At 40.7% G+C, this 72,089-nt stretch overlaps 1 protein-coding gene and 1 long non-coding RNA gene across 2 annotated transcripts; both read left to right on the top strand.

Annotated features, from left to right (window-relative positions):
- Positions 1–7,761: 7,761 nt before the first annotated feature.
- LOC140514611 (uncharacterized) lies at positions 7,762–21,849 on the top strand. The gene is made up of 3 exons (XR_011970734.1): positions 7,762–10,781; positions 14,999–15,062; positions 21,319–21,849. It is a non-coding gene; the product is annotated as an uncharacterized lncRNA (long non-coding RNA).
- A 27,826-nt stretch (positions 21,850–49,675) lies between these two features.
- On the top strand, positions 49,676–53,162 carry VRTN (vertebrae development associated). The gene has a single exon (XM_072623289.1). The coding sequence runs from the start codon at positions 49,676–49,678 to the stop codon at positions 51,713–51,715; it is 2,040 nt and encodes a 679-aa protein (XP_072479390.1). The 3' UTR covers positions 51,716–53,162.
- The last annotated feature ends 18,927 nt before the right edge of the window (positions 53,163–72,089 follow it).

The raw sequence follows: 72,089 nt of genomic DNA on the forward strand, positions 1-72,089 counted from the left end.
AAGGTAAACAGCAAGGAGAAGTCATAAGGGACTTTACTCAAGTTGAACTGTTTACATTCCTACATGGAAAGCCAATATTTGTAACTCTTGAAACTTTTCAGTATCTGGGTAGTTGGTGGGATTACACACACACACACACACACACACACACACACACACACACACACACACACACACACACACACACACACACCACAGAGTGTATTGAATAGGATGGGATCATATCTTAAAAAAGTGAAATTAAGGGATGAGAGAGAAATATATTGGGAGGAGAAAGGGAGAAATGGAATGGGGCAAATTATCTCTCATAAAAGAGGCAGGCAAAAGACTTTTTAGTGGAGGGAAAAAGAGGGGAGGTGAGAGAAAAACATGAACTTTACTCTCATCACATGCCACTAAAGGAAGGAATAAAATGCACACTCATTTTGGTATGAAAACCTATCTTACAATACAAGAAAATGGGGGAGAAGGGGATAAGCAGTGTGGGGGGGGGGAAGATGGAAGGGAGGGCAATGGGAGGAGGGAGCAATTTGAAGTCAACACTCTTGAGGAGGGACAGGATCAAAAGAGAGAATAGAAGCAATGGGGGGCAGGATAGGATGGAGGGAAATATAGTTAGTTTTAAACAACACGACTATCATGGAAGTCATCTGCAAAATTACATAGAATATGGCCTATATTGAATTGCTTGCCTTCCCAAAGGGAATGGGTGGGGAGGGAGGGATGAAGAGAAGTTGGAACTGAAAGTTTTAGGAACAACTGTCGAGTACTGTTCTTGCTACTAGGAAATAAGAAATACAGGTAATGGGGTATAGAAAGTTATCTGGCCCTACAGGACAAAAGAGAATATGGGGACAAGGGAAGGGAGGGATGATAGAAGAGAGGGCAGATTGGTGATAGGGGCAATTAGAATGCTCGGTGTTTTGGGGTGGGGGGAGGGGACAAATGGGGAGAAAATTTGGAACCCAAAATTTTGTGAAAATGAATGTTAAAAGTTAAATAAATAAATTAAAAAACAAAAAAAGAAAACCCCAAATGGGGTCACAAAGAGTCTGAAACAACTGAACAGCAACAACACAAAATCTTATGAGGAAGGATGATGGAAGATTATGAACAGCTTTTTTCTCATTAAGGAGAAAGAAGCAGTGGAGTGTAAAAGCAGGTTTAAAAGGGCTTATCAAGAGATTCAACTAACCAAAATCATCCCAAAGGCATTTAAGGATGAAAATGAGAAGGAGGGTGGGGAACAATAAATAGAATTAAAGTAGAAAACCTGTAAAGATTATTACAACAAACTCATTTCATCATCAAGAGTAGTAGACCGTTCACACTTGGACTCTAATATTACAGTCCCAGGTATACCTGAAGAGGAGGTAGAAAATCAAACCACAACCACCACCACCTTGACTACCACCTCCCTCCTCCAAAGAGAACAGTAAAGGAAAAGTAGCCAATTTAGGCCAATTGTACATAAGAGAGAGCTGTGCTAGAGGCAGCATCGTTGTAAGGTTGTTTAGGGATTCAAATGAAGGGAAATAAAAAAGAGATAAAAATAGACTTTATTAATATTAAAAAAAGACAACAGAGAACATAATTGCTGGCCATTATGCCTACTTACCCATCTACATTAAAATTTTATGAGAGTTATCTTTTCAGAATGAAAATATTAGTAGGGAACAGGCAGGCTTTGGGAAATAGCATTCCACAGTGGACCACATCTTTACCATCACACGACTAAGTTATAAAGAATATAAAATCCCAACATGCTTATTGTTTGTTGATTATGAAAAAGCATTTGATTTAGTAGTTGAGTAGAGCTCTCTTACAAGATGTCTCCTATTCATATTTCAAAAATATTTTAAGATTCCTTGAAAGACCTAACAATAGGAATAATTTCACTCAATCATCCATATACATCAGGTAATGCAAAAAGCAAGGACATATATGCTTGTGAGAGGGATTAACAGTTGTGCAGGTGTTTCTCTTTGCAGATGTATTATGCTGGTTGTATCCAGACCCAAAACATTGCAGAGGCTCCTAGCCGAAGAATCTGGCCTGATTCTTCTGCTAGGGTGTGAGGATGAGATTGAAACATATAACAAATGAAGAACTTTGAAGAAGAGAAATCTATAAGAAGATGAGCTGGACATGGGACAATGGTAAAGGATGATAGGCAGACAAACATTGTCTTCCATTTGTATTCTTGTTATATCAGAGAAATGGAGAAAAAGACTCCAGCATGTTGGATAAACCTCTGTGGAAAGACATGGACCATTAGTGGGGAACCTATGGCCTCAAGGCCTTGAGTGTGGCCTTTTCACTGAGTCCAAGTTTTACCGAAAAAAATCTTTTAATTCAGGAGATTTTTTTTCTGTGAAGTTTGGATTCAGTCAAAGAGTTTCACTTGGGGACCTGGAGGGCCACATGTGGCCACGAAGCTTCAGGTTCCCACCCCTGACACAGACAAAAGGAATCAGTAGGATTGACAGGCATGGATGGTTTTTGATCAATATTACTGAAGGCAACATCCCAAACAATGAGATTATAGATCCATTTGAATAATTAAATTGTTCAGAAATGGCTGCCATAATTTGTTCAGTCATTTTTCAATCATTGTGACCCATTTTGGGTTTTCTTGGCAGAGATACTAGAGTGGCTTGCCATCTCCTTCTCCAGTCATAAAATGTGTCTTCAATTCCCAGGTTTCAAATTCAAACCTGAAGAATTCATGATCGTGATCATTGGGCTAATTGGTTAAATTAACAGATTCCGAATATCTGTTAAATTTTCTCATCTGTAAAAAAAGAGAGTTGGACTAAATGATCTCCAACAATCCCTTCTAATTCTAAGGCTGTGAATCTACTGTGTGCTAGATGCGGTGGAGGCTGTGAAGATAATTGAATGATCGAATGAATGAATAAAGCATTTATTAAGTGCTTGCTATGTGCAAAGTACTAGGCTAAGTGCTGAGGATAAATATAGAAGAGTAAGACAGTCCCTGCTCTCAAGGAACTCACATTCTGATGGTGAAGACTACATATATAGAAGGTTTCAACTATAAGTCAGATGGAAAAGTCCCTTGGTCCTTAGGATAGAGTGGGGAAGTAGATATTTACGCCTTTTCTTTAATGTTATTTCCACTGTTAATATCACGTCAGTTTCTGATGTAGAACCATTTGACAGTGACACCATTCTTTGGTGGAAAGAACCTTCTTAGCTGTGGTCATGGCACCTTCAGGAGCACTTTCTAGGCTTCATTTCCACAGGAGTTATTTCTCTAGATGATGGCTAAGGGCGCTGAACTGGAAACACTGGTATTTCCAAGGCTCTTGGGTTCAGAATGTGGGCTGTTTCCATTAGGATTTGAAGGGAGATGATAGTAAAAGTGGTGGTGATGATGGTGGTGGTGCCTGACTACAAGCTACCTCTCAGGGTGCTTTGCTGTTTCAGCCTGTCCTGCGAGTGGTATTTGATGAGGATAGCTGGACCTTTATCCACATAGTTGCTTCCCTTGATGAAAGCTGTGAGGGCTGTATCAGAAGTAGGTCTTGTGGTCTGAGAGGGGCTATACCTCCTAGGGCTCCTATGTCTATCTGATTATTGGTAGCTGTCACTGGTGGTGATAAGGAAGGTGAGCCCCTCTCCTCCATGGATTTCTGCCTTTAATAGTGACTGTGGAGGATGGGCTGGAAGCCGGTCTGGTGGTCTGGGAGGGGAACACTACCATTCCCAAGGCTCTTAGGCTCAGGACCCTGGACTATCTCCCTCAGGATCTGAGGGAAAATGGTGGTTGTGGTTTGACTTGCTTGGCACACATTGTCTCCCATGTGTCCCTCAGGGGGCCTTGTTGGTTCAGCTTAGCCGACTTGCCAGCCCTATGTGTGGTGGCTGGCCAAAATGTATAAGACAAGAGCTTATAGTCTGGTAGAAGAGATATGTACACAAATAACAATGGAAGGTAGGATGTGGAAAGTATAACACAAGTGATCCAAGCAAAGTGTATTTAGAGTTTACAGAGAAATCACTTCTACCAGACACAGTGATTGAGGAAGTAACATTTGAACTAAGACTTACAAAGATGAGTAGGATTTCTATAGATGAACATAAACTGTGGCAGATGTAAGGACTTCCATGAGCAAAGTTATAAAGATCAGAAAGTGTGTTCATCCTTCGTTGCCAAAGAAAACCATGCTATCAGAGAAATGATGATATGACTTACGCTTGGCTTTGTTTTTGAGTGAGGAGGGCTGTGCAAGTCACCAGCCTGGCTTCTCCTCTGCAGCCATCTGATTTCAGTGACTAGATATTCATCAGGATGACTGGAGATGACCCAGGATGAGGCAATTGAGGTTAAGTGACTTGCCCAAGGTCACACAGCTAGTGAGTGTCAAGTGTCTGAGGTGAAATTTGAACTCAGGTCCTCCTGACACCTGCACTGGTGCTCTATCTACTGCACCACCTAGCTGCAAGATCAGAAGGTACAATTTAAGTCAAGGAGCAGCAACTATTGACTGAAGAGTGGTGTTTCTCTAGATAAGTAGTTGAACATAGAGCTGGAAATTTGGAGCTATATTATGGAAGACCTTGAATACTAAGATGTATAGTAGGGACTTTATCCTATAGGAATTTAGGAATGGGGGAGGATGTAGAAAGCTTATCAGGTGAGAAATGATAGGAAAGGGGGTATAGATTTTTTTTTTTAATCTGTAAAATGAATGAATGAATTAGATTGCCTTCAAAGTCTTTTTCAGGGCTAAAATCCTCTTTCCTCATTTGAAAGTCTTCAGTAGAGAACCCTAGGGATATGTGCTGTTTAGTATTTTTATCGATTACCTGAATAAAGGCACAGCTCAAAGGATTGTAGATCTCAGATACTTGGGATTTCTGAGGCATCAAGTCCAATCTCCTCATTTGACAGATGAAAAAACCAAGACCCAAGGAAGTTAAGTGACTTGTCCAAGGTCACACAAGTGACATGTCAAAGATTAGATCTGAAACCAGTTCTCCTGCCTCCAGAACCAGTGCTCTTTTCACTAGACTGCACTGCCTTCCTTAAGATAGTATGTTTATCAAATATACAAATGACAAAACTTAGAGGGAGAGTTAACACACCGGATGCCAGAGTTGGAATCCAAAAAAGCTATGATGGGCTAAAATATTGGGCTGAATCTGATAAGATGAAATTCAACAGGCATAAATATAAAGTTTTATACTTGGGTATTAAAAAATCAACTTCACATTAACTGCAAAGGACATATGAAGGAAGATGCTATTTGTATCGAGAGAAAGAACAGATAAAAGATATATGACTTTTACATGTCTTATGGAAATGCTTATTTTATTCCATAAATTAAAAATAAAATAAACATTTTTAAAAATCAACTCTACAAGTTCAAAATAGGGGAGCTGAAGTTAAATATCAATTTGAAAAGAATCTGAGGGTTTTAATGGATTATAAGCTCAAGATGAATAAAAAATCTTATATGACTGCCAAAAATATTAGTGTAGTCTTAGGCTGCAATTAACAAAGGTGTAGTGTCCCTGTCCAGGGAGGCAATAAACCATCCCATTGTACTCTGTGTGGGCCAAACCACATGTAGTATATTAGGTTCAGTTTTGGATACATCAGTTTAAGAATAACATTGATAAGCTAGAGAATGTCCACAAAAGGGCAATTGGAATGGAGAAGGGCCTTGGACCCACGTCACATGAGATTAGGTTGAAGGAACTGAGAATGTTAGCCTGGAAAAGAGAAGGCTCGAAGACACATCAGATCAGTGACAAATATGCACTAAGTACCTATTAAGTGTCAGGCGCTGTTACATGTGGAAAATGCAAATACAAAAATTAAAGTCTTTGCACCCAAGGAGTTCACATACTATTAGGAGAGATAACACATATACTGATCCTCTTTGAAAATGAAAGATGAACATCAAATACGTATTTTGATGTCATAGAGGGACTTGGAAGCATGTACAGATATTCCCTGCCTGCTTCCATTTCATCCATGTGGAAATTTTGGTGGGACAGTTTCCATGATGTCTCAGTAGCTGTTACTGTGTGATAATAAAGAATATTTTAAATGCCCACAGAGAAGAACCAATGACTTTGGAAGGGGCCTAGCTGGAACTGTGTGCATAGAAAAAATGCAGTACAGCGATTTCTCTGTCTTTTTCTTTGGCATCTTCAAGTCATTAAGGATTTGCTATGTGCCAGACACTGTGCTAAGGCAAAGGACAGTCCCTGACCTAGAAGAGCTCACAGTCTAATGGAGGAGACAACATACAAAGAACTATGTACGAACAATAGATAAAAGATAATTTGGAGATGATCAACAGAGGGAAGGGAGTTGTATCAAGGGGTATCAGGAAAACTTCTTGGTGAATTGCTAGAGGGAGGAGGGTCAGCTGGCTATATTCCCCTACCTGGTAGTCACGTTTATCTGGGAGTGACTGTTTCTTTTGCGTTTATTCTTAGGTGAATGAGTAACTCCAAGGTAGACAAGTTTAGGCATCAACTTTGTGAGACTGGTAGAATCAGAGATTACAACCGTGGTTTTACCAGTGACTGAAGGTGTAGCCATAGCAAAGGAAATACCTGATGGTGGGTGTGGAAAGACAGTGACAGGGACAGGAAGTAGGTGCCTCAAGTCCGAAAGAAGTGTTGGCTGTGGACTCTTGGAAGTTCACGGCCCAATGAAAATCTATACCTAGAGGTCTGGAATATATTTACTATACCTTTCTGATACTTCCAGGGGTTCAAATCTGGCTTCAGTAACTTCAGTAACTTCTTACCTGTGTATCTTTGGACAAGTCGTTAAAACTTCCTGAACCTTACTTAGCTCTCTCATCTAAGGGCTTGGACTAGTTGGCCTCTAAGGTCCCTTCCTTTCTGAATCTATCATCTCACAGTCCTATGGTCCTTCCAACTCTGAGCATTGGTGATTCTGTTGTATTTGTTATAAAATCCAATACTCACTATAGATAGAAAAGAATCCAAGAGAGTACATGGTGGGAGTGGGAAGAAGAGGTAACCAGGGGTCCCTTCCTAATTTTTTTTCAGTTTCCTCCTTCTGTAGTTCCTTGAAGATGGGCTCCCCTTTTTATACCCTTTCTTATCTACACACACACACACACACACACACACACACACACACACACACACACACACACACACACACTTCAGTCTTTTAAAAGGGCCAAATGAACCATGAATTATGCAGCAATAACAAAAAAATTAAACAGAATCAAGTTGTCAAGACAAGTCATTATCATTGCTGATATTATATGATGCTGAAGGAATATTCCATATCCCTTGAATAAAGTAAGTTCACTCTGTCCTTTTGGTGACCTCTCAAGGAACATAACATGCGCGAGTTGGCCATGTATTAATGTTCCGGGAACTAGCCACTCCCGGAACACATAGATAATACTTGGAAGATTTGGCTAATCCTCCCAGTATATGATTAATTAACTTATATCTTGTGGCCTCCGTATGATATCTCCTTGATGGACAAAACCTGTATTCCCATGGCCATGTGCCTGACCAGCTTGGAACAGTGTGCGGAGCCGTTGGCAAAAAGCCTTCTTTGTCTAGGTCCCTATAAACTCTCCTTGCTTAGTGTAAGTCCTCAGAATCTCACCCATGGAGAGGACGCTCTGCCTGGGACTACTTGCTCCCAATTCAGACCCTGAAAGCTGTATCCTGGGATTCCCCAGCTGAGAAAATTCAGGTGTTGGTGCTTCCCTGAATTGGTGATGTTTTTCTATTTCCTCTTATATTAATATTGCTATAATTATATTAGTATTAGGCTATATTAATTATTTCTGCTACAGCTCTAAACTATTCATGCATTTGCCTTTTCTGTAAATCAGTAAAATACCCAGCTTCTTCTTCTCAAATGTGTCTTATTGCAGGTGCGAATCTGAACCATAAATTTCCTTAATCATACAGATGCCTACTATGTGCACGGTACTGTGCTAAGCACTTAACAAATATCTCATTTGATCCTCACAATAACTCTGAGAGGCAGTTGCTATTATTATCTCCATTTTACAGATAAGGAAACTGAGGGAGACAGAAGTTAATTGATTTGTCCAGGGTGATGAAGCTAGAAGCAACTGAGGTCAGTTTGGAATTTAGGTTTTCTATTTGTTAGGAGGGGCAACGAGGTGGCAGGGTGGATAAAGCACTAGACTTGGAATCAGGAAGACTCATCTTCCTGAGTTCAAATCTGACCTCAGACACTTCTTACCTGTGTGACCCTGGACAAGTCACTTAACCCTGTTTGCCTGAAGAAGAAAATGGCAAACCACTCCTGTTTCTTTGCCAAGAAAACCCCAGATGGGGTCACAAAGAGTTGGACATGACTGAAACAGCTCAACAACAAAATATTTGTTAGGAACTTATTTTTTATGTTGAGCCTAGATCTGTCTCTCTGTAACATGTACATATTGTTTCTTCCAGTAGAATGGGCAGATGAGAACATTTTCTTCCAGTGCCTATAAAGGTAACTGAAGCAGGCACTGTACAGCTCCTAGAGCTTAATAAGGCATCAGAAATGCCGAGGTCATCCACTGAATCCTGGGCTATCACCAGTCATCCTGACTTTTGCCTTGCCACTGGATTTTGATGACTCAGGAAGAGAAAGTAAGACTGATGAGTTTGTGTGACTCTGTGTTGCTTAAATCCAATTCGCACATATCAAGACATCATGATGTCATTGTTCCTCTTGGAAAGCAAAAGACAAATAGCCAGGACTCTATCCACTGCACCACCGAGCTACCTCTTGTAAAATAGCCTGGATTTTTTTATTTTTATTTTTTATTTTCCAAGCAAGACACTGTCATTTGACCACAGTGGGACCATCAGGAAGAATAAGAAAACCAGCAGAAAAACATCTTCAGCTGTTTACTTTAGCCATATATGTTGGTAGGTTCATCTTGAACTGTCTCTGTAGACTCTCAGGGAAACAGAAATAGCTCTCAGGCAGTATTTTGCCTACCCATGAGACAACCTTGTCAGCAGTTTACAAAAAAGGAAGGACAATGCTATACTTTCTTTTATTAATCTAGAAATGCTCTGCAACTATAATAATTTCACCATAGACCTAATTAAAGGACTGGGACAAAGGGACCTTGAAGTCTAAGCCAGTTTTTTCTCCCTTTCCTATTCATGCATATACACTTTTAATATGGTGAGGTCCACAATATTTTAGATTATAAGCAACTAGAGAAGGGATTGCTTCTTAGGCTTAGTTGGTACTGCAAACAGACACCATGCATATGTACGTGCTTATTATTTTTGAGTAGCAATCTTGCCTTGATACTTTTGGTGCCCCTTGTTCTCATGAGTATTTGGGATGGAGGGGAGAGAGAAGTAGGACGTCTGTTATTTCATCAGGAGTAGCATGGCACAGTAGAAATAGCCCTGGATTTGGAGACAAAAAAGTCTGTGAACCAGAGCTCATATCCTGGGTCTATCACTATGTAAGCCTGAGAGCAAATCATTTTACCTCTCTGTACTTTAGTTTCCTTATCAGCAAAATGGGAAGAGAAGAAAGATGAGCTAGATTTCCTCCAAAATCCCATCCAGTTCCAAATCTATAATCTTGCAGACTTACAATGTAGATAAGCAACTTGTCTATAATCTATAGTTTTCAAGAGTTTCCTGGGAAGATAAACGATGGCAGTAGTCAGTGGTTGAGAGGTTGTGGGCAAACAGACGCAGCCATTTGTGGTGTTGTGAATTGACTCGATTATTCTCAAAAACAATTTGGAGTTATCCTCCAAAATGTCACTAAACTGTGCGTACTTTTTGATTCTGCAATACATCCATTAGTTATATTCTTGAGGAGGAAAAGGTAGAAGGGAAAGGATCCATTTGTACAAGAATATGTGTGCAAATGAATGTTGAAAGCTATCTTTACATGCAATTGGAAAAATACTATTTATATTATACATACATAAAAATACACACATACACGTGCACACACACACACACGAAATCTGTAGCAGCACAAACAACTGGGAACACAAGCGTTGCCAATCAACTGAAGAATGACTGAACTTCATTTGAGCTATATGAATGTAATCGGATATTATTTCACCATAAGAAATAATGAATGACAGCCTCAGAGAAATATAAGAAGACTTGCTTGAATTGATACTGAGTGATTGAGCAGAACCAGGGCAATTTATATGCTGACCCCCAAAATAATGTGAAGGTAAGCAACTCTAAAAGATCTGAGCATTCTGACTGAAGCAGTCATCCATCATGATTTTGAAAGACTGTTGAGGAAATGAAGCTTCTACCTCTTGGCAAGAGAGATGACTGAACAAAGGTATGGAATGGAAACGTGTATTTGGATACCACCAATGTGTTGGTGCATTTTACTTGGCGAATGCAAAATCATATACAAATATGCATATATTTATTGCAAGAATGGGTTTCTATGTGGAGGTAAGGATGGTAGGTAAGTAGATGCTGCTAACATAAATAAATAATTTTAAATGCATAGAAGAGTAAAAAGAAGTACAGAAGGGGAAACAGCAATGTTGTTACTACCTTGTTCAACTAGATATGTATGTATTTCTCATGAAAAAGTAAACTGTAATAATTCACAATTTCTGATACAATATTTTTGTTTCTACATAGAAACAACTGTGTTTGAACTTTGAAAGACTTGGGACCTTTGATCAACACAATGACCAACCACAATTCCAAAGGACTCATGATGAAACATGCCAACCACCTCCAGAGAGAGAGGTGATGGACTCCAGGTGCAGATGGAGGCATATTTTTTAAAATTATTTTTTGGATATGTCTAGTGCAGGAATTTGTTTTGCTCGCCTATACATGTTTGTAGCAAATTTTGGTTTTCTTGATTTCTAAATGGGGAGAAGAAGGGAAAGGTAGGAGAGAGAAAATGTGAATCTGAAAATTAAATTAAATTAAATTTTAAAAAAAGGAAATGTCCTGAGACCTCCCTGGCTGATTTCCACATACATAATAGCCAGAGCTTCACGTGGATAAACTGCTATTTTCCTTTGTACTCAGTATACTGCAGGACTTTAAAAAAAACATCCCAAAACCTGGGCAACTCAGTGAACAAATCTAAGCTTAAAATTTTGTTTTTAATAAGTATCAGTGTCACTCAATAGAAAATCTACTGACTTTGATGTCAGAGATTTGTTGTTCAGTCTGGCTCATTCTGACCCCATTTGAGGTTTTCCTGGTGAATATCCTGAAGCGGTTTGCCATTTCCTTCTCTAGCTCACTTTATAGATGAGGAAACTGAGACAAACAGTTTTGGTTAAGTAACTTGCCCAGGGTCACAAAGTTAGTAAGTGTCTGAGGTTGGATTTGAACTCATGAAGATGAGTGAACCTTTCTGATTTCGGGCCCAGTGCTCTGTGCATTGTGGCACCACTTAGCTGCCCTTGGTGTGAGAGAACCAGCATTCCTATCCTATCTCTTTCACTTACCATTCTGTATGACTTTGGCTAAACAAATGGGTGTATATGAATGTTATGGAATGTGGTTTAAGAAACAATGAGTATGGTGACTGCAGAGAAGCATGGGAAGATATGAACTTACAGAAGAATGAAATAAACAGGAAAAGGTAAACCCACAATGCTAATGGAAAGAATAACCATCAAATGATTGAAAGGAATGCTATAAAATTATAATGCCCATGTCTGGCCCCAGAGAAAAGATAAGAGGACACGCCTTCTTTGCCAAGATGAAGTTTTAAGAACATGAATTGATGAATCTGATGTTGGCCTTTGTTGGTCTACTGGTGAGTTTTGATGTAAAGTTTTTTGCTTTAATAAGAGATGGGTCCTTTGGGAAGAGGAGGTGGAAGAAATGTATTGTGAGAAGAAGTAATATAAAAATTTAAAATATCAAAAATAGTATCAGGGCACTGCTAACTCTAATCAAAAGAGTGTGTATCAGAGATAGGATTTAAACCCAGTCTTCTTGACTCTAATGGCAGAACTTTATGCACTGTGTCATATTTCCTCCTGGTATATGGAATGAAGAAAATGCCACTAACAAATGGCCCAAGCTTCCTCAGAAATGATTTGGACATCCTTTGATACTACAAAATAAGGTGTTGAGATACTCTCAGAGGATGGCAGGTTGAGAGGTAGTTTGTTTTGTCCAATCCCTTTATTTACAGAAGAAGGTATTTGGTGTACTTACTGGAGTCAGAAAGACCTGAGTTCAAATTAAATCTCAGATGTGTGACTCTGGGCAAGTGATTTAACCTCTATATGCTTCAGTTTGCTCCTCTATAAAAAGGGGATGATAGCATTTACCTCAAATGATTGTTGTGAAGATCTCTAATAAGCCATATGTTAGCTATTATTATCATAGATCAAAAAAATCAAGAGCTTATGTGACTTACCCAAGGTCATGCTAAGAGAAAGAGATAGGATATGAAGTCTGGTTCTCTGGCACCAAGGGCTGCTAGGTGGTGCCATAGTGCACAGAGCACCGGGCCTGAAGTCAGGAAGAATCATCTCCCTGAGTTCAAATCCACCCTCAGACACTTACTAGCTGTGTGACCCTGGACAAGTCACTTAACCAAAACTGTTTGCCTCAGTTTCCTCATGTGTAAAATGAGCTAGAGAAGGAAATGGCAAACAGCTTCAGCATCTTTGCCAGGAAAACCCCAAATGGGGTCACAAAGAGGCAGATACGACTAAAAAATGACTGAACAACATCTCTGGCACCAAAGTCAGCATAGTTTCTATTGAATGACACTGATACTTAATAAAAAACAAATTGTTAAGCTTAGATGTATTCATTGAGTTGCCCAGGTTGGAAAAAAAAGCCCTGTGGTATACCTAGTACAAAGGAAAATAACAGTTTATTCATGTGAAACCCTATAATCTGTGTGGAAACCAGCCAGAGAGGTCAGGTCTTTGGATGAACAAAGATCAGCAGCGAGATGCTATTGTAAATTTTGCAAAGGCTGAAATGCCTCATGCTTCATGGCCCCCATTCCAGAGAGAGATTTTTGCTTCAGTAGAAATTTGGAAAGATTTTTGCTTCAGTGCAGGCTCAAAAGGGCTATGATCACTAAGGTCCTTTGCAGCTCTAAATCCCACTACTGTAGGTGAATGTTGTTTTTATGGGCTTAAAGAATTTGTAAGGTTTTAAAAAGTTTTAGGTGGGCTTTGGATAGCTGCTTTCCTAAATGGCAAAATCCAAATGATTATGACCATTACCTTGAGAACTGAGAAGTGGGTAGAGCTCACAGATGGGGTAGAATAAATGTGAAGTGGTAAATAGAGTCTTCTAAGAGGCCTAGAGGTAAAACCTATGGCTGGAATTCTTGACCAAAGGGCAGAGGAGAAAGGAACAGAAGGAAATAAACATGTATTTTTTTGTACGTATTAAACTGTGCTAAGTAGTTTACAAATACCTCTTGGTCCTCACAATAACCCTGGGTGGTAGGTGCTGTTATTGTCACCTTTTGACAGTTGAGGAAACTGAGGCAGACAGAGGTGAAGAGACTTGTGCAGGGTTGCACAGGTTGAATCAGATCTATCCACCCACTCATTCATGCACTTACCTAGCAAGTTGCCATGAGCAAATTATTTAACCCCTCTGAACTTCAAGCAATTGAGGGAATTCAGGAAGAATTCACAAGTCGTTCTTTTTTTTCTTTTGCAAATTTTAAAATTCATTTTAAACTTAAATACAAAACAAGAAAAGACTATTTCTATATATGCACAGCAGAGCATAAGAGATGATTCAATATAATAAAATAAATTTCCATTTCAAGAAAATCTATGTAGTAACTAGTACACATTGTTTTTAAAACTACTCAGCTCTTCTTTTCTTCCTTCTACAAGTCATTATTAATGTTCTGGCCAGAGGTTTGCTGCAATAGAAGCCTGGGCAGTCACTAGAAGGAGCACTGAATTAGGAGCCAGGAAGTCTGTCCACCTCTTTTTGCCTCTACTGACTGGCCATGTAATCCTTTACAAAATTATTTAAGTTTTAAGCAATAAATTTTGTTCTAATTTCATTTCCAAGTATACCCTGCCTTACCCAGTGAGCCACCACTTACAATAAAGAATGAGAAAGAATGAAAAAAAAAAAGTCAACAAAACTAGTCAGTACATCAGCTAAGTACTGATACTGTATGCTATGTTCCATATTTGCAGTCCCCTTCTCTTTTCCCATTCTGCTTAAAAAAGGGAGGGAAGTATATTTTCTCATCTCTTCTTGGGGACCAAGCTTGGTCATCATTATAGTGCATTTAACCATGGGTTAGTGTGTTGTTATCCTTTCCATCTGCATCATCGTAGTCATGCTTGCATCAGTATATATCAGTGCCCATGCTCCTCTGAATTTTTCATATCCATTCTTTCTTAGATTGTGGGTTCTTATACTTTCTCTTTTTATTTTCAGCTCTCCAGAACTGAAGCTTGTTTCTGCTGGATTTCCTACCTAATTCTGTCTTTTACCCCACCTCTTCGCTTTCCTTGTCTCCAAATGTTTCCCTACTGAGCTTGCTATATTCCCACACCAAATTCTCTCTGTCTGTCTGTATATGTTCAATCCTCCTTAATTTGTTTTAGATAAGATTAAGGCTATGAGATGCCCATTCTCCTTCGTGTTCCATGTTCATATATTCTCCCTCTGGAGTACTATAATCCATTTATGAGGAATAGTATGATCTTTCCTCTTTTCCTTCCTTTCTCCCTTACTGTGTTTCTTTTTCCTTCCTTCCTCCCCCCGCCCCCAACCCTTTTAAACTTGAGAAAATTGAAACATATTCAGGTCCTTTGTTTTTCTTATTTAACTCTCTTCATGACCCTAGAGAAGAGAAGGTTTCTGAAAGAAGCCTGTGTTTTTTTCTCTTTCTATTCGGAGCTAAGCAGTTCATCTTCATTAAGTCCCTTCCAGTTGTTCAAATGTATTTACCTTTTTACATTTCTCTTGATTCTTATGGTTGTATTGTAATTTTTCCATTCAGCTGTGATCTTTTCATCAAGGATACTTAGAAACCCTTCATTAAATGCCCATTTCTAATGATGCAGGTAAGTTGTTTCTTATTGTAAGTCTTTGCCTTTTACCTTATTGTATATTGTATTCCAAGATTTTTTTTCCTATATAGTAGTTGCTGCAAAATATTATATGATCCTGCTGTGGCTTCTTTGTATGTGAACTCATTCTTTCTGGTTGCTTGCAGTATTTTTATTTGACTTAGATTATGGGTTTTGTCATGTTAGGTTATGTTATATTATGTTATTGATTTTGGCTATGACATTTCTGGATATTTTCAGTTCAGGTTTTTTTTCAGGAGACTATTATTCAATAAACTTACTAAGTATGTTCATCCTTGGTTGCCAAAGAAGACTATGCCATCAGAGAAATGATGACATGATTTGCACTTGACTTTGTTTTGAGTGAGGGAGGGCTGTGCAGGACATCAGCCTCATTTCTCCTCCAGAACCATCTGAATCCAGAGACCAGATATTCATCAGGATGACTGGAGATGACCCAGGATGAGGCAATTGGGGTTAAGTGACTTGTCCAAGGTCACATAGCTAGTGAGTGTCAAGTGTCTGAGGTGAGATTTGAACTCAGGTCCTCCTGACTCCTGTACTGGTGCTCTCTCCACTGCACCACCTAGCTGTCCCACAAACTTACTAAGTACATACTACATATCAGGTGTCATGTTAAGTTCTGGAGATACAAAGAAGGGCAAAGGTCAACCCCTACTATCAAAGAGCTCACAGTTTGATGGGAGAGACCACAGGCAAACAACTATATGCAAACAAGCTGTATACAGGATAAATTGGAGAGAAAAGCACAAGAATGAAGGGGGATCAGGAATGACTTCCTATATAAGGTAGGATTTTAGCTAGGATTTGAAGGAAGCCAGGGAATCCAGGAGACGAAGAGGAGGAGGGAGAGCATTTCAGTCAGGGAAAATGTCTTGAGCCAGGAAATGGAATGCTTTGTTTGAGGAACACCAAAGGGGTGTCACTGGATCACAGAGTATGTGGAGGTAGGAGGATAAGATGTAAGAAGATGGGGAAGGAGGGGAGGGGAGGGGCAGGTTATGAAGGGCTTTGAATACCAGACAAAGGATTTTATATTTGATCTTGGATGTGATAAGGACCACCTGTAGTTTATTGAGGTGGAGTAACATGATCAGACCTGAACTTTAGGAAAATCACTTTGATAACTGAATGGAGGATGGACTAGAGTGGGGAGAGACTTGTGACAGGAAGACCCACCAACAGGCAATAGTTCAGGTGTGAGGTGATGAAGGCCTGCACTAGGGTGGTTATAGTAATAGAGGAAAGAAGAGGGCATGTTACAAGAGATGTTACAAGGCCCTGGCAATGGATTGGAAATGGGCGAGGCAGGGGTGGGGGTGGGGGTGGAAAAGATTAAGGAGTGGAAAATGATCCCTAGGTTGCAATCATGGGAGACTTGGAGGATGTTACCTTTGGCAGTAATAGGAAATTAGGAAGAGGACAGAGTTTGAGGGAGGAAGAAGATAATGTGTTCAATTTAAGATGTCTATAAGACGTTCAGTTCAAGATATTAGGTAGTTAGAAATGGGAGACAAGAAGTCAGCAGGGAAGTTAAGTCTGGATAAGTAGATTTGAGAATCGTTAGCATTGAATCCATAGGAGTTGATGAGATCACCAAGTGAAATAAGATAAAGAGAAGTGGGCCCAGGATAGAGCTTGGTGGGATCCCCATGGTTCACAGACATGACCTTGATGGAGATACAGCAAAAGAGACTAAAATGGTGTAGTCAGATCAGAGGAGAGCCACTAGTGAGTAGTGTCACAAACACCTAGAGAGAAGAGAGGATGACCAGCAGCGTCACAGGCTGCAGGGAGGTCTAGGATGAAGATGGAGAAAAGTTCATTATGTTTGGCAGTTAAGAAATAATTAGTAACTGGAGAGAGTAGTTTCTGCTAAATGAAGCTACATTGTAGAGAGTTAAGAAGAGACTGAGAGGAAAGGAAGTGGAGGTACCTATTGTAAGTCACTGTCTCAATGAGTTTCACCACAAAAGGGAGGAAGGATGTGGGTCTATAGCTAGAAGTAAGGGATGGATTAAGAGAAAGATTTTTGAGTATGGGGGTAATATAAGCATGTTTTTAGGCAGTAGGGAAACAGCCAACAGAAAATAAGAGATTGAAGATAAGTGAAAGAGTGGGGATGATAGAGGGGGCAATCTAGTGAAGAAAAAGAAGAAGGAGGAGGAGGAGGAGGAGAAATGGAATGGGATTATTTGAGAATGTAGAGGGTTTACCTTGGCAAGGAGAAGAGCCATCTCTTCATGTGAAACAGGGGTGACATAAAAGGTAGTGGCAGAAGGTACCTGGGAAAAGTAGAAGGAGGAGGAAGAGGAAAATCTCAACAAATAGCCTTAATTTTAAATTTTGGTGTCAAAGTCCAGAAGTTCCTTTGATTGAAGCTGGACCTCCACACTAATTATCACAGTTATATTGTATTAATTGAAGTGCACCAGTGTTCTATGTTGAACAAACAGGTACAAAATGTGAGAATTAGACTTATTTTAATGTCACCTCAGAAACAGAAAATGGAAATTGCAGTATGGGTGAGAACCTACCAAACAGCTAAGGGGGACAATTTGGGGGCAAGATTCCAGTATCAGCCTTCGTGTGTGTGTGCGCGCGCGCGTGCCCGTACGCAGCTAGGTGTGTGTGGGGCAGCTAGGTGGTGCAATGGATATAGCACAGTGGAGTCAGGCCTGAGTTCTAATCTGTATTCAGACTCTTACTAGTCATGTGATCATGACTAAAACCCCAAATGGGGTCACTCTAAGTAGGATATGACTGAAAGGACTGAACAAAAGTCTCTAGTTAACAGAACAGAAATCAGGAGTTGGGAATCATAGATTTAGAGTGGTTATCAGGTGTAGCCCCTTCATTCTATAGATAAGGAAACTGAGTTAGAGAGATTATGATACCGATGAGAACTTTTAAAAACCTCTTTCAAAGTAACAATGATCACTGCAAAGCCTCTTTTTTTTCCCCTGCTTGTCTCTACACCTTCAAGACCACTGGACCTCCACAGACCATGCTTTGGGCTGCTTTAATAGTCTCAGTTCTGGAGCTCCCACTCTAACATCCTGCAGTCCTAATTAGGGAATACCATGCTCAGTCATTTTCAGTGGTGTCTGACTCTTTGTGACCTCATTTGGGATTTTCTTGGCAGAGATAATGGAGTGGTTTGCCATTTCCTTCTCCAGCTCATTTTTACAGATGAGGAAACTGAGGCAAATAGGATTAGGTGACTTTCCCAGGATCTCCCAGCTAAGTGTCTGAGACCAGATTTGAACTCAGGAAGATGAGTCTTCCTGATTCCAGCCTGGCACTCCATCCATTGTGCTGTGCCACCTAGCTGCCAATGACTGCCATGCCCCATTATATTTAGTGGCCCCAGCTAAGCTTCACATTCCACCTCCAACCATCTTCTTGCCTTTTTCCTATACATACCCTCCACTCTACCCAAATCATAATCAAGCTATTTTGAATAGTCCTGAAAAGGGCTTATCAATCAAATCTTCTATTGTTCTCCTCACTCTCCCTGTGATGTCCCAAATTAAAGCAGGCTTCTTTATCCACTGAGCCACCCAGTGAAAACTGAGAGAATATAGCATGTGGTCAAACTGAACTGGTCAGTATAGAACAACGAATGAAAAGAATTCTTAAAGGACAGTTACAGGTCTTGCATTGTGTGAGGGAATGGTTTACGAAGATAAGGATTAGAAATTTGTCCCAGTGCCATTTTTGCTAGAGTCCTTATTGAGTTATTTACCCTTGATTGATAAAAGATAAATTGCTTACCTTCCCCCTCCTGGGGTTAGGGGTGGGGGCCAGTAAGGTAAATCTAGAATTAATAAAAGACACTGTTTTGGACTGGGGTAAAACTAGTCATTTTCCAGTAGGAAAGCATCTTGGCTTCTGTAGGATCTGATGGAAAAACTATTTCTGCTGAATGTGAAGTATCCAGTATGTAGTATGGAGGAATTTTTAGAAAGTAGATATTGAGCAGGGAAAGAAAGAAAGAAAGAAAGAAAGAAGGAAGGAAGGAAGGAAGGAAGGAAGGAAGGAAGGAAGGAAGGAAGGAAGGAAGAAAGAGAAAGAAAGAAAGAGAGAGAGAAAGAAAGAGAGAAAGAAAGAAAGAAAGAAAGAAAGAAAGAAAGAAAGAAAGAAAGAAAGAAAGAAAGAGAGAGAGAGAGAGAGAGAGAAAGAAAGAAAGAGAGCAGCTAGTGAGCAAGACTGGAGGTAATGGGGCTTTGACTAGTGTGAGAAAGTGTTCTTGGACTCTGGAGGACAGACTGAGCCTATGAGGTGCTCTCTTCCTAGAATTAAGAATTCTTTCTCAAGTAAAGAAGAGAACTCATTAGTGCATTACACACAGACACAGGTTTGATTTGACTGGAACAGCCCCAAGGCTGGTAGAAGATGGATCTCCTTTGCATGCTGGGCTGCAATTCTTATTTTGAAACTTTTCATACCCACCCCCACAACTCTCCCACAATTTTAGCACCTGCTGGGGGCTCCATTGAATGGGCCAGTTCCAAGAATGTGCTCTTCCTCCCTTCTCACCCCCACCCCCCTACACAGCCAAGATCTAGGACAAAAGGAGAGCAGGGTCTGGTGATCAACTCCATGAGCCCTTCCCCCCTCTGGGTGTGCTAGACAGCCGGAGCCACTCTTAACCCTGCACCATTTACATTTTTTACAACCTTTCCTACCAGGCCTCTCTCACTCCACCCCCAACACATATACATTCAAACATGCATACATACACCACTTTCTTACACTTTCCCAGATGTAAAGGGTCTGTTCAGACAAAGAGACACAGGGTCGTACATCCTGGACTTCTCATTCTAAAATCTAGAAATGAGTGGTCAGATCCCTTGAATGTTGCCCCTTCTCTGTCGAAGAATCTACCTTCCATCTTGCTAAATTTCCTATTATCGGCTGAAGTGCAAACAAAAATCCTTTGGTGGGCTCCTGGAGCCCTTGGGGGAGACTAGCTACCTCCTCATGTCTAGGGTTTAAATGCCTCTGGTGACCTGCTTGGTAGGTTTTGAAAAAATAACCTTTCTTGAAGTCTCCCTAATGTTAAAATTTGTTAAATCCTAACCTTTCTGCTCATCGGTCCTGAAACTGATCTCCTTACACAATCTCTTTGTTTGCAATCTTCCTAGACTGATAATTGTTCCAGCTCTAGCCTGCCTTTTCTTTAACCTATTTTTGTCCCCACCCAGTGAGCCTCTCTCAGGTGTCCAGAGGGAGACATCACAGCAGAAATTCCAGGGGAGCCAGTGATCATTGGGGTCTACCCTAGAGGCCTACCTTTAATTTGCTTGTTGGCCTTATGGATATATTTCTTTCCACCATTGAGCCCTCTGTACAGTTCTGAATCCTCTTCCTGTAGAGTATATTGATGGTTTAGATCATTTCAGCCACTGCTATTTCCATCCTTATTGGTATGAACTGAAATTCTATTACTTAGTAGAGAGTACTCTGGACTTGGAGCCCCAAACCTCTATTTTCAGTTCTGTTGCTTACTAGATGGTGTTCATGACCCAATTTTTAAATGAAGCTGAGTCTCAGTTTTGTTCATCTGTAAAATGCAGGGGTTGGGAGAATGATAATAAATGACAAGAACTTATTAAGCACCTACTATGCTCCAAGCATGTACTATGCTAGATGAAGGGACTATAAGTACAGAGAATAAAACAATCTCTTCTTGCAAGAAGCTCAAGTCCTAAACCTTTTACCCCGAGTCTGCTCATTTGTAAGAAGTTGATAATAATAATAATATCGTATTTGCCTACCCAGACTTGTGCGGAGCTCAAAAGTCTATAAGGTAGTATTGTATAAATAGAAGCAGCTGTTATCATTCATCATAATAGAATGTAATTTTATTGAGGTCAGAGACCATTTTGGTTTTTGTCTTTGCCTTCGCTCCTAGCACACTGCCTTGTACTTAATAGGTAATTAATAAGTGTTTGATTGGGGGTCAGTGTCAAACTGAGAATGAGTTTTACTAAAACATAGGCATAATTCAAAATACGTACAGGCTAAAACACATCCTCTACCTTATTCCCCTCCTCCCCCATGAATGTACTGTGAGAAATTTAGTTAAATATTAATTGGATTTAAAATGGCTTATAGTGATTGTTTCCAGAATATCTATTTCATATTTCCTAGCTCTTAGTCATGTATCCATAATTTTAAGAATTTATTTATATATTTTATTTTTATCATCTTTATTTCCCAGTATTACCTTTCCCATCCCCATGGTCCCTGCACCTCCATCCAGAGAACTATCCCTTATAACAACGAATAAAAAAACAGAGGGGGAAAAGCAGCTCAACAAAACTAACCAACCCAAACCAGCAATGATGAAGTATTTCACACACTCATAGTCCTACACCTCTGCAAAGAAAGGAAGTGCTTCCTTGATCTACTGTGAAAGACTTAGCTACTTGGATCCAGACAATGAGTCAAGACAAAGGACCCATGATGAAAAATGCTAACTACCTTCAGAGAGAATGGATGAACTCTGACTGAAGCACACTTTTCCCCCTTTTTAATTTTTTCTCTTTTTTTTTTTTTTGATTCCCCTCCTAACATGGCTAATGTGGAAATATGTTTTGGATCACTTCACATGTATAATTGATAACATGTGGCTTGGCTTCTCAACGGGTGGGGGAAGGGCAGAAGGGAGGGAAAGAATTTGGAACTCAATTTTTTTTTAATGAATGTTAAAATGTTTTAAAGACAAAATAAATAACATTTTAAAAATGAAGTGTGTCCTTATACCTTTTCTTCAGGGCCAAGTTTCGTCAGTATAACTATACAGTTTTCAGTTTTGATTTTTTATTTTTATTCTTCATTATTACAATGATGGTGTATATTGTTTTGTGGGTAAATAAAGACTTGTAGAATTGGATATATCCTCTCTATCTCCAGTTCAGCATGCTGTTATTGTCCAACCATAGCTAAACAAAAAATAATAATTTGCTTGTGTCATATATATACATACATCTGCGTGCAGATATACACATACCTGTATATGTGTGTATATATGTATGTATGTATGCATGCACGCATAGATCTCATTTGGCACTCTGAAATTCATCACCTGTCAGGAAGTAGTTAGCATACTTTATCATCAATTCTTTGTAATCATGGCTGATCATTATATTGATGAGAGATTTTACAGCTTTCAAAGTTGTTAACTTTACGATGTTGTTATTGTTTTTAGCATGTTAGGACAAAGTAAATCTTGGTTGAGTCTTCAGACTGGCTCCTTTTCTTGCGTGTTAGCACTGGGTAAGACATCTCACCTCTCCTGTCCAGACACAGTAATGCTGGGCTCTTCCTAGTTTTCTACATTACTACCAACATATCAAAGGGAAACCCCCGGTGAGAAGGGAAGGAGATAGACGCAGGTCACTGCACTGACTGATAAGACTCAAAAGCGGAAGAGAATTCCCTGCATGCTGAGAGCAAAGCCAGAAATGAGCTAGCTAGAGTTTCTATCAGCCCAAGTTAAAGTAATGTGGCACAATGACAGCTGACCCTGGTTTAGCTCTGCTAAGTGTGCCTGGGAGTAGGTTGATAGTCCCATCAATAGTGCTACCAGTGATAATAATCCCTTACATGTCAAAATCTTCACATACCTCACGTCATTTGGCTTAATCATGAAGTGAGGTCAACAGAGCGGGATGTTCATCCAGGTGTATGTGTAAACTTCTATCATGCATTAGCAGTAATTAAAGGTCTTACTATACACAGAAAAATGCATTACCTAGCGGCCAGCCTTTTATTTATAAGTCTTTTCAAGCTTAACTAGGCTGGTGACATTGGCCTCCTGGTTGTGCTATGAACAAGACAATTCACCTCTTAGCTGTGGGCATTTTCTCTGGTTGTCCCCTACACCTGGAATGCTGTCTTCCTCCACTCTTAACTACTGACTTCCTTTAAGTCTCAAATGAAATTCCATCTTTTTCCGGAAGCCTTGCCCTCTTTTTTTATTTTTAAAAGTTTTATTCTTTTAATGAACAGAAATCTAAATTGTTTCCCTCCCTCACCCCACTGAAAAACAAAAAAGAAAATTAAATTCTTTGTAACAAGTATGCATAGCTAAACAAAAAATAATAATTTGCTGTGTCATATATATGCATACATCTGTGTGCATATATACACCTACCTATATGTGTGTGTATGTATGTATGTATGCATGCATGCTTATATCTCATTTGGTACTCTGAAATTCATCACCTGTCAGGAAGTAGTTAGCATACTCTATCATCAATAAATCATCAATCTTTGTAATCATGGATGATCATTATTTTGATGAGAGATTTTACGGCTTTCAAAGTTGTTTGCCTTTACAATGTTATTGCATAAACTGCCCTCCTACTTCAACTCATCTCTTTCTTCATTAATTTATGTCTTTAAAATTGTTAATTTTTATAATGTTAACGCTATAGTATAAAGTTTTCTTCTAGTTCTACTTACTTCACTTCGCATCAGTGCGTAAAAGTCTTCCCATATCTCTTTCAAATGATCTTTTTCCTCACTTCTTTTAGTTCAATAGCATTCTAGCACATTTGTATGCTCTACTTGGTTCAGCCATTCACTAATTGCTAGGAATCCCCTTAGTTTATGATTCTTTTTTTCCACTAAAAAAAAAAAGATGCTATAAATTTTTTTTTTTGCAAATATAAGATCTTTTCTTCTTTTGATCTCTTTTGGGTGTAGGTCTAACAATGGCGCAGTATAGCTGAGTCAAAAGGTATGTATTGCATGTGCCACTTAGTGATGTGTGTGTGTGTGTGTGTGTGTGTGTGTGTGTGTAATTACAAACTGCTTTCCAGAATGCTTATACTCAATATAGGTCCAACAAGAGTGCATCGATCCCCTCTTAATTCCAGTGTCTTCCCTCTCTTAATTATTTCCTTTATATTCCATATATAGCTTGCTTTGCACATATTTGTTTGCATTTTCTCTCCCCCATCAGATTGTAAGCTCCTTAAAGACAGGGACTATTTTCTGCCTCTTTTTTGTATCCCTAGCTTAGCACAATGCCTTACACATAGTTTGTGCTTAATAAATATTGATTGATTGAAATAGTCATTGTGGCATTGCTAACTTATTGACTTAGGGGACAAAAAGTAGGGTAAGGGATAGAGGACTTGGGTTCAATGCTGCAGCTCATAAGCCACCACTGATGTCATTCTCCTATGATTATTAGCTGATATCAAATAGAAAGGACCCTGCCCTATGAGACATCAGAGCAAGAATATGTGGAGGTCTGAGATTACCTCCCACTTACCCTGTCTATATCTTGAATGCACTGGTTTACTTATCATCTCCACCATTAGAAAGTGAGTTCCTTTAGGGCAGGGGCTGTATTTTGACCTTTCTTTGCATCCTTAGTGCTTAGTACAATGCTTGGCACATGGTAAGTTCTTAATAAATGCTTGTGACTGACTGACTGATGGTAGTACATCCATTTATTCATCACTCACCAAGTGTCTCAGATTGAGAATATCCATAGCCAAATTACCATTTGTATAAGATCTAAAAAATATGTCCTAAGTCCTCTTTTCTGCCCCTCCTCCATAGTTACCAAAGAGAAGGTTAAGAGGGATTTTCATGGGAGCAATCATGCAAACTTCCTAATGTGTGGGACTAGAGTACTTCCCATGGAAATGAACACGTGTTGACTTCTTTCTGGGGGATATATATATTCAGGTCCTTTGAGGAAGGACATGTGATTTGGAATATAATAGCATTTCCTGATTGGTCCCTTGGGATTAAGTCACTAGGTCAAGAATAGCCACTCATCTAATTAAGCTACAAGAATTATAGAAAGACTACAACTCTCACACTTTTTAGTGTGTCTTTTTGGGACAATTTATCACCAGGTTCTCTCTTTGATTTTTAGATGGATGGGAAGAGAATTTCTCTTCTCCATTCCATTTTCATTACCAATGGTGGCTATGAACACACTCCAGCGAGAACATATTCTTGCTTAGAAGAGCCCAAGATTGGACTACAGATCTCTGACTACTCTTTTTGCTTTGTCTTTTCATTCCTTGGGCTCGGGTCACCAAACATTGATCCAGAGGAAAGGGCATTTCCAGCCTAGGTACCATCCTCTATAAGACTGTGGATTCCTAGATTGGTACCATCTGCCCAAAGGAAAATGTTACCTGTGATCATACTGCTTCTCAGAGAAGATGACCACTCATACCATTACTTAGTACCCTAAAGGTACCAAGAGGACTGAAGAGTCATATGTGACTAGCCCAGAGATAAGGAATTTGTGAGTTGCTCAGACAGAACAGATCTGAGCTGAATGAGAAATATCTATTCAGCAGTCCCACAAAGTTGCTTTTACTTCCTGGGAGAGTATAATAGGTGGGATGGGTAATTGTTTTAAGTATTTTTCATTTGTGCGAGTCTTTCATACTTGTTTTGCGGTGATAGAAATAAATTCTTGCCCTATACAAGATATCAATTCTGTACCTTTTCTGGAAAGAACTGTTAGCTCAGCATACTTTTTAGGAGAGACTCTAGATACAAGTTATATATAAAGCTTTGCTTTAGAAATTTTCTCTGCAATTCTACTTAGTTGGAGGGGAATGGTTATAACAAGTCAGAGAGAAATCATGGATTTAGAGCCAGAAGAGGCCTCAGAGGTCACCTAGACCAACCCCAAATTTTACAAAGCTAGAGTGGTTAAGTGAATTGCCCAACGTAGTAAGAGTAGGCAGAATTTGAACCTAGATCCTTTGGATACAGACTCAGCGCTCCTTCTGTTGTATCATGCTGCCTCTTAGATGAGAGAAGTGTGATATTCTCTTGTAGAATTGAGGTTGCCTCAGAATTGAATCAAAATGGAGATGAACCTAGAAAAAGAGTCCCTCATCAGAGATGGGACCTTCTGAGACACAAGAAATAGAACGAAAGGCCATTTTGTATTTTTGTCTCATGATTCACCATAGATAAGAATTTGTCACTGACTGGACAGCCTCCTTTACTTAGCTCTCTTCACTTAGCTGAGCTAGTTTGCAGAAAGCAGATGTGGTCTGTTGCTTATGGCGGCTACCTCGAACCTTTCCCACCCTATAGAAGCTGCCAGAGCTTAGGATTCTTTGACACAGCCTTTGAGATTCCAAGGATCACACCACATAAGACTTCAGAGTAAGAATGTGTGGAAGTCTATCAATCTTGACATTCTCCTAGTATCTTAGATTTAGATCTATTTAGGGCTGGAACAGACACATCAAGTCCAACCCTTTTATTTCACAGATAAGCAAGCTTGAACTGAGAGGTTAAATGGCTCCTCCAGAGATCACAAAGCTAGTGAGTGCCTGAGGTATGATTTTAACTCAGATCTTCATGACTGTGAGCTCAACACTTTATACTCTGTGCCACCAAGCTTCTCTCTGTAAATGAAACTAAGACAAAAAGACTTTGCAGTTAAAGGTTGCACCCTCATTCTCTTTAGAGAGGTTAAAAAAAAGAAAAAAGGGTTGGTAGAGTTGGTTTTATGCTGCATTGAAGAACAAGATACAATATATCATGAGACTCTTGGTCATGCCATATTACGATGCTCATGATAGTCCAATTTAGCCTAAGAAGCATTTCTTAAGTTCCTTCTATGACATAACGACTGTATTGAGGGTGCTGGAAATAAAAAAACAAAACAATAAACAATTTGCAATAGTAATAATAATAGCTGACACAGTAATCCCTTCTGCATTATGGGGGTTAGGGCTATGGTACTCTTCCCCCTACGATTTAGAAAATTTCACCTTAAATTTTTGGGCCCTCCCTTCATACCAGAAAAGAAGTCTGAATTATTATGGCATTAAAAGATAAAATATGTTGATATTATGCAAAGTTATACATATATTTTATGCCTTTCCGAATTTCTAAACTTTTTCTGTGTTGTCTCCTGGCCTTTGCATGTAGTCCGCAGTTTCTACAAAACTCCCCCCAAATTTCCATTTAATTTCTTATACTGACCTGTTATATCAAAACCATGATAGGAAAAGTTGTGATGTAGAAGAGTTAACTGTACATAGTGCTCTAAGATTTGTAAAGTGCCTTACAAGTACTATCTCATTTTATCCTCACAACAATTCTAGGAAGTAAGTACTATAATTATCCCCATTTTATAGTTGAAGAATCCATAAGATGGATTACGTGACTTGCCCAGGGTCATACAGTCAGTAAGCAGGGTCCAAGGTTGGATTTGAACTTAGGTCTCTCTGGTTCCAGATATAGTGCCCTATTCACTTCAGAACTAGAAGACTGTTATGGAAATAATTGTAATTTATGCAATCAACCAAGCAACAAGCATTTATTCAGTGCCCTCTATATGCAGGCACTGCAATAGGTGTTGGGGATTTAAAGGCGAAGATATTGCTGTCCTTCTTTAGGGGAAACAATATTTAGACATAAAAATTTTTTTTTTGTTCAGTGATTTTGGTTGCGTCTGACTCTCTGTGACTCCATATGAAGTATTCTTGGCAAAGATACTGGAATGGTTTGTCATTTCCTTCTCCAGTTCATTTTATAGATGAGGAAACCGAAGCAAACAGGGTTAAGTGACTTGCCCAGGGTCACACAGCTAGATTAGAACTCAGGAGGATAAGTCTTCCTGACTCCAGGCCCAGCAGTCCATCCACTGTGCCACCTAGCTTTCCCCAGTATAAAGTATAGACAAAGTAATTTGGGGTAGTAGGTGGGAGACACCTGGAGAATCAAGAAAGGTTTCATGTAGGAGGTAGCAACTGAGCTGAGCTTTGAAGAAAGCTAGGAATCTAAGAGATGAAAGTGAGGAGGAGTTAGTTACAGACATGGGAGAGAGCTCGGGCAAGGGCCCAAGAAGCATGACAAATGGAATGGGGTGTGCAAGCAATAACAAATCTGGATAAGCAAGCAGAAAAATTCTATGAAGAACTTGATTTGACTCTTCCAAATAAAAATCAACATGTATTTTAATATTTAATGACTTCAACATGAAGGTCGTGGAGAACAGGGATTAGTTTCCTTTCTGTATTAGTATCTACAGGGCCAAGCACATTGTAGGCGATGTGGTTTTGAGGGGTTCAGGGACCCCTCAAGGATTAGGGTGCAGGACAGAGTCATCTGGAACGAATTCATGGACTCAAGTTTTCTCTAAATCAAATTGGCAAAGGTTTATTTTTATGCTTTTCAGGGAGCAAAAGTTCTTAAGGAACCTTCGACCTTAAAGAGGTAAAGTTAAACTTTGTATAGGATAAACTATAGTAAAACATGCGTTAAGTATGCGAATTAGGTGATTGGGGTGGGATTAGGGAAGTTGTTAAGAAGAGGTCAGTTCTTAAAAGAACATGTACTTTTTGTATCTAAAGTATAGGCATTTTCCCAGAGTTCATCAGGAAAAGACCAAGGGGGGCCACGTGGTGGACCACAAGGCCCTGTGGTTTTCAGGTGTGTTATGTCACTAAGTTAATTAGTGGTTAGGATTGACTAAGGATTTCCCAGTCTGCCACCAATCGATGTCTTATTTGACAGGATAGATGTAGGGAGTATACATATATCTTAAGTCTAGGATACACATAATGAGGAATCCAGGATGTATACAATGAGATAGGGAGTTGGTATAGATAGTCCAGTGGGAACTGAATATCTTTACAAGCTAGTTCAAAAGCAGTTCAAGTTAGTAATTCCTACAGGTGCAGTTTGTTACTATACTGGGGACAGGGATAAATGCTTTGCTGGGGCCCACTCATGAGTAATTATGAGATGTAGTGTCCTTGGGCTGGGGAGAAACTGCCAGGGATAGTGTTTTGAGATAGGGAGAAATATGGTCTTGGAACTGGGGTCCTAGCACAGGCACCCAAGCACTCTATCATAGGTACTTAATAAATGCTTGTTAATTTAGAATGAATATGACAATATTATCTAAATGAATTTACAGATTTGTTGCTAAACCAATTAAGCTGTCAAGGATTAGAATTAAAGTTAGATTTACCTAGATGTAAACAAAATAATTATATGTCATATGATATATGTTAAAGTTATAAATATGCAATTTATAATAGGGAAGCTAGGTGGTGCGGTGGATAGAGTGCAAAGTCTGGAATCAGGAAGACTCATCTTCCTGAGTTCAAATCTGATTTCAGGACACTAGCTATGTGACCCTGGGTAAGTCACTTAACCTTCTTTTTATTAGTTTCCTCATGTGTAAAATAAGCCAGAGAGAGAAATGGCAAACCACTCCAGTCTTTGCCAAGAAAACTCTAAATGGGATCATGGAGAGTTGAACATGACTGAAATTAGTAAACAAAACCTCCCAACATTTATGATAATTATAAATATATGACATCATATTACTAAATAGTAATATAATATCAACTATTATAATCACCTTGTATCACATAATAACAAATTCATCAAGAAGAATAAAAGGCTAAGAATTTCAAGGGAAGTTTTATGAAAAAAGTAGGGATGGAAGGAACCTACCAGTATATGATCTCAAATTATACTATAAATAAGAATTTGATAAAACAATTTGATACTAGTAAAAAAAAAATTAGTTGCAGAGAAGGTGCCCACCTCTATCAGTAGGGGCAGTTTCTTCACCAAGGAGTTTTTTATACCAATGAAATTAGATCCTGGCGGTATCTCTATCCTAAAAAAATAGAAAAATTTATCAATAAAACAGACGAAGGAAATAAGACCTAGAAACAATTGGGCATAACAATGTAGTTTTTGATACATTTAGGGACGCTAACCACTGGAGTAAAGACATTTCACTTGTTTTGATATATATATATTTAATATAAATGTCTGGGAAAACTGGAAACCAGTCTAGGAGAAATTAAGCTTAGACCAATATCTTAGGCCAACTAATTATTCAATGGACACATGACCTAAATATAAAAGGGTATATCATTAAAATACTAGAGGACAAAGGAAAGAGATTTCTTTCCCAACTAGAGCAAGGGGCAGAATTCTCACTTTGTTAAGGTATGATAATAAAAGATATAATGGACAATTTTGATTACATAAATTTTTAAATTTCTACACAAGCAAAATAAATATAGTTAGAATCAGAACAGAAAGAATTTGGGGAAAAAATCTTCACAAAAATTCTCTGATAAATGTTTCATATCTAAAATGCTTTGAAATAGATATAAATATATAAGAATAAGAGGCATTAACTAAAAATAAGTGCTCAGTAGATACGAATAGACAATTCTCAAATGAAGAAGTAAAAGCTGAAGTAAGTAGGTCCTGGAGAACAATTTATACAATGATTACAAAATCATAAAGAAAGGTAACTTTGAAGGAATTAAGAATTCTGATCAATGCAGTGGACATCCATGACCCCAGAAAGCTGATGACAGAGCATACTTCCATCTCCTGACAGAGAGCTGATAGACTATAGGCACAGAAGCAGACATACATTTTCTGTTATGGGCAATATGTGAATTTGTTTTGCTGGACTTTACTTATTTGTCACAAGAGAGGTTTTTAATTTTTATTGAGAAGAGTTGTGGAGAGATGATATTGATGATAACAAAAGAAGAAAGAAGAGGAGAAAGAAAAGCAGAGGAAAAGAAAGAAGACAAAGAGAAAATATATCAATGAAATGTTTAAAAAATATACAGACCAGAGTAGAAGGAAGTTCAGCAGGGGACACAAAGAGGTACCACTGTTACATTTAATATATATATTATATATGTTGCACATAGAACATATATTTTAAAAAAGAAAGTTGTATGGAATTTAATAATTAACATACAATCCCCCTTTTCTGTTCTTTGCACATCATGTACATCATGTCTGTGTATCAGATACATGTTTTTTGTACAAATTTCAAGTGCATAATTTTTCAACTTATTTTTAAAAGATATTAAACCAGATCATCTCTAAGATTTCTCCCTGTTCAACCATTCTTTGATTTCTTAATTCCTTTCAGTAACTACCAAATAATTTAATATTTATTGTTAATTGTTATACACACATATTACATTTAGCATTTAATTGTTCTTTAACTGTTTTATATACACATATGCACGCACACACACACACAAACATACACACATAGAGTCTTAAACTTGATTTTAAACTCCTTGAGGGTAGAAACCCATTGTCTTCTATTTCAGGATCCTTAAATCCTATCTCTGTTCTCTAGCAACATAGGAAGTGCTAAAAATCCTTAGACTTATAGTTAAGACATAGGTGAGAATCTCAGCAAATCAAAACTTCACTTTAGCTTTAGTCTCCCCTGAAAGTCAGTGTGGTATAATAGAAATATCCTTTAGTTTGGATCAAGGAGATTGGGGTTTGAATCCACACCAGGCAGGTTCTTTCCCATGAGTCTCCCCATCTATTAAATGGAGATATTGACATCCTTGCTACTTCTCAAGGACATTGTGAAGAAAGTGACATATAGCTAATGTGCCCAGCATATATGTAAGATATTATTATTACCAGCAAAATGAGGATGCCACATTGAAAGTCATGGAATTGAGCCTGGGTTCACAGGATCAAAAGATCTGAAAAGGGAAGGAAACTTAAGAGTCCATTTTACAGATGAAAAAACTCAGTTACAGAAAGGCCAAATGCATTGCCTCAGGTCACGTAGTCAGAAAGTATAGACAGGATTTAAATCTAGATATTCCTGACTCCAAGTAGAATTCTCTCCATTTCTCACCAGGCTTCAATCCATACTCCTCCATCATGCCCCATAAAACTTTTCATCTTGAAAGATCACATCAGCCCTGGAATTCACACCTCAAAAGTACCTTCTGCTCCAGAGGTTTCTTCCATTGTTTGAGTAGCTCTTTCCAGAAAGAGAATATTAATTTTATTGATGCCTTTTGTTTTTTGTATCATATTCAGTTCAATGTATCCCTCCATCTTCTCTCTTACTCAGTAAGCCATCCCTTGTAACAAGGGTTTAAAAAGAAAGAAAAAAATCAGTTTAGCAAAACCAGTTGTAGCCTAGGTGTGGCCAAAACCCCATCCAGTTGGGTAGTGTCAACCACTGGCATGGTAGCTGATATAGCATCTGTACCTCCTTTCTCCCTCTGAACTGATTTATTCTTAACCTACCCTTATATGACAATTATGATGGGTTTTCTCAGACTGAAGAGCTAATCACTACTGCTACTCAACTTTTTTAGGGATTAACCTAGGTGTACATATTTTGGGAGTACACTCCTACTACTCTCCAATTTATCCTCCTGAGCACAGTGATGTGCTTCCCATTTACACAAAATGCTAGGATTCCACTGACTTCTTTAAAAAATTTCATTTTATTGGTATCTTCTGTTTTTACATGATTTAAATTTCCCCTTCTATTCCTCTCCATCCCAAAGAGCCATTTCATATAATGAATAATCTTTATAAAAAAGAAAAAAAGAAAAAAACAACAAAGCAGATCAATATTTAATGAGAAATCTGACAACATATGAAATGTTCCACACCTCTTCCTACCTCACCTCTATAAAATAGTAAGGAGGAGGTGTCTTCTCATATCTCTACTTTGGGATGCCATTGACTCTTAAAAAAAACACAATGATAAAGCAAGAGCAACAATAATCATAATATTTACTCAATAAAAAGCAAAAGCCATAATAATAAAAATATCAAGGTTCACCCATAACATGAAGTGTCACTGTCCCACCAATGCATGCCCCTGGGAGAAAGTAGATCTACACTTATAGAAAACTAGCAAAAAGGCACAAAATTTGAGAAACCTCTATGCCTAGAGGCAACTCGAAAGCTGCAGATCTTGGTAGTCTTGGTGCTTTCAGGAACAATCTGCAGCAGAGGAAACCTCTTCCTTGTTAGCTACTCCTTTTCCATCCCTCAGCAATCTCCTTAACAAAGCTGGTCATCTTTGGTCTTAAGACAGTGTAGTGATAAACTTTTTAAAATCTCATGACCACCCTTAACAATGTATTGAGAAAGCGTTATGCTTTTTTTAAAGCAAAAATATTGTCAACACCGTACTTGTTCAGTGACAAGCAATTCCCCTAAGCCGGAGAACTGCAAAATATCTCAGGTTGGCTCTCTGGGCAATGGAGGCAACCCTAACCAGAGCTCAATTGGTTGCTGTCTCCAAACAACTTCTAGCAAATTCAGACGTCTTCTACAATAAACATGGCTCACAGTAAAATAGAAGCAAAGTCAGTATTTCCTTTCTGTTTTTCTTCCTTTCAAGCCACAGAGGGCAGTAAAGGGAAACCAGGCCCTCCTGAGAGGTTTTCTCTTCCCTTAGATTATAAATGCTACTGAAGAGCAATAAATTAGATTAGTTCTACCTCAGTAGCAGAATTCAGCTCTCCTCCAATCAGCATAACATCTGAAAAGCTCTCTGGGCTGATCCAGCCTTTCTCCAACCAGCTACAGAGTCTCAGATGGAAACAGCTTTGGTTTCCTAGAAGGAAATTTATATCTCTAGATACTGTCATCAGCAAAAGAAAGAAAGAATAGATTGATGACCTGACCATGCAACTAAAAAAAATTAGAAAAATAACACATTTTTAAAAAACTAAACACAAAAGTAGAATAGAAATTCTGAAAATCAGAAGGGACTAACAAAATTAAACACAAAAAATTAAACTGATAGAAAAAATGGAGAGCTTTTTAAGAAAGACTAATAAAATGGACAAAACATTAGGTAATCTGATGTTTAAAACAAAAAGAAAAACCAAATTGCTAGTGTCAAAATTGAAAAAGGAAGATTTACAAGTATAAAGGAAATTATTACAAACAATTTTATCCAATTTTATATAGCAAAAAAGTGCTAACAAATAAAATGGGTGGATACTTACAAATATATAAAATATTCAAATTAACTAAACATGAAAGAGACTTTCTATGACCCAGTCTTAGACAAGAAATCACATGAGCCATAAATGAGCTTTGCCCTGCTCCCAAACAAAAGTCCCAACAACAACCTAGGACCAGATAGATTTGAATTCTATCAAACATGGAAAAACCAGTTAATTCCAGTTTTACATAAACTATTTGCAAAAAAGGTAAAAACAAAGTAAACTACCAGATTCTTTCTATAAAACAAATATGGTCTTGATACCTAAACAAAGTGAAAATAAAACTGTAGATCAATATCCCTAGTGAATATTGAAGAAAAAATATGGAATAATATATTAGGAAAGAAGTCACAGCAAAAGATTTTAAAAGACTATACAGTCATCATCAAGTTCAATTTATGGCAGGGATGCAGGGTTGGTTCAATATTAGGACAACTATGAACATAGTAATAACAAAAAAAAAAAGAAAAAATTCCCACATGATTATATCAATAGATGGAGAAAAAGTTTCAGAAAAATACAAAATATGTTAAAAACACAAAAAGAATAGGCATAAGTGGACCTTCCATAATATGGTAAATGGAATCTAAAATCAATAATCAGTATTATCTGTAATCTAGAAATATTAGAATCCTTTCCAAAAATATCAACGATGAGGCAAAGATGTTCTTTATCACCATTATTTGTTATAGTTTAAGAAATGATATCTGTAGCAATAAAACAAAAAAAATTGAAGGAATAAGCATAGGCAGAGAAGAAAGAAGTTTATTCCTTTTTCCAGATTACATAATGATTTAAAGACTCCTACAGATTCAACTGAACAATTAATTGAAATTATTAACTTCAGCAAAGTAGCAGAAAATGCGATGAACTCACAGAATCGCCAACCTTTCTGAACATTATTAACAAAATCCAGTAGCAAAAGATGAAAGAGAAGTGTCTCTTAAAAAACTACAGAGTGTTCAAATTTTTAGTAGCACTTTAACAAGACATTCATAGGAATTACCTAAAAATTGTAACTACAAAACTCTGTTTTTGTAATAATGATAATAATAATAATAATGACAGATCTAAATAATAAAAAAGATTAATTGTTCATGCTTGGTCTATGACAATATTAAGAAAATGACAATAGTACCCAAATATAAACTTATTTATTTGATACCATATCAGACTATCAAAAAGTTGCTTTACATAGTGTTGGGGGAAAAATATTAACAATATTAATCTGGAGAAGCAAGAAACCGAGAATCTCAAGGAAAATAGTGAAAAATGAGAGAAAAAAAGGAATCTAATAATATCAGATCTAGACTATTTGATAATGGTTAGAATACAGAAAAGCTAACACGTAAAACATATCAGGCATATAAGACTCAGGAGTTCATTCTTCCAATATGCCTGCCCTCCCTTACGTTGGCAGGTAGGGTCCCCAGAAGTTTGTCTTTCTGCTTGTCCCCTTAAGATTTTAGGGGTAACTCTAAGGCATTAGAAGTAGTTTCCTAGTATTATAGCTCACAAATCCCCAACTAATATGTTCACCTCATTGCTTATCTGTTGACATCAATTAGCCAGCCAGGGTTAGTCAGTTTTTAGTAACAGGTGTTTATTAATGTGGCACAGTAAAAAAGGTTGGTATAAGACATCCCCTTCAAAATCTGAGAAACAATCTCCCGTAAGTTTACCCCAAATCCAAGGAATAGTTAGAGAGCACATATGATAAAGGAATGATAGCCCTGATTGTCTCCCTTTTATAGGGTCCTCATGAAGTTCTTCAATATGATGCATCGTTTTCCTGGGATCTTTATAGAATCCTGGTACTGTTTTTCCTCTTTGTGTCTGATTTGTCACTTCTCAATGCAGATGCTCCCATCAGCCATTGTTTTTCTGGGGACACTGATAGGTCTAAAAATTCAAAATCTGACACTTTCAAGTTCACAATGTCATCCTCTGATTAAGGGGTAGAGAAGGAAACAGAGGATCTTTCCTCCTCTCTCCTTAAAAGATTTCCTCTAGAATAATTTCTGCCACTTGGCTAGGCAATCACTTTACTTTCAGATTCCGAACTGACTTGCTATTTTATCAAAAGACCCACAGAACATAATTACACTTTCTGTATAATATTATTTCATTTTAGCCAACAGTTTTCACTCCTTCCAAATTGACTAAGGATTTTTATACCAAATTTAATGCTTTTGTTAAATGATTCAGTACAGGTGTCTGTGTCTGATAAAAGTAGTAGGGTACATAGTCCCCCTTATTAGTAATTGGGGTGGGAGCAAGTAATTGGTTGATTTGATCACGAATCCAATCAATGACCTAAGGATCATCTGATAGCCTTATAGTAACATAATGTTCAATAAGTCCAAAGCCCCTAACTACTGGAATGTGGATCCACTATCTATAAAAATTTCTGGGGAAATTGGTAAGGAGTACGTCTGAAATTGGGTTAGACCAACATCACATACCAAATCCTACAACAATCTCTAAAATGATACATGACCTATGTGTAAAAGATCACTTCATGAACAAATTAGAGTAGGAGAAAAGAAAATACTTTCGAAATGATGGATAAGGAAAGCTTTTTTGATCAAATAAGCGGATAGAAAAGATTACAGAAGACACAACAACTTTGACTACATGAAATTGAAAAAACGTTTTGTACAAAGAAAAATCAATGGCATTAATATTAGAAGGAAAATAATAACTAAGAGTGAACCTTTACAATAAATTTCTATGAAAAAGTAGTAACTAAAATATATAAAAATTGATGCAAATATATAATAAGAGTTATTAACCAAAGGATATGAACAGGCAGTTACTAAACGAACAAGTGAAAGTTATCAATAACCAACAGGAAAACATTCTAAATTACTAATAAGAGAAGTGCATATTAAAACAAGTTATATCTCAAACCCACCAAACTGGCAAAGATGATAAAAAAAATTAAAATCCCTTTTGTTGCAGGAGCTGTGGAAGAACACAGTAGTGCTGAGGATAGATCCAATCATTTTGGAAAGCAATTTGGTATTCTACCTAAAAGGTCACTAAATTGTATTACCTATGACTCAATAACACCACTATTAGCCTCCTACTCCTCAAAGATATCAAAGAAAAGAGGAAAAATGTTCAGATGTACAGGAATATTTAGAGTAGCACTTTTTGTTAAAGGCAGCTGTGGATGGTACAATGCTGGGCCCGGAGTCAGGAAGACCTGGGTTCAAATCTGAACTCAGACACTTGCTAGCTATATGACCCTAGGTAAGTCATTTAACCTCCAGTTGCCTCAGTCTCAGTCATATGCCAAATTATGGCAGATGAATGTAAAAAATAATATTATGCCAGAAGAAGTAAAGAAAGGGATAGATTCAGAAAAACTTGAGAAGATTTGGATGGAATGATACAGAATGAAGTGAGCAGGTCCTGGAAAACAATTTATCAATGATATAATAACTACAAAAATAGAAAGAAATTACAATTTTAAAAAAATTAAGAACTCTGATCAATGTAATGGCCAATCATCAGAAAACTGATGAAGCATGCTTCCTACCTTCTGACAGAGAGGTACAGAATGAGACATTTGTTCAGACATGGATAATGTGTCTGTTTTGCTGGATTCTGCTTATTTGTTATAATATGAAATCATATAAAAGAGAAAACTTTTTTGAAAGGGAAGGATAAATTAATGAAGGGAGAGAGTTATGATAGTACAGGTAAAAGAAAAGAAATAAAAGAACATCAGTAAAACATTTTTATATAATACTCAGAATTTATCAGAAGAAAGTTCCCAGGGAGATAGACAAACAGAACAGCTTTGGTATGAATGTTTTGAATCTGTCACATACTTTTAAAAACCCAAGCTATTAATGTACAAACATAAAAAAAAAGATTAGGAGTAGAATCTCTTAGGGAAAGTATATGTTTATGTGTGTGTGTGTGCATATATATATGTATATGTGCATGTATATATTAATAATTATATATAAATATATCCATACTTAATTGTAGGGGGCGTAAAGAAAGGGGAAAAAAGAAAAAAGTAAAAAGTATACAACAGAGAACAAAAGAAAACCTACAAGGAAGCAAAGAAAAGATAGCTTTCAGCTTTCAATATAATATGTAGTATTTGATACTTTCTTGAAATGGAAATTTATTGCTATATATTTTGAATCCTCTCATGTTCTGCTGTGAACTCTTTTTATTTTATATTTAAGTTTTAATATTTAAGTTTATAATACATTTTATTTTCTTACATATTTAAGTTTTAATATTCAAGTCTAAACAAAGATAAAAAAAGATTAAAAAAAAATCCCAAGCTGTAGAGAATATACATTTGAGGTTTCCTATTCAGTCCTCTTTTTCTGTTCTTTGTACATGGGAATGTTCAATATATCATTACTTTTTTGATGGCTGACCATTGCATTGATCAGAGTTCTTAATTATTTAAAAGTTATTTTTCTTTATAGTTTTATAATTATTATAGAAATTGTTCTCTAGGGATACTCATTTTGCTCACTTCATTTTGAATCAGTTAATTCAAGTCTTCTCAGGTTTCTCTGAATCTATCCCTTTCTTCATTTCTTGTGAAATAATAATCTTCTTCTATATTCATATGCCATAATTTTCTTCTCTGAAAAAGAGGAACTATTTTAAGGATGTATGCCAGTTATGAATTCTTGTTTTAAGCTGAAAGTATGGCACTTGAGGCCTAATGGTAAAGGACTTATATTTAAAATCAGGCTTTACCTGTGTAACTTTGGGCAAGTCTCTTAACCTCTACTGGCCTTAATTCTTTCATTTGTAAAATGAGAATGTTGGACAAGAAGACTTTTAATATTCTTTCCAGGACTGTCAATGATCCAATGAACTAACAATGAATGCTTCATCTAATAACTAGATGACTTCCAATTTCCCTTCTAGTTCTAAATCTAAAATACTGTATCCAAATACTCAGCTCTGTTTTTTGTAAATCTGAATTTTCATCTTTCAGGGTGGTCTAAACCATGCAACTCAAACCACCTATATGTATTCCTTGCATTAAATCCAGGAATCCCCAACATTTTTGGTGTTGGCACACTGACCCTATTGCCATTCCTTTGATTTTGTGATAAACTCTTTCTGCACAATAATACTGTCCAGCATGTGTACATCATGTCTATTTGACTATGTTTCAATGACAGTGAATTAATCTTCTCCACTGCTTCTGGAAATTACATGGCTGAATGCAGATCTAGCACAGACAGTGCTGCTCTCTGCTACCACCAGAATCTCCTTTCTTTGTCTTCCCCTGCAACAGCAGTGCTCCTCACACACACACACACACACACACACACACACACACACACACACACACACACACACACACACACCTGCCCAACACGTCCACATTTAACTTGGGAACATTAATTCCTTCCTGGCAGGATCAGGTTGATCAATTTGCCCTGTGCATCCTATCACCATCTCTGTGACTTCCCTGTTCAAAACATTCCTTTCTCCCTGGTCGCCACTTTCTTATATGTATATGTTGTCTTCCTTTGTGTTAGTTACTTAAAGAAAGGAGCTGTCTTTTGAAAAATTCATATCCCTTAAATTTAGCACACTGCTGGGCAAACAGTAAGTACTTAATGGGTGTCCTTCCTTCCTTTTTTCCTTCCTTCTCCTTTCTTTCTTCCTTTCCTCCTTCTCCTTCCTTCCTTCTCTCCCTCCATTTCCTTCCCTATCTGTCCTTACTTCCTTTTTCCTTCTTCTCTTTTCTCTCCCTCCCTTTTCCTCTTGCCTTTCCTTCTCTCCCTCCCTTTCCTTTCTTCCTTCCTTCTTTCCTTTCCCTTTCCTTTCCTTTCCTTTCCTTTCCTTTCCTTTCCTTTCCTTTCCTTTCCTTTCCTTTCCTTTCCTTTCCTTTCCTTTCCTTTCCTTTCCTTTCCTTTCCTTTCCTTTCCTTTCCTTTCCTTTCCTTTCCTTTCCTTTCCTTTCCTTTCCTTCCCCTTCCCCTTCCCTTTCCCCTTCCCCTTCCCCTTCCCCTTCCCCTTCCCCTTCCCCTTCCCCTTCCCCTTCCCCTTCTGTTCCCTTTCCTTTCCTTTCCTTCCTCCCCACTTCTCTGGATAACTAGAGCTGGAGGAATCTTGACTTGGTGGTATAGTATTTTCCGTTGTGCATAAAAATTTGAATGTTGGTTAAATTTTCTGACTTCCAAATAAAGAGATCAATGTCCACAAGTCACAAGATAATTTGTCTGCCCCACATCTAAGACCAAAGGATCATGATTCTACAACTGGAAGAGATCTCAGAACCATCCAGTTCAATCCCTGTGCTGTTTATCTGTTTCAGTGTTATCCATCATGGCATAAATTGGGCCATAACAGGTAGGGGAATCCTGAGTTGATATCATTGTAAATGTTGCTGAAATAAATGCTTTTTGATGATGATAGGGAAGACTTCATTTCAATTTAATTCTAAGAAAATGTATTAAGTGGTAAGTATGGCCCTTGTGGGAGCTCAGCTGATAAATAAGGTAAGCTCTAGGAGTTTATGATCTCATGATGTAGATATTTACAAATATAGCTGTAATAAAAATTAGAATGTGATATGTTAAGTCAATAAATGCCTACTATGTGTCAGGCAGTATGCTAAATACTGGGGATACAAAGAAGGGCAAAAGACAGTCCCTGTCCTCAAGGATCTCACAACTGAATGACGACATGCAAACAACTATCTACAAACAAGATATAGTCAGGATAAAATTGGAGATAATCTCAGAGGAAAGGCACTAGCTTTAAGAAGGATTGGGAAAAGCTTTTTGCAAAAGGTGGAATTTTAACTGAGATTTTAAGGGAAGCCAAGGAAGCTTGGTAAAGGTGAGGAGGGAGGCAATTCTAGGCATGGGGGACAACCAATGAGAAAGCACTGATATTGACATATTGCTATGCTGTAAGATATGACAAATATGATGAATACAGAGGAAAATGGAAAGACTGACAGGATGTGATGTGAAGAGAAATAAACAGAATCAAGAAACCAATATATACAATCACTACAACCATGTAAATTGAAAGAACAATCACAAAACTATCAAATCTGACTTGCAGAACTCAAAAAAACCCCAGCAGATCACCAAAGAATAAAAATGAGCAGGGATTCCTTATCCCACTCTTTTTCAGAGGTGGAAGGTTCGCTCTGTGTTACACTATGCATGTTTTCAAAAATTTTCATCAGTTTTGCTGATTTTAAGAAATCTCTTTCTTTAAAAATAATATTAATTATATGGAATAGCTCTCTAGGAGAGGTTGGGAGAGGTGTATTGGGACAAATTTGGGTGTTGTAAAAAAAAACAACCCCGAAGATATCAATAAAAACTTATTTTTTAAAAAAGAAAGTGATCTAGGTGTCACATAGCCCTGGAGTCAGGAGGACAGGAGTTCAAATCCTGACTTAGACATTTAATGCCGATTGCCTTGGAAAAAAGGAAAGAAAGAAAGAAAAGAAGAAAGAAAGAAAGAAAGAAAGGAAGAAAGAAAGAAAAGAAAGAAAGAAAGAAAGAAAGAAAGAAAGAAGGAAAGAAGGAAAGAAGGAAAGAAAAGAAGAAAGAAAGAAAGATATTTGAGGAATTGGGAGAGTTTTTTTTAAGGAATAGAAAGGAAGCCAGAGTCTCTGGATCTAGGACTCAGACTAGAATAAAGGGAAGGTGTGAGACTGGAAAGCATGTATAATAAGCATGTAGGGAGTTAGTTCTGGAGTGGGGAGGAGGAGTTCAAGGCAGGCTTCATAGACGAGGTACTAGAGAATTTATTTTCAACTGGTAGAGAGTGGGCGTAAGGGGGTCACCTTAGAGATAGTAAAAACAATGGCAGTAGGGTTAGGAAAGGGAGGGAACAGTTGGGGAATTAAGGTTAGCTACTACCTATGTTACTTAAAGGGAAACAGTATGAGATTAAGGTAAAAAGGGAGATTGGAATTCCCAGTTAAGAAGTTTGGGACATAGCATATAAACCATGGGGAGCCATGAGAGACTTTTAAGGAGGTGGGTCTCTCCAAAGCTGTGCATCAGACAAGAGTACTAAGTCAGTGTAGAGGGTAGAGACAAAAAAGCCAGGAGACCAGTTAAGATGGTATTGCAGGTTTTTTTTTTAAAGGCATTGTAGTAATCTAGGAGTGGAAAGGCTTGAGCTAGGTATCTATGACCCTGGGAACCCTTGGGAACTAAACTGAAGAAAGCAGTTTGAGATTAAGATTTGGTGATTGATTGATAGAATGTAAAATTGGAGGAAGGAGATGAAGAGACACCCAAATGTGAGGTAAGTAAATTCCTGGGAGAATGCAGATTCCCTTAGGGTAGGGACTGGTTTTTGTATTCTCTTGGTTCTTCTCAGTGCTAGGCTTTTAGCCTGTACTTAAAGAACTTGAGCTGAATTGAATTGGGATGACGGCCATTCAGACTTCAGAAGGTCTGGAATAGCTGTGAGCCTTCGTTTCTCTGAAGTGGGATTCTGTTTTGGGATCCAGGATTCATAGGAGCCAGCAGTTTGAGCGATGTACAGAAGACAATTGGGTGTCTCAGGACTGGACCAGATCAAGATCATAGATTCAGAAATCAAAAGAACCTTAAAGGGAGAATTTGGGGCTAAAGAGAGGTTTTAGAGGCACTTACATAGACAATTGAAATCTTAGGTGTAGGTGACCTCTGGAAGAGTAAGAAGAGAGTTGGGACGATGGATCCCCGGACTTGGAGAAGTTGAAAGAGTGGGATGGAGGGGCATTTTACAGCAGCTGCCCAAGGTAAAGTAAGTCAGTTACTTAAAAGAGAAAGGGTTGGCATCTGAAGAATATAGTGCCTGGGGAAGGGGGAGTCTGGCTGGGAGGGAAGGAAAAGAATTGGTGGTATACAGGTCAAAATCTACTGAGGAAGGGACCTGAAAGCTGGGTAGCTAGGTAATTTGGGGCACACAAAGGGTTAAAAACTAGACAGGAAAAAACCCTGGGGAAAAGACACTGCAGGGAACCATCCAGTCCGGCCTCCCCCACCGGGAGAGGCTAGATAGGACTCGATTGAAGGCTCTTCTCTCTGTGGTGCTCTGTAGGAAAGCCTACTGAGGTGAATTAAAGGGGGAGGGGGCAGAGGTTTGACTCTCACCCCACCCCCATACACCCAACCCCATACCTCTGGTTGCTTAGTTCTTTATTCTCCTGACAACTTGCCTCCCAAAGTAACCCCTCCCCCAGTATACACACCTAAACACACATACAGACACACACTCACACTTCTGGTTTCTTTAGCTCTGGCCTAGACACTCGGAAGGTTCACTGGGGCTGTCCAGTCAATGACCTTTGAGGAGAGTGGGACCATCCTAGGAAGCAATGCTAGGGCTCGGAGGACCAACTGAAGGCATACAGGGTGAGGACTCTTGCACGGAGATGGTACTGGTAACTGGGGAGTTCAGGGGATGACATGGGGACTTAACTCCTCTAGGGGTGACTTCTTTCCTTAGTTCCTGAAGCTAAGAACTCCAGCCTCTTGTCTTCTTTGGAAGGGACTAGGCAAAAAATTGGAAAGGGTGGGGGTGGATTTTTGGGAAAAGTAAAGAGCCCTATAGGTCCCAAGACAGTCAATCCAATTGTCGGTTGCCAGATCCCATGCTCTGCTTTCTGTAACTCCCCCAGGGAATGGTCTTGGTCTCAGACTTTCTCTCCTTTGATGTAACTCACCCCTCACCTCTGCATTTTAGAAACTTTTTTTAAAATTAGGAATTGGGAGCTTCCAATTTGGGTAGGTCTCCTGAAGAGTTTGGGGTCAGTTGCAGAACTGCCACTTTAAGAAGTCCTGCTGATTTGAGGGTCCAGGGACAATAGCTATTATCACTTTAGCTTTGGAAGTGACCCCCTGAATCTACACTTCTTTCATCTTGAGACTAGAGTACTTGAGGATGGACTATTTCCTGGTGGGGGGAGGGGAGGAGCTTAAATCTTTTCACACACTCGCCAGTTGGCCGTGAATGGTTTGGTTCAGTGTAAAATGGCTCACTCCAGATTTGAAACCAGATCCAGTGTGAATATGGTGTCCAGTTGGGGAAGACAGACCTGGTGGGATTCCCGCCCTGGGATTTAAATGTCCAATGCTGAGAAGTGCAGAGCGAGAAAGTGGACACTTGGACCAGGTACTGGGAGCCCTGCAGGGCTTCAGGCTACAAGGTCAGTAGGGTGAAGTCCCTCAATGGCCCAATCTGGGTGGAGAAGGGTATGTTTTTGTTGGGTTCATGCTGCTGCTGAATCAAATCTTGCAGCTTGGGGTATCTGGAGCCTGGGAGAAAAGACAAGTCCAAATGAAGTATGGGGGTTGGTCATGTCCTTGGGTCGGGAGCCATTGGCCCTGAAGGAGAAACTTCCCATTTTTCTTTCCCTGCTGCTTTTGGGATGGAGAGAGAGAGAGAGAGAGAGAGAGAGAGAGAGAGAGAGAGAGAGAGAGAGGAGAGAGAGAGAGAGAGAGAGAGAGAGAGAGAGAGAGAGAGAGAGAGAGAGAGAGAGAGACTGAAGAAAGGAGAGAAAAGGGAAGAAAAAGGTTGTTTTATATGGTCTTTCTCTCTCTTCCCAACCCCCACCCTAAGCAAATCTCTTCACCACCCAACACAATGAGCCTGAGCTTGGCCCCTCCCCAGTTTCTGGAATTTCTCTTCCCTGGACTTAGAATCGTATTTTTGTGGGACCTTAGAGGTCATCGAGTCAACTCTACATTTTCTAGATGAAGAAATTCTCTGAGTGACTTTCTTTCAACTTGTTTTCCTTCTTTCTTCCTCTTTTCTTCTCACCCTATTAACTCCCTTTCCCATCTGTGCCTTAGACCTGCTGGTGACCTAAGGGTTAGTATAATATATAGTAGATACATAATAGACCTCAGTGCCCGGTGTGGGGAGTTAGCCCTTTGAGAGCTGAGGGCAGTCTTTCCCTTACCTCAACACTCCCTCAAGTCCAGGTGCCCCACATTTTCATAGTCTTGGTGCAGAACCTTCTAGCTACCATCGGATGGAGAAAATAACTTCCTCAGTATGGCGGTCACTCTCTCCCTGTTCCTTGGGGATGGGGAGAAGACTTGCATGAGGGGTCAGAACTGGAATAACCTAACTGGGGGAGTGGGGAGAGTTGGGAGGGGTTGGTTGAGGTTCTTAAGGATTTGATTTGCTCAGTACTGGCCAGTTTGGAGAATGAGCACCTCATTACTATGGTTTAATACTGTGGCAGGTAAAGACACGCAGCCTCTGCCCTTTCCCCCAGGGAGCTGGGAAAGGTAAGATGGAACAGAAAAGAAATACACTTAGCAAAATGGAAGTTCTTTGAGGGCAGGGGCTATTTTAGTAAATTAATAAATGATTTTTTAATCCAGCTACACAGAGTGTTTATTACTCAGCTTATTGTAGCTAAAATCACTAAGACTTTTGGGGGTATCAGAGACCAAGAGGATATGATAACTGCTGAGCTGCATAGGACAGATTGTACAAGGCACGAGGGAGGCAGGGCAAGGAAGAAAGATACCTAGGTGGGGCCCAGTTCCCATGGGACAGGGGCAAGGTGGCCCAGCTGGCCTTAGCTATCCTGGGACTGGTATATTAACCCTGGCACCTCTTGCCAACTCGAACTTGGCAAGTTTTTTTGGGAAGGGCTTGTACTAAATGATGACAACATGGATTCCTTCCAACTTTGAGATTACTTGAAATACTCAATTCTCCTTTTTCACCTTCTGGTTCTCAGGATCCCACCTTCATTGGGGTGGGGGGGAGGTGTTGAGTAGTTAAGGCAGATGCTACTTCAGTCAGCAGTAATAGTTTCTCACTTCTGAAGAACCTGGGAGGTAATATGTGCGTAGGCTCCAGCAGGGACTGAAAGGGGAGGGGGAGAGATGATAAATTTGGCTTTGTAACGGAGAGCATTTTATAAACGACCTCCAGCATAGCTGACTCAGACTATGTATTAGGCCCTGAACTAAAACACTGAGAAAGGCAAAACCCTCCAGGAGCTCACGACCTAAGGGGTGGAGGGGAGATGAGAAAACAACCGTGTACAGGGTAAATTGGAAATAACCGACAGAGGGAAGGCAAGAAAATTAAGGGGGATCAGAAAAGTCTTCCTGTAGGAGGTGGGGTTTTAGCTGGGACTTGAAGGAAACCAAGTGAATTGGGAAGTGAGGATGAGGAGGAAACCTTGCAGATTTGGCGCATGGAGTGCTAATGTCTGAGATACAGTGTCATGTGCTAGGAGCAGCCAGAAGGCTTGGGTTCCTTGAAGGTGGCTTACTCATCTGCGTTTACCACCCACACTCCTCAGCTGTAGTAGCCTCAGGGAAACGAGGTGGTATCGAAAACCACCCTTGAAGTCAATGCAATTCAGGTAACATTAAATTAAGCATTTGTTGGAGACAAAGCTTAATGAAATTTCTACCCCAGGTTCCTCCTCAGGAAAACTCTCAAGTCTATGGACGCTGCTCAAATCCTGCCTTCTGCCAGACACCTTTCTGGGTTATTCTCCCTGCATCCTACCCACCCTCCCAACACACCCTGAGCTTTCCTTCCATTTGCACTGGATATACCTTCTGTGTACGGAATTATTTGCATGTTGCCTCTGCCTTTGGAATGTAAACTCCTTGAAGTGGGTTGTTACCTGTCTCTGTGAACTATGGTGTTTGGTGTGAAGGTTATGTGCCTGGGGCACCTAGATATTTACAAGTAAACATCTAGTAAGTACTCACTTAACATATGCTCTCTGACTTTCTGTAGTATTTTAGTAGGACTAAGAGGAGTTTCTGATGTGACTTCTGGGCACACTGGAACCTCCTGTAGGAGGCTGATCAGAAGTCCTAGAACCTGGACTGGAATCTTGGGTCTACTACTCAACTGCTCTGTGTGACCTTGGAAAAGCCCTTTACGGCCTCAGTTTCTTCCTCTCCAGGGTGGGAATCTTTTAAGATCTCTTCCATCTCCCAGTTCTTATGTTCATCCCAGTACCTATTCACTCATCAAGCTTTTGTCAACTGACTTCTGACTTTTACCACCCTGCTGAAAACTGATCTAAGGCACTAACCCCCATGGCCTTTTCTCCTTGACCTTCTTTGTAGCTTTTGACACCATTGATTACTCAGTCTTCCTAGGGGCTCTCTGTTTCTCCTTGGCCACAGTAGTACTGCCCTCTCCTTGTTCTCCCACCTTTCTGATTATTCCCAATCTCTTGTGGGCTCATTCCTCTTCTGACCCCCTTTGCATGCTTGTGCCCCAAGGCCAAGGCTGTCCTTTCTATTTGGTATACATTCTCCAGGTGATTTCATCTGCTTCAGTGTTTATGCAGGAGACTCTCAGATCTTGATCTCTCCCCCGAGTTTGTCTTGGAAGCATCTCAAACTCAGAATGCCTGTAACAGAATTCGTTCTCTTTGTCCACCCAAACCCTCCAATAATAATAACAATAATAGCTAGTATTTATACAGTGCTTACTATGTGCCAGGCACTGTACTAAGCCCTGTACAATTATTATCTCATTTAGTCTTCACATCAACCCTGGGAGGTAGGTTTAATTGTAGGTGCTATTATTTTTCCCAGTTTTTTACAGTTGAGGTAACTGAGTCAAACAGGTTAAGTGACATGCCCAGGGTCATTCAGCTAGTGAATGTCAGAGTCCAGATTTGAACTCAGGTCTTCTTGACTCCAGGCTCACTGGTCTATCCATTGTGCCAACTTATTCCCTTTGTCCAAGCTTTCCCATTACTGTTAAGAGTACCCTTGTCCTCCCAGTCACCCCAAATCAGTTAGTTATAGGACCATAGATCTCTAGCTGGAAGATACCTTGCAAGGTTCCCATCTGTCTCTTAGAATCTCTAGTTTTCTTCAAAGTTCAACTAAAACACTAGTTCCTGTATCAGGCCTATCCTGATCCCCCAGTCACTAACACGTCTTCCTTCCATTGAAATTACTGTGCTAATTTCATATGTATTTTGCATGTGTTTGTATACTTATAATTTGTCTTCATAGTATGTAAGCTTCTTACGTGAAGGGATCATTTTATCTTTGACTTTGCATCCCAGCACCTCACACAGTGCCCGACATATGATAGGGGATTAAGTATTGATGACTGATTCATCCTTTCTTTGGGGGCACTCAGTTCTGGAGAATGGCCGTTAGCCCTGCTTCCACTCTTCAGCTGAAATGCGGTGGTGTACATGGCAGCCGTGGTAGAGCACTCTACCGATATGAGGTGTGTGATCATTTTGGCAGCATGTTCAAATAGATTTCAGGACTGAAAAACCTGGATTCACACCCCATCTCACAGAATGTATATGATCCTGAGCAAGTCAAGACAACCTTTCTGAGTCTCAGCTTTCTTCATCTATAAAATGGGAAAAATAATGGCACTTTATCTCACAGGGTCTGTAGGATCACATCAGTCTAGCAATAGATCAAAAATCGCAAATCTAGAACTAGAATGAACACAACTAATTCAGCCCCTCATTTATTATGTCAGCCCATCCCACATCTGGAAAGTCCTGAGTGGTACACTTGTAAGGGGTTTAGGAGGCCATTATCGGATCCTCCACATCTGAACCTACTACTAGAAAAGGGGAGAAAGTCCAGCCTATTAGTGTGGACTTTTTGAGTAGGGAGAAAGGGCTGAAAATATAGGATGCTATTGGAAAAATGAATAGCTGTCATCTCCCCCTCTCTGTATATCTCTTTTCTCTTTTTCCCTTTCTCTCTTACGATGAGTTATATCTCCCCCTCTATTTCCAAAACCATCTGGCTAGCCCCTGCTTTTGTCTTTTTGGGAAGGCAGCTATCAAGCCTCTGTGTTCCACCTGAATTATATTAGCAATTATCTCTGCTTAAGAGTGTTGAGATGCATCCTCCCCCCTTGCCTCCACCCCTTCTACCTAGTGCTTCATTCCCGTTCCCAACTGTGTTCTCAGCTCAGGACCCAGAGTTTCCTTGGGAGCAAGTGGGAGCAATTACCCCTTTTTTGAGCCAGCTTTTGGGGGCAACGGGGAGGCTTCCCTGACCTCTGCAAAGGTCTGTCTTTTGAAATCTTTTTTAAGGCAGGAACTGGGAGCGGGAAAGGGGTATGATGTGGGCATTACTGGAAATAGCTCCAGCCCCAGGAGCCAGGAGATCTGGACTAGAATCCTAATACTTCCCAACTTTATGACCTTAGGGATAAATCATACCATTTTATTGGGTTTTAGATTTTTCTATTTTTGTGGGGAATAGTATGGGGAAATTTGAGACAGAAAACCTGGTATGAATTCAGATTCTGCTACTTGAAACTTATGGGAGTTTGGGCAAGTCACTCTTTAGGCCTTACTTTCCCATTCTAGAAAGTGAGGGGATTGGACTAAATGATCTATTTAGTAAGGTCCTACCTGGCTCTGGGATACTCTGACAATGGGTACTTAATCTGAGGTTTGTGAGCCTGTTTTTTTTTATTTTAAATGATAACAGGATTACATCCTGTATCTTCATATAATTGGTTTCCTTTGGGATCCTATGCCTTTTCATAAGTACATTTAAAAGCATTATTTTGAGAAGAAAGACTTGAAAAAGGTGAATAAGAATCTCCAGGATCTGTGGGGTCCTGGATCCATTTTAATAATGAGGCCTTTTCAAGAGCTAGCCTCTTGAATTCCAGGTGTTGGACATTTGGACTTTCCCTAGGAGAGGAAGAAAGGGGGTGGGTAGTGTCAGCAGGACGTAGAAATTACCTCTAGTTATCCTTTTATTATATCCTCTCTGACCTTTGCCTTTTCCTTCTCTGCAGAATGATCTCAAGGACTCAGCTGGTACAAAATGTGCTCCAGGAGCTCCAAGAAGCTGCCGAGTGCTTTGGCCTGGAGGGCCTGACCAGTGCAGCCCTGGAAGCCAAGAAGACGCTGTCTTCCTTCTCTCTGCCCAGTTGCCGCAGTGGGGAACAGTTCCAAGGTGAGATGGATGTGGACTCAGTGGCTCTCAGCCTGTATCCAGAAGATGCCCCCAAGAATATGCTACCCCTGGCATGCAAAGGGAAGGGGAGCCGTCTCTTTGAGGCAGCTAGCGTGTTATTGTGGGGTGGACCTGGCCTGAGCCCAGAACTCCGGGCCCGTACCGTGGTGGAGATGCTGCTGAACAAACATTATTATCTCAAAGGCATGATTGACTCCAAGGTGATGCTGCAAGCTGTCCGCTATTCTCTGTGTTCAGAGGAGACTCCAGAGATGACCAGCCTTCCCCCTGCTACCCTGGAGGCCATCTTTGATGTGGATGTTAAAGCTACCTGCTTCCCTGACAGCTTTGCGAACGTGTGGCACCTTTATGCCCTGGCATCTGTTCTCCAACACAACATCTATTCCATCTATCCCATGTGGAACCTCAAGATCCGGCCCTATTTCCACCGACTGATCAGGCCCCGCTGCTGTAGCCAGCCCCCCTCCACTCTGCACATCATGTGGTCAGGGCAGTTGTTGGCAGGCCAGCTGCTGGCCAGCCAGGTATTCAAACCGGAGTATTTCTCGGCTGTGGTGGGATTGGAGGAAGTAGAGTCAGAGGTGGCCAGCCCTCCTCCTCCTCCTCCTCCGGTCCCTCCAGCAGAGACTCTGGAGTTACTGAACCGAGACCCTCAGCTCACCTACTCTCATCTCCGAGAGCACTACAGCATCACCAAGAGCACCTTTTACCGATGGAAACGCCAGTCACGTGAACACCGCCAGAAGGCCGCAACACGCTTTGTTGCCAAGCACTTCCTCCAGTCATGTTTCCAGGATGGCAATGTGATACCTTTGCAGCGTTTCCGACAGATGTTCCCTGAAATCTCAAGGTCTACTTACTATGCCTGGAAGCATGAGCTTCAGGGTACCTCTGATGGTGGCATGAGCAAGGATCCTGTGTCTGGGACATCCCTGGAGGTGGAGGAGCTGGAAAAGCTGTCAGCAGAGGGGAAGAAGAGCTATCCTCCAGACCCTGGCCCAACAGGGATCTTCATGCAGGGAGCAAAGAGCTACCTGGAGCACTGCATCTCCATGAACACACTGGTACCCTACCGATGCTTCAAGCGCAGTTTCCCTGGCATCTCTCGATCAACCTACTATAACTGGCGCAGGAAGGCTATCAAGGGAAACCCCAACTTCAAGATCCCACCATCCCTCCCAGGGGGGAGCCTTCATTTTCCCACAATGGAAATCTTGCACCCTGGGAAAGGCATTCCCATCAGGAAGGGGCTGTCTGGGGTACAACCGAGCTCTCGGGGACTCTTGGCTCTGAAGCCCTCCCTAGCTAGGTGGCAGAAGCGATTACGCCGGGTTGCCAAGAGGCAGGTTCAGAGCGGGCGCCTTCCTTTCTGCCAATTCCGCCTCCGTTACCCCAGCCTGACACCCAGCTCCTTCTGGCTCTGGAAGAGCACGACCAAAGGCAGGTCTAACTTTCGCTACAGCCTCCCCTCCCAGATCCCTAGCAGGGGAGTCCTGGGAGCTATGAGGAAGGCAGAGGTGGGAGAGAAGCTGGTGGTCCCAACAATCCAGAAAGAGGGAGCCCCCAGGGAGGATCGCTCGCTGGGGCCCTATCATGGCACCCTGTCTGGTTATGCGGTGGCAGGGGGTGGGGTGAATGGAGGTGGTGGCAGTAGTAGCAATGGCCGGGTATTTGTCATGGATGTAATTGCCACGACCCAATTCAAGGCCCAAGCTAAGCTCTTCTTACAACGACGTTTTGAGTCAAAGACTTTCCCCTCATATAAGGAGTTTAGTGCCCACTTCCCTTTCACAGCACGATCAACTTACTACATGTGGAAGCGAGCCCTCCATGATGGACTCACTCTGGTTGATGCCTAAGAAAGGAGGGAAGGAATAACCCATACTTGGGAAGTATGCTAGGAGCAAAGAGGAGCTAGCTTGGAGGTTAGCTGATGTGTCCTATCACCCTACCAGGACCCCTTCAGGCTGGTAGTGATCCTCTTCCTTCCCCTCCCAAGAGAATATTGGCTCTACTTCTTTCCCCCGTACAAAGTCCCAGGAGGTGGCTGGCTGCTTTGCCCATTTCTTAATTGTTGTGAGATATAAGATGCCTTCTCTGTTTTGTAGTCTTTTGTTATTCTAATTGTTTTATTTTCAGGGTTCTGTTGGCTCTCCTGGAAAGGAGGAGAATGAAACTGGTGGGATGGGACCCACTAAAACGGATGTCCACTGTCTCAGGGACTTAGGGACTGGTGAAGGTGGGGATGGGGTGTTTGACTTTGACTTTGATGGTAAGAAAGACTTGTGTACCTCCACTTCTGCGGAATGAGAAAATTTTGTGCTCCCTAGACTTCCCTGTTGGATATGAGTGGGACTAACAGACTGAGAGCATGAGTCTGGACCAAGAACTGGGATGTGTGTGCCTTCCTGGGCACAGCAGCTTCTCTAGTGTGGTGCGTACCCAAGCCTAATCTATAAACCTACCAAGGACCCCTGAAATTGGGAGAACTCTGCCAGACTCAAAGTGTCCTGATCCCTTGGCATCTCAAGCTGCAGCAAGAATGGAGTTAGTTTATTTTGGGGGGAGGGGTGGGATAAGGATTGGTTAGAGGCTATTGCTACTATGGCTTGGTTCCTGAGGGAGAAGGCATCAGGCTGGGATCTGAATCCTTTCGTGTCTGGAGGCGGGTTTACTCCTATGGGGTCAATGTGATCCAAGGAGGTTGTGTGTGTTTTGGGGGATTAGCTCAGAGTTGCTGAAAGCTGGCCCTGTAGAGATAGCAGCTTGGCTCTAGCTTCTTAACTTCCTTTTCCCCTTACCACCTTTGCTGAGGGTGGGAAGGTGCCCAAATCAGCCTCCACCATGGGTTGGGGAGCCAAATTCTTCCAGGGGGTGGAGGGCAGGAATGATGTCCAGCTCAGCCTAGCCCATTGGTCAGAGGGCCAAATTCTTCCTGGGGAAAGGGATCCATCCATTCTCCCTTTCTCCTAGCAGCAAATTTGGACATTTGCCTTCTTTAACTAGATGTGTTTCCAAGAGATCACATCCAAGTTGCCACCCAGTGATGCTCCAGGTACAATGATACCTTGGAGTTTGTTCTCCTGGCCTCCCCTTCTCCCTTTCCTCCTATTTCTCAGCAAGATCTCCCAACTTTACCCTCTGCCCACGGAACAGTAGGCCAGAGGTGGGCTCTTCCAGGCAAAGGTACTGGACTAGTCCATTGTATGAAGGAAGAGTAGGTTGAGGGGGAGGGTGGGGAAACAGTGTTTGAAATGACTTGTCTGGTGAATTGTAAAGCAATAAAAAGTAGGTTTTTTGCCTTCAGTCTGTTGTCTCTGTGCTCTCTTTTGTTGAACCTGTGTTCATTTGACCCTAGTTAGGTCTTTTTCCTCACCTGTGAAATGAAGGGTTTAGATTTCTTTTGGCTTAAATTCCCATGCCTCATTGAATAGGCCTGAGCCTCTCTGACCAATTGGGACCACATGCTTTCATCTCATCTGTACTTCTCTCTTGACTCATCTCTAGCCTCTTCTTGGAAAAGGAGCAGCAGTACCTTCAACTCTGGTGAACATTCCCATTCCTGGTCTCATAGGTCCCACACCTATACATCCTCGTGATTCTGAACCCCTCCAGGTCATTACCCAAACACCTTGGACAAACCTTTTCAGGCCTTAGCTTCTTTCATAAAACCAAGGAGTCTGGGCTTGATGCCTTTGCATGCTCCTTCTAGCTCATCATCAATGAATGGGTGTTGTCTCACCCTAAGTGAGTACCTGCAAAGACATTGGCATGATCTTCGGCAACGAAGGACGGACACAATCCTGTGAGGAAATGCAGCTGGCTGCATGGGGACCCAGTTAGCTGGGTAACTCAACTCCTCTCTTGTCTAGTTCCCCCTCCCCTTCCTTCTCTCCAAAGGAAGGTAAATTTGGATGGCCAAAAGATGCCCAGTTGACTTGAGTTTTACTGGCCTCTTTCCTTTCCTTTCCTCTCCTGTCCTGTCCTGTCCTCTCCTCTCCCAAAACCTCAAACCTACTACACTCTGAAACTGGGAGGCCAATGGGGCGCCTAAGGGCTCATCTGGACCCTTCTGACTTTAGAGTGATTATCAGTAGTAACCATTGCTATTTCCCACCCAGCCTGATGGCTTTCTTTTTCTTGGCCTCATTAAAGGGGCCATGCCCTGGCTACTTAAACAGGCCTATTCGATGAATGAGTGGTTGCTTCACCCTAAGTGAGTACCTGCAGACCTTGACCTAAAAGGCCCAAGGTCTCCCAGTGCACCTGGGTCATCTCCAGTCATCCTGATGGATATCTGGTCACTAGATTCAGATGGTTCTGGAGAAGTGAGGCTGGTAACCTGCACAGCCATGCCTCATTCAAAACAGTCAAGTGTAAAGTCATGTCATCATTTCTCTGATGGCATGGTCTATTTCAGCAATGAAGGACGAACACAATGCTTGGTTCACTCCTATCCTCTGGCTTATGAAGAGTGAAGGGGTTAGACTTTTCCCAGTGACTGGTGAACCCAGGAGGATGGGAACCAACTGCTTTGGTGCCTGAAGCATGTTTTAAATGTGCAAGACCCCAGCTTTCTTCGGCCGCAGAGCTCTCCCCTCTGAGAGTCTCCATAGGGAACCCAAGGACAATTTGGGGGAATGCCATTTTGGCCTCTCCCTTTGATCACTGTTGAGATTTAGAACGGGAGAACCTGAGTTCAAAATCTGACTCTGCCAACTAGCCAAGCCATTAATACTCAGGACCCCCTTTGTCTCATCTTCAGAAGGAGCTGGATGGGATGAGTTCCTGAGGTCCTTTGTGGTGTAAAGGAGGCTTGCTGGCTAGGCTGGTTTTCCTTGGTTCCATACTCTTGCTACCTGCACAAGGCCAGCAGGTGGCACTCTAATGCCACAAGAGGGGAAGCAGCATAAGGGGGTGCCATTAGTGGAATCTTCCCCCACTTTTGGCCCAATTTCCCACCTTCTCTTCTGCTTGGAGAGAAGCCTTCGCCATGTTTACATTGAGAGCTAGACTTTGGAGCCCTAAGGACTAGCCCTGGTAATATCAGAAAAATGGCAGCTGATTGAGCATTTTTGGGAAAAACTTGGAATCATAAACTTAGAGATTCTTGAGTCCATCACCTTTGTTTTACAGATGAGGAAACTGAATGAGGTGAAAAATATGCCCAGGATCCCACAACTAGCAAGATCCTGTGGCAGCATCTGAACTGGAGTCTTCCTGACTCAGACTCTATCTCCCAGTCTACCCTGTACCCGTGCCCACACTTATAAAAAATTTCCCTGATGCCTAGCTTAGCATACTTCTCCACAAGTTCAAGAAGTGTATATCAGTCCTTTGCTAGATTTCTTCCTTTTTGGAGTCTAATTCACGAGTTTGTGGCTGCCCCTTTGCTTATATTGGGATAATGAGAATTTCAGGAGTCTGGGTGTTGAGATTCAGTTGGAGACGGAGGGCTCGAGGGTGAGAGATGCTCTAACCCTTCTGTTTTCCACAGTCAGAATCTTCTCTTGTCCTCCTATCATGGATGATGGGAAAATTCTATACAATTTTTTCCCTCTATTTCTTATTAATTGCATGGACTTGGGCAGCACTATTAATGAATATCTCTAATTCAGTTTCTCCATCTGTAAAAAAAAAACCAAACCAAACCAAACCAGTACCTGCCCCCATTTACCTCACAGGGTGGTTGTGAGGAACAAAAAGGGGGTGGTGTGTATGTGACAGTGTTACACAAATGTATGGTGGAGGAGGGAGAACAGCCTTTAGGGAAATGAGCAGCTGTAAGTAGGCTTAACATTAGGGGAAATTTTTTTTTTCCCCTCACAGAAAATGGCTTTGAAAATAGCCTGAAATCCGCTTAACTTCAGCAGCTCTTTCCTGCTAGGCTGGGAGAAAGGAGATAGGCAAATACCACTCAGCCAGGGGGTCATCAACCTTTCCAACTGAGCTATGACTTCATTCTTGCCTGAGAATAATAGGACCGAAAACTAGCATTTAGATGTATTTTCAGATGGTCCTTGCCATAAACCCCAAGGTAGGTGCTGCCATTTATCTCATCTTTACGGATGAGAGAACTGAGACACAAAGAGAGTTAAGTAAGTGGGTTGGGGTCACACAGCTAGTAAGTGTGTAAGACAGCATTTGGACTTAGATCTTGCTAAGTCTAGTTGATACTGAAGAAGCACTCACTGGAATGCCAAGGGGTCATAGGGTAGGTAGATAAAGAGTGTGGAGCCCGGCAAGCACTGTATAATAGAGAGATTTGGGTGGAGGGTTCTGCTAGTCCAGATTTTTGATCTGGGTTTTGTGGTATGTGAAAAGGAAAGAGCTGGACCTTTTGGCTCTTTTTTCTCTCCCAGCCTGTTGGGGAAGGTTCTTGGCCATCCCTCAAGCCTAGAACAAGGATCAGTGTGCTTGATATTCAGCAAAACTAGGTTTATTAATTCCCTCACTCTGATATATGTAAGCCCCTGGTGTGTAGGTAGAAATGTGACCAATTCCTTAGGAGAGGGAGTGGAGGAAACTCTATCCCCTACCATGGCCCTGAGAAGAGGCAGGGATGTATCAGGGGTACCTGTCAGACCTTGAACTGTTGGCTGGTAAGGCAGAAAATGGGTGTTGAGAGTCTGAGATTTGGAATTGGCCCAGGTTAGCATCATGATGGCATATGATATATTTAGAGCTGAAGGAACCTCTGCAAACCTCTTCATGTTACAGATGAAGACACAGGTCTATTGATAAATCACCTAACGTATCTGAGATCACATAGTATCCTCTAGGATTTGAACCCAGATTGTCATGTTAGATCCAAGTCCAGCTCTCTTTTCTCTGCACTACTCAGGGAGGCATTTGGGTTTTCAACAGGATCCTCCCCATTTCCACCTAGAATTATGATCCTTGGCTTCCCCCAAATAGGGTGTATTGACCCATTCATCTTAAGTGACTCCCCTAGATTAGAGAAATCCTCTGCAAAATTGTGGAGGCAGACTTAGTTTAACCCTAAGGGGCAGCTAGGTGGTACAGTGGATAGAATACCCGGCCTGGAGTCAGGAAGGTTCATCTTCCTCAGTTCAGATCTTGCTTCAGACACTTACTAACTATGTGACCCTGGGCAAGTCAGTTAAACCTGTTTTCCTCAGTTTCCTCATCTGTGAAATGAGCTAGAGAAGGAAATGGCCAACCCCTCCAATATCTTTGTCAAGAAAACCCCAAAATGGGGTCACGAAGAGTCAGATTGAACAACAGCCACAAATGTGTCATGCCTTGGAGATAAAGACAAAAATAAAATGATCCCTTCCTTCAGAGAACCTATATTTTGCATCCCAAGTGTAGAGTCCAGGAACTTGAACATGAGGAATTTTTGACTGGAGATAGATATTTTGGAGCAGGAACCCCTGGTCCTGCTCTTGGGAGAGTCCAAAGCCACCCTTGCAGAGGTGGGGGCAGGAAGCGGGGTGGGGGGTGGGGGGGTGTGAGAAAAGAAGTGCTGGAAGTGTATCTCCTGGAGTGGCTTCTTCCATTCAAACATGTCCCAACTGTCCCCAGCTGGACTGTGAAGCCTTAGCTAGTAAATCTCTCCCTGGCTCCTGGGGAGAAAGATGGCTGGAGTTGTCACCAGCTATCCTCTGGCAAGTGCTGGCCTATTAAACACAGCAGCTCAGGGTAGAAAAGACGACTAGGAATTGAAAGGGGCAGGAGAAAGCAGACAGCCCTCTCAGGGAGTTGAGGTGGTACACAGACTAAGGCACCCCATGATCAGCTCTTGACATCAAGGCATCGTGGGTCAAAGCCAGGGCTAATTATAGTCTTCATCTCCTTTAGCCATTCAGGTTGGGGAAAGTAAGGGAACTGGAAAAAAGTGTGTAGTGAAAAGAAGGTCAGATCTGGAGTCAATGACTCTGGGTACAAATCCTGTGGGACCTTGGACAAGTCACTTAACTCCTCTGTACCTTAGTTCTTCAACTATAAAATGAGGGGGTTGAACTACATGGCCTCTCAGGGCTTTTAGCTCTAAATCTATGATTCCCCATTATTTAAAAAAAAAATGTCCACTTACTATTCAGTCAGGGATGGTGACCCTACCTTTCCCCACCTTTGTAGGTGGTAGCTCAACCATCTCCCTTCCAATTGTCCTTTGGGGCTATACTCGTGAACCCTGCCTATTTCCTCCCCTCTCTCTCCACTTGCTTTATTCAGAACCAGTACAACTTCCTCCTGGGTAAAGGAGTTGTCAGTCAGTTATTCATCTCAACCCAGATGCTGGTTCTGCATTCAGCAGCCAGGCTTGCATAGTTTGCTCACAAGTCTGTAGCTTTTAGGAGAGAAGGATTCAGTGAAGTTGGTAAAGATATCGCCATCCTTCTAGTCTTCCCTGTGCTTAGCAGATTATGAGTGTTTAATAAATTCGTGTTGATTGACTGCTTGGCTCGAAGGTAGCAAGAGACTTTTAGTGGACACTGGGGTCCCATGTCTGATGTCTCTCAGCCCTCGTGTTGAGCCAGAGCACTCCACCATTTCCTAGGAAACAGGAAACACTGCCTCCCCCTCTCTCATATGACAAGGAGTACTTTCTAACCTTCACCTGGCGATATATGCCTGGAACTTTCCTTTTACTTAATAGGTTTGGATTTTCAAGCCAGCCCTTTTAAGGCAGGGCGTTATTTAGACAGAAGAATGAGTAGGTGGGAGATGGGAGAAGAATCCTTATGTTCTCCCAGACCTTCCAGTCAGAAACGTAATCACAACTCTTCAGAGTTCATCTGAAGAGCTGTCCCCAGAGAAGTGGGCATTTGAGTATATTATGAAGACTAGGCACCGAGTCACCCTTCTCTCCTTATTAGGAATGATCTGTAGACCTGTAAGAGATGAACAGAATACAGATTGAGTTCAGAGACCAAGGTGAAATTGGTTGTACCATGAACGGGCCAGGGTAGACCTCACCCATAGACTAAATCCCCTGGAGAATTACTGGCTCATGGGCCAGAGAAAGTGATGAGTATGACTACCAGTGACATTCAGGCTGATTGATTTCCCTTATCAGCCTGTAGGGACTTTTCTACTGAGGACTGGGAGTTGGTATGTAGTCAGCCCCCAACCCCCTCACCCAGATAGTGAAGTTGGGTATTCATGCTTCCCTTCTCCTTCCCCCAGTATTGAGAAACAGCCTATTTGTCATTCCCACCACTAGTATGCCAGAGGGAAAGAGGTCTGAACCTTGCTTGGCAAGCTACTTACAAGAGGTTGCCAATCTCCTGTTAAATAATGGCATTAATCACCCAGAGAATTCCTGATTTATTACACCCAGGTGCTCTCAGGATCCAAGCTGTCCTCCCCACCCCCTCAACCCCTCCATCTCATGGGCCACCTAACATGCGCCCTCCTCTCTGAGGGTTTGAAATGGGATGGAGATAATAGGTGAAACAGGTATGCAAGTTGTTAAGGGAGAGGAGGAGGAAAAAGGGAAAAGGAGGGGGTCTGGGGTGAGGATTGGCAGAAGTGGGGGACGGGGGAAACTGGAAGAAAGGTGGGAGAGGGGAGCGGAGGAGGTAGTGTGACTCATCCTGAGCATCTCCAGAATTAGATTCAGGTGGTCCGCTTTTTCACTTACCAAAGAGAAACTGAGCTGCTGGGGAGCAGGGAGGGAGAGGTCCCAGGAGAAACCTTCAAAGTGACTTGTGTTGGGAAAGGTCGAAGCACTGAGCAGGCTGCTATTGGCTGCATTCCCAGCTGGCCCCCCACTCCTAATAATTAGGATTCTGGATGGGGGCCTAGTTATTTATGCAAGAGTACGTCAGGCCCTAGGGCTGTTTAGAGAGTTAATGGGCATGGACTAGGAAGAGCCCCAATGGTTGCTGGGACTTCTGGCCTGGCCTTTGCTGCACAGATGCTCTGGTTTCCCCCACAACTGTCAAGTCTATCTTCCTGATTGGTTTTGACAGACCCCAAATAAATAAGAATGAGCCAAGCACTTGACATAGGTTGATGGAGTCCTCCACACATCATGGGTTCCATGATGCCCTCCCTCCCCTGGCCCTCATTTACCTAGTTCCTCTTAGCAGTCTTGGATTACGGATCACCTCTCATGTTTTCTGCCCACTCCAACCCCTTCAAACTGAAGGCTTGATAAAACTGAAGGCAGAAGACAGACCCCACATGTCTTCCAGGCATCCAGAGCACTACAGAATATAGGTAATATATGTGTTTTTGTTCTAGGTTAGCACCTCTGTTCAGTAGCTTCCCCCCCCACCCCCGGATAAATTTCTCTTTTACCTCTGTGAAAAAATTACAGATGTGATGTGTGTTGTTCGCTTTTCTTATATTTTTCTTTCCCAGTGACAAACCTCTCCCCACCCCCCACCCCCACTGAAGTGACCAACCCTGGTCAAAAGAATGGGTAGGGAGGGGAGAGTGTGACTGCCACGATACACCAGAGGTGCCCAAATCTGCTCTCAGAGTCCAGCTCTAGAGGTATTTCCTAGTCCTTTCCTTGTTTTGTTCCTTATGCTCAGGAAATTACTTAGGATATGTAAATCTAGAGATGGAAGGAGCCTCCGAGGTCATCTAATCCATTTTATAGATGGGTAAACTAAAGCCCTAGGAAGTTAAGTGACTTATTAAATGTCATACAGAAACACCGGAAAAGAAATTTGGATTCAGGCCTTTTGACTTCAGGGCCAGGGTTCTTTCCACCATGCATATTCTACACCAGTGCTCTTTCTTAGGGTCTGAGAGAACAAAATCAAATGATCTGTGGGACAACATCAGAGTTATAACTAGAGCATGGTCAGTGGGGCTTTTCCCCAGGTGATGAAATTTAGAGGGAGCTAATAGCACATGTACTTTTTTAGTGGATAGAAACAACAGAACTTCACATTTAGCAAGAAAATGAGTTAAAATAGGAAGCTACCAGATGGCCCACTTCCTCCCCCTTCCTTGCCTGGATCAAACATTTTCCTTGGCCTATCTCTGCCTTTCTCCCTTTCTTGTTAGTATTCCTGAGTAACTTGGACTGCATCAAGGTCTCTTCCCCCTTCTACAAGTGAAATTGTTTTAAAAGTCTATTTAGAGGTACCATTTTCCCCTGCCTGTCCTGTATCACATACTGTTTGTCAGATTTGCTAGTTATAGCTCTGTCCAACATGAATAAGAAAAAAGTCTTTAAGGTTTCAGAATGTCCCAGATATGAGAGAGAGAGACAGAGAGAGACAGAGACAGAGACAGAGAGACAGAGAGAGACAGAGAGAGAGAGAGAGAGAGACGCCTACTGTCCTGGAAGATAGGAGTTCCTTCCCAAACCATTTGACTTGCACCTTGTATCAGGAAGTAACTAATGGTTAACTCATTTATTCATTCTTATTCTGTTGTACCTACAAATGTAAACACGGAGGAAACAAGTGCAAAGAATCCCCCAAGAAGCAATGAACCCATTTTCATGACTCCAACTCGAGCATGTATTAAGCACCTCAGGAGCCAGGTACTGAGATACGGGCTGGGGAATACAAATCAATCAACAAGAATTTACGTGGTATCTACCGTATGCTAGGCACTGTAGTGTCAGGCACTAATACAAAGACAAAGAATGAAGCAATCTACTCAAAAAGCACATATATTTCTATCTTGAGAAACTACTATACCATAGAGTGAGTATATGTAGTATATACAAAATAAATTCATAGTTCTCAGGAAAGGAATGCCAGACTAACGTTTGGGGGTGGGAGTGGGAATTGGGAAAGGCCTGCTGTATTAGATGGTACTTGAGTTTCATTTTGTGGGAAGAGAGGGACTTGGTAAGGTGGAAGTGAGGAGGAAGTGTATTCCAGGCTTTCGGTCAGCCTGGGAAAGCTCATGAAAGGAGAAGATAGAATGTCATATGAGAGAAACAGAGAAACGGTTAGTTTGGCTGGATTGTAGATTGTAGAATGAGTGGTTATGTATAATGAATTAGACTGGAAAACTAAGTTGAGATGAGGCTGTAAAGAGCTTTGAAAGGCAATATTTATATTTTATTGTAGAGGGTAATAGAAGCTTCTAGAATTTATTGAGTAGAGGAATAGTACAGTCAGATCTACGATTAAGGGACATCACTTTGGGATCTGTATAGAGGACAGATTGGAAGAGGGAGAGGCCTGGGGCAGGGAGAACCAATTCAGAGACTGTTGTAATAGTGTGGACAAGAGGTGATAAGACACTAAACAACATGGGTGGCTATTGTGAATAGAGAAGGGGTCAAATGCAAGAGATGTTGTGGAGCTGGAAGTAGCAAGATTTGGCAACTGATTGGATACATAGGGTGAGGACTCAAGGTTAACACTGCTGTTATGAACCTGAGGGACTGAAAGAATGGTTTTGTCTTTGACAGGCATAAGGGTGACTAGACAGATAACAAGCTCTGCTCTGGGAATGTTGAGTTTGAGATGTCTCCAAAACATGGCCAACAGGTGATGTGGACAAAAGCATGGGGGGGATGTGGATCTATGAATCATTTGGGGATGGGTTTGATGGCTTGTAAAGTCCTTTGCAGCTCTACATCTATCATCTCATGACTAGAGCACTTACGATTTGTGTTACACAAGAATCTTTAACCTTGTCTGTGTCACGGAACCCTTTGGCAATCTGGAGAAAGCTATGGATCCTTCTCAGAATCATGTTTTTAAGTGCATAAAATAAAACACACAGTATTAGAAAGGAAGTCAATTATATTGAAATACAATTATCAAAATACCTTTTTAAAAATTAATTTATTTTAGTCTTCAACATTCATTGCCACAAGATTTTGAGCTCCAAATGTTTTCCCCATCTCTCCCCTCCACCCCACCCTAAGATGGTAGGCATTCTGATTACCCCTTCCCCAAGTCTGCCCTCCCCTCTATCATCCCACTTTCCCTCCTATCACCCTCCCCCTCACTTTCTCATAGGGTAAGATAGAATTCTATACATCTTATTTCCCAGTTGCATGTGAGAACAATTTTTAACATTTGCTTTTAAAACTTTGAGTTCCAAATTCTCTCCCATCTTCCCTCCCCACCCACCCTTATTGAGAAGGCAAGCAATTCAATGTCTTGCACATGTGTAGTTATGCAAAACACTTCCATAATAGTTATGTTGTGAAAGACTAACTATATTACCTTCCATCCTATCCTGTCCCCCATTTATTCTATTTTCTCCTTTGACCCTGTCCTCTTTCAAAAGTGTTTGCTTCTGACTACGCCCATCCCCAATCTGCTCTCCCTTTTATTATCCCCCTCCTCTTATCCCCTTCCTCCTACTTTCCTGTAGGGTAAGATACCCAATTGAGTGTGTATGTTATTCCCTCCTTAAGCCAAATCTGATGAGAGTAAGGTTCAATCATTCTCTCTCACCTCCTCCCTCTTCCCTTCCATTATAAAAGCTTTTTCTTGCCTCTTTTCTGTGAGATAATGTACCCTATTCTATCTCTTCCTTTCTCCTTCTCCTAATATATTACTCTCTCATTCCTTAATTTTATTTTTTAGATATCATCCCTTCATATTCAACTCACCCTGTCAAAATACCCTTTTAAAAAAGTTCAGGGGGACACCAGGCTAAGAACACTTGGCTTATATACTGTCTTATACCCATTGATGTCCAAGGTCAGGGATGTTATATCTCTTTTTTGTTGTTAGCAGCTGATGGATCTCTTCCTTACCCATTTAGTGAAGAACTTATCATTTAGGAAGTGTTCAGTAAATGCTGGTAAATGGTTGGGTGTGTGTGTGTGTGTGTGTGTGTGTGTGTGTGTGTGTGTGTGTGGTAGAGGGTTGGGTAAAATCAGTGAGTGTGAGGGATGCTGATAGATGCTGGTGGGCATGTGGAAGAATGTCGATATAAGGAATGAGTCAATGGGAGGAATCAGATGACTAGAAGACTTTAATGATGCCTAGCTTATTTGAATCTCTCTTCCCCTCAGGCACCAATTACTTTTTCCCATTCCAGTTTAGACGTTAACTATCTGGTCTACCAGCCATGAGAAGGCTCCTGTGCCTGCTGCAGATTGTCAAGGAGGAAGGAGATGCTAATGTTTGAGAGAGGGGAGATCAGTCTCACCTTGCTCCATTGGGAGGGCTCCAATAAGAAGACATAGAGGCTGGCCCTCTCAGGCTTCCTGGGGAAGCTTGCCTTAGGTCATTCTTCTTTGTTGTTGTTCTTCTCCAGCCTGTAGAACTCTTCAGGGATCAACTACTGGAAATGCAGGGGTTGGGTCTCTGGGGCTTTTTTGAGGAACGAGGAAAGTACTTCTGGAACCCACCGACTTAGGAGATTTAGAGTTAGGAGAGACTTTGGAGATTATCTAATCCAAGCTGCTCATTTTAGAGATGAAACTCAGGTACTGGTAGGTGAAAGGATTTGAGGCAGGGTGGAATAAATGGACAGACTACTGGACTTGGAGTCAGGAAGACCTGAGTTCAAATGTCACATTCAGACATTTACTTGCTGAATGTGTGACCTTGGATAAACTACTAAACCTTCCTATGCCTCATTTTTCTCATCTGAAATTTGAGAGGATTGGACTTGATTAACTCCAAAGCTCCTTACAATTCTAAATCTGTGACCATATGACCTGTGTCAAAAGGTAGTTATTGGAAGAACCAGGATTCAAATAGGTGTTTAGCACAGTGCTGGGCACATTGTAGATGGTGAATAAATGTTTGTTGACTGGTACCCCAAATGTAGAGTTCTTGACTCTTAACATGATCTTGTTTTAAAAAATAGTTTGACAGCTGTGTTTGTGTGTGGTTTCCTTTATAATATTATATATTTTATTTTATACACTTAAAAGGGATTTCTATATTTCACCAGGATGATAAATGAGTACATGACACAAAAGAAGAGGTTAAGGACCCTTGTAACTAAACTGAAACCACACTTATCTTTACCCAATCTTGGATAAGATGAGCGAAATCCCAAAGATCCAACGGAACCAGACTTGGTGGCACACTGCAGGTGGGCATGGTGGTGAAACCCTGTAAATCTCTGCTGCTAAGGGAGACTGAGGCTGGTGGATTCCTTGAGTTATGGAATTCTGAGCTGCAGTGGCCTAATTATGTATCTGTATTAATTTTGGCACTAATACACTCAACCACTGAGAGTGGAGGCCTAACAGGCTGCCTAAGAAAGGACGAACTGACCCAGGCTGAAAAAATGGAGCAGGTTAAAGCCTCCAAATCAATCAGGGTTGGGATTGGGCCCATGAGTGGTCACTTCACTTTTAACCTGGTTGAGATAGGGAGACCCTGTCACAAAAACAAAAACAACAAAAAGACTCAGCAGAGACCCAAAATCTATAGGGTCATAATCGTCATAAGTTTAGAGCTGGAAGGCCATCTAGCTCAACTCTCTTATCCTACAGAGGAGATAACTGAGGCCCAGGAAGGTTGAGTGATTTGTCCATTGTTACATTTCCTATCAGAGATGAGCAGTGGAGTGGCTCCATATAATCTTTCCCTCCCCTGAAATACAGACCATGAGATAATATCATAGTTCCATTGACATGCAGAGCTAGGAAAGACCTGACGGATCATCTATGCCAATCCTTACATTTTAAAGAGGAAAGGGTACAGAGAAGTCCTAGAATCATAGTATCTCAGAGTTAGAAGAGACTACTAGTAACGTAATCTCCTGGAGGACAGAGACTGTTTTCCATTTTTTTTTGTCTTTGTTTATGTCCTAGCATAGTCCCTGGTATATGGTAGGTACTCAATTTATGTTCAATTATATTGACCAGAAAGGTCAGCTCATGCAATCTGTATCTAAGAAGAAACTCTCCCCTGCAACATCTTTGGCAGAACTGAAATGGGCTGAATGTCAAATGTCCAGGAGCCATCATGTTATTGTGGTACTAACTCTGGAGTCAGAGGGTCTCAGTTAGAATTCTACCTCTGATGCTTACTATGGTAACAAGTCACTTAAATTCACTGAGCCTTATTTTCCTTTTCAGTCAACTGAGGAAGGTAGCTTCTAGGGCTTTTTCTAGCTCAAAATCACTTTGGTGGTCAAAAAGGAATGAGTTTTCAATTTTTTGACTGGTGAACTTCAGTTACTGAAAAAATCTAAAGCATGTTGTTTGCTACCCTTTAGAAAAGGAAGCCATGATCCCTGAGAGTCAATAAGGTTTTCTCAAGATTAGTCTGGCCATTCCAGACTAATCTCATTTCCTTTTTCACAGGTTACTATACTGAGGGGCCAGGGGAATGTCATAGATACAAGTACCTAGATATAGGCAAGATATCTGACAAAAACTCTCATACTATCTTTGTGGACAAAATGGAGGCACTTGGACTAGATCATAGTTTAGTTAGGGGACATCTGAAGAATTTGAATGACTAGATCCCAGTAGTGCTAAATAGTGTAATGTCAAGTCACACAAGCTGTGAGACCCTGGGCAAATCACTTAACCTCTATCTGCCTCAGTTTCCTCAACTCTAAAATAGGGATAGTAACAACAGCTACTTCCTAGGGTTGTTGCGAAAATCAAATAAGATATTTGTAAAGTGCTTAACACAGTACCTGGTACATAATAGGTCCTATGTGCCTCCCTTTTCCTCTCCCTTCCCTTCACACTGTCAAGTTAGAGATTCCTAGTGGAGTGTCCCAGGAATCTTTCATTGACCTTGTTTTGTAGAATCTTTTTTTTTTTTTTATCAATGACATGAATACAAGCATAAACGACATCAGCTTTCTAGAGGATGAGAAGATGGGAGGGATAGTTAACACAATGAATGGCTATCAGGATCCAAAAAACTCCCAATAGGCTAGAATGATGGACTTGATCCAATAACACTAAATTTAAGAGGCTCAACTGTAAAGTTCTGTGTTGGAGTTTAAAAGAAACCACCTACATGAGCACAGAATGGTGGCGGCACCTCTAGACAATGGACCATGTGAAGAAGACCCTGGGATCTTGATGGAGTACAAGGCCAATATGAGATAATAATAATGCATAGCAGAGGAAAAAAATCAAACATAATTCACTATATTGAGAGGCACTGGGTCCAGAACGGAAAAAGAGGACAGTCTCACTGTACTTTTCCCTAACTGGACTGCATCTGCAGCATTATGTTGGTTCAAGGCACCATATTTTAGGAAAGATATTGACAAGCATTATCAAGGACATTGACATCCAGGATGGGCCTCTAGAATGGTGAAGAGCCTTGCACTTGTGCTATATAAGAATCTATTGAAAAGTACAGTGGAAAAGCACTAGATTTGAAGTTAGGATCTGGGTTCAGATCCTGATTCTACAGCATACTACCTGGATAGCCTTGGGTGAGTCATAAACCTCTCTGGGACCTGGTTTCTCTTCTGTAAAATGAGGGGGTTGGACTAGATGAGCTCTGAAGTCTCATCAAGCTCTATATCTGTTCCAGGGTATGCTGGAATTGGCTCAAACATATTCTCAGGATTATTAAACTTTCAGTGTGAGCATTTCTATCTCCGAAATCATGGCTAGATTTATTTTGCCGATTATCTAGACTTGAGAATTCAGTCATTTTCAGTCATGTCTGCCTCTTCTTGATCCTATCTGGGGTTTTCTTGACAGAGATACTGGTGGGGTTTACCATTTCCTTCTCCAGCTTATTTTGCAGATGGCAAAATTGAGGCTAACAGGGTTAAATGACATTGCCTGGGGTCACCCAGCTGGCAAGTGTCTGAGGCTGGATTGGAACTCAGGAAGAGGAATCTTCCTGACTCCAGGCTGGTATTCTATCAACTATGTTATTCAGATTCAAGAAAGTGATAGATAAAATGTTAATACAGATTAAATTTAAAAGCATGTCATATGTACAGTTTTTTCCCCATGAGAGATGGTTGTTAAACATTTATTAAGTATACCTCTCTCTATGATCTTATGAACTGAAAATATTTAGCCTGGAGAAAAGGGTTGGGAGTAGAATAAAGGAGTGAAAGCAAGACAGCAGGCTGCAAGTATTTTTAGTACCATCCCATCAAAGAAGATTTAGACTTATTCTCCTTGACCCTAGAGGGAGAAGTACTAGGTTCAATGAGTAGAAGTTTCAGAGACAGATTTCGTCTTATAGAAAGGTAGAATGGTATGTCCTATGAGATGCTGAGTTCATTTTTCTTGAGGCAACTAGATGGTGCAATGGATAGAGTGCCAGGGACATGGGGCCAGAAAGACAAGACTTCAAGTCCATCCTCAGACACTTAAAAGCTATGTGACCTTGGGCTAATCATTTTACCTCTGTCTATTTCAGTTCCCTTTACTGTAAAATGGGGATCATAATAGTACCTACCTTCCAGGGTTGTTAATGAGGATCAAATGAAATATTATATGTAAAGAGCTTGGCACATAATAGATGCTTAATAAATCCTTCCTTCCTTCCCATGTAAAGTTTTCAAGTGGAGCCAAATTCATTGTCAGGGATATTTGTAAAAGGCATTTCTGTTTTAGGGACAGATTGGAAATAGATGACCTCTAAGGTTCCTTTCAGCTCTAATATTCTGTGATACTGCAGTGGCCTTAACGTTTATTTTACTATGGTTTCAACATGAAATGAAAAGACTTGAGTTCATTGCCCTCAGACTGAGGACTAACAGAAAGTTAGGCAAACCTGGTGCTTGAAGAGAAGGAAGAGAGGCCGCTTCAGAAATGGGAAGACAGACTATGGGCCTAATCACAGAAGACAGAGATAAAACCAAGTAGATAAAAATGGAATGAAGAAGTACCCAAGGCGCACCCCAAACAAGGACAGCAAAAGCGTGCAGTGGCATGTGTGTACCTGGATTGTACCTGAGGAGCTAGGGAGAAGATAAAGGGAGAAGCCATAGAACAGAGGACACAGTCCAAAGATAAAACCCCACCTCTCTGGGGCTCTAATCAGCGAACTCAGAGCTAGATTATAGATTATAAAATTTGTTGTTCAGTTGTTTCAGTAGTGTTCAACTCTTTGTGACCCCATTTGTAATTTTCTTGGCAAAGATACTGAAGTAGTTTACCATTTCCTTCTCCGGTTCATTTTGTAGATGAGGAAACTGAGGCAAACAGGGTTAAATGGCTTCCCCAGGGTCATGCAGTTAGTAAGTATCTGAGGCCTGTTTGGAACTCAGGTCTTCCTGACTCCAGGCTCAGGGCTCTAACCACTGCACCTCTTAACTTCCCTTTATACATTTAGATATAGATTTTAATCATAAAATTCCTTTTCTTTCCATTCACTGTGAAACTTCTTAAAGCATTAATATTATATTAATATGAACAATTATTCATCAATAATTAAAATATTATTTAAAATTTATTCTTAATACTTAATATTATATAAATAGCATTAGCATAAGAGTTTTAAGGTTTGCAAAGTCTTTTATGTGTTATCTCATCTGATCCACATGTGGACCCTATGGGGTAGATTATCACCCAGTATTGCAGATGAGAAAACTGAAGCTAAGAGAGGGTGATTTACAAGCTTATATAGTTAAAAAATATCTGAAAGAGGATTCAAACTCAGGTCTTCTTGACCCCAAATCTGAGTCTATCTGCTGCATCACTTAGTTGTCTATCTATTTATTATATATAAAGATACTGGCATGTATTTGTGTATAAAGTTTGAAAGATACTTTACGTACCATTATCTCATCTAAGATCATAAATTTGGAATGAGAACAGAACTCATTGGTCATCTATCAATAAATCAACAAATGTTTATTAAATGCCTACTATGTGCTAGGCACTGTGCTAGGTAATGGAGAGACAACCACAAAACTGAGACAGTCCCTGCCTTCAGGGGATCATCTACATCCTGTCTCATCAACTGATATCCTGCACAACACACATAAGGAGCAGTGAGAGCCAAGGAAGAGAGTTTTTATTTGAGAAGTCAAAGTGATTATGAGTGGAGCCATGTGGCACCTCTTCTATAGGATCTGTGGTGGAATTGATTCGATTATTGAGCAAGAACTAGAGGTTGAAAGAGGCAGACGTGAACTGTATGATTTACCAAGATGATAGATAGCAAGATATAGGAGTAGGGTAGAGTCAGGCAAGATAGGACATGAAACATGGTCTAGGGCTGGCTAGTGAAGGGAAATCATGTATAAGGCTAGAAAGGTTGATTGGAGTCTAGTTGTAAAAGACTTCAAATGCCAAACCAAGAACTTTGTATTTCTTCCTAGAGAAAAAAAAAAGAAACTACTGGAATTTATTGAGCAGGTGAATAATATGGTCAGGCCTGTTCTTTAAGGATATTATTTTGTGTGGAGTGAGTAGAACCAGGAGAACATTGTACACAGTAACAGCAACATCGTGTGATGATCAACTATGATTGCCTTTGCTCTTCTCAGGAACACAAAGATCCAAGACAATTCTAAAAGACTCATAATGAAAAATGCTATCCACCTAAAGAGAAAGAACTGAGGGAGTCTGAATGAAGACTGAAGGATGCTATTTTCACTTTTTTGTGTGTTTTTTTCCCTTTTGTTCTGTTTCTTCTTTCACAACATGAGCAACATGGAAATGTCTTTTACATGATTTCACATATAGAACCTGTATCAAATTGCTTACCCTCTTAGAGAGGAGGAAGGGAGAAAATTTAGAACCCCCAAAATGTCTTTCCATGTAACTGGAAAAAATTAAATACTATTTTAAAATACTATTTTAAAATCATTTTGTGGGGAACCGGGTGGAGGTAGAATTGGAGAAATGAGAGACTCAATATGGAGAGACCATTTAGGAGGGTGCTGCACTAGTCCAGGCTAGAGGTGACGAGGGTGGTCATGGGAGCAGGAAGGAGAAGAAAAAACAAGATCTGACAACTTAAGGAATCTATGGGATGATGGAAAGGGAGGAGTCAAAGGTGTTGGAAACCTGAGATTGGGAACCCCATGACTAGAAGGATAGTAGTTGATGTACTTGGCAAAAAAAGGGAGGCTCAGAAAAGAGAGAGGCTTCAGGGAAAATTACTGTGCTCTGTTTTGTACATATCTAATTCAAAATTTCTAATAGGCAAGTGGTAATGTGTGGGACTGAAGCTCAGGAGAGAGACTAAGGTTAAATATATAGATGGGGGAGTCAACTGAATAGAGAAGATAACTAAACCCAGGAGACCTAATGAGGTCACTGAGATAGAGAGTACAGAATTAGAAGGGAAGAGAATCTAGGACAGAGCCTTGAGGTATACCCAGAATTTGAAGGTAAAATATGGAGGATGATGATCCAGCAAAGGAGAGGGAGAGGAAGAGAAGGAGGAGAAGGAGAAGGAGGAGGGAGGGAGGGAGGGAGGGAGGGGGAGAGAGAGAGAGACAGAGAGAGACAGAGAGACAGAGAGAGAGAGAGAGAGAGAGAGAGAGAGAGAGAGAGAGAGAGAGAGAGACAGAGAGACAGAGAGAGAGAGAGAGAGAGAGAGACAGAGACAGAGAGACAGAGAGAGAGAGAGAGAGAGAGAGACAGAGAGAGAGAGACAGAGAGAGAGAGAGACAGAGAGAGAGAGGAGGAGGGGGGAGGAGAAGGAGAAGGAGGAGGAGAGAGAGACATATGGGGGTGGGGAGAGAGACAGAGAGCACGAAAAGCAATATGAAAATCCAGGCAGAAGAGAGTATCCAGGATGGGTATTTAACAAATTCAAATGCTATAGAGAAGTCAAAAATAATAACCATCTAGAAAAGACCAGTGCATTTGGTAATTAAAAGATTATTGGTATGGAGGGAATAGTTTCTGCTGAGCGTTGAGATCAAAAGCCAAATTGCAAGGAGTGGAGAAATGAATGAGAGGAAAGGAAGTTCTTCTCTTTGTCTAACCTTTTCATTTTACAGATGAAGAAACAGATGAGTCCCACACAGATTATACGATATGCCCAGGGTCACGGATAGTAAGTGAAAGGAATGAGATTCAAATCCGTATTTCCTATTAACCCTGTGAGGAAATGTACATTTTACAGATGAAGAAATTGGCTCAGAGGAGTTAAATGACTTGTCAGCTGTCACACAGCTCTTTAGTTGTCAGAGGCAGGATTCAAACCCAGGAATAGCTAGGAATAGCTTCGTGTCCAGCGCTATGCCACATTGCCTCTCCAAGATATGCTACACTTGATGTCCTCAAGACTTTCTCCTTGCCTCCTGAAAACTGACTTCCATCCTCACCACTCCAAATGAAATCCTTTCTCTTTTCTTTCCTTCCTTCCTTCCTTCTTCCTTTTCCTTCCATCCTTCCTTCCTTCCTTCTTTCTTTCTCTTTCTTTCTTTTCCTTCCTTCGTTCCTTTCTTTCCTTT

The sequence above is a fragment of the Notamacropus eugenii genome, chromosome 7 (genome assembly GCF_028372415.1).
Source record: "Notamacropus eugenii isolate mMacEug1 chromosome 7, mMacEug1.pri_v2, whole genome shotgun sequence".
NCBI classification, from domain to species: domain Eukaryota; kingdom Metazoa; phylum Chordata; class Mammalia; order Diprotodontia; family Macropodidae; genus Notamacropus; species Notamacropus eugenii.

Coding starts and splice junctions, on each gene's coding strand:
- VRTN (XM_072623289.1), top strand. CDS start 49,676: ATGATCTCAAGGACTCAGCTGGTACAAAATGTGCTCCAGGAGCTCCAA.